Source organism: Dendropsophus ebraccatus, chromosome 7, assembly GCF_027789765.1.
Source record: "Dendropsophus ebraccatus isolate aDenEbr1 chromosome 7, aDenEbr1.pat, whole genome shotgun sequence".
In the NCBI taxonomy this organism is placed as follows: Eukaryota; Metazoa; Chordata; class Amphibia; order Anura; family Hylidae; genus Dendropsophus; species Dendropsophus ebraccatus.
Window position 1 is genome coordinate 39,578,722 of NC_091460.1, and position 65,194 is coordinate 39,643,915.

The following is a 65,194-nucleotide window of genomic DNA, read 5'->3' on the forward strand; positions in this document are numbered from 1 at the left end:
CCCAGCCTCTCCGCCTCTCACCTGCCCCCCCAGCCTCTCACCTGCCCCCCCAGCCTCTCCCCTGCCCCCCCAGCCTCTCCGCCTCTCACCTGCCCCCCAGCCTCTCCCCTGCCCCCCTGCAGCCTCTCCCTGCCCCCCCAGCCTCTCCGCCTCTCACCTGCCCCCCCCAGCCTCTCCCCTGCCCCCCCAGCCTCTCCGCCTCTCCCCTGCCCCCCCAGCCTCTCACCTGCCCCTCAGCCTCTCACCTGCCCCCCCAGCCTATCACCTGCCCCTCAGCCTCTCCGCCTCTCACCTGCCCCCCCAGCCTCTCACCTGCCCCTCAGCCTCTCACCTGCCCCCCAGCCTCTCACCTGCCCCCCAGCCTCTCACCTGCCCCCCCAGCCTCTCACCTGCCCCCCAGCCTCTCACCTGCCCCCCAGCCTCTCCACCTAACCATCAGCCTCTCACCTGCCCCTCAGCCTCTCACCTGCCCCCCCAGCCTCTCACCTGCCCCCCAGCCTCTCACCTGCCCCCCCAGCCTCTCACCTGCCCCCCCAGCCTCTCACCTGCCCCTCAGCCTCTCACCTGCCCCTCAGCCTCTCACCTGCCCCCCCAGCCTCTCACCTGCCCCTCAGCCTCTCACCTGCCTCCCCAGCCTCTCCCCTGCCCTCCAGCCTCTCCCCTGCCCCCCCAGCCTCTCCGCCTCTCACCTGCCCCCCAGCCTCTCCCCTGCCCCCCCTGCAGCCTCTCCCCTGCCCCCCCAGCCTCTCCGCCTCTCACCTGCCCCCCCCCAGCCTCTCCCCTGCCCCCCCAGCCTCTCCGCCTCTCCCCTGCCCCCCCAGCCTCTCACCTGCCCCCCAGCCTCTCACCTGCCCCCCAGCCTCTCCACCTAACCATCAGCCTCTCACCTGCCCCCCCAGCCTCTCACCTGCCCCCCCAGCCTCTCACCTGCCCCTCAGCCTCTCACCTGCCCCCCCAGCCTCTCACCTGCCCCTCAGCCTCTCCCCTGCCCCCCCAGCCTCTCCGCCTCTCCCCTGCCCCCCCAGCCTCTCACCTGCCCCTCAGCCTCTCACCTGCCCCTCAGCCTCTCACCTGCCCCCCCAGCCTCTCACCTGCCCCTCAGCCTCTCACCTGCCCCTCAGCCTCTCACCTGCCCCCCCAGCCTCTCACCTGCCCCCCCCAGCCTCTCACCTGCCCCTCAGCCTCTCCCCTGCCCCCCTGCAGCCTCTCCCCTCCCCCCCCCCAGCCTCTCCCCTGCCCCCCCCCAGCCTCTCCCCTGCCCCCCCAGCCTCTCCGCCTCTCACCTGCCCCTCAGCCTCTCACCTGCCCCCCAGCCTCTCCCCTGCCCCCCTGCAGCCCCTCCCCTGCCCCCCAGCCTCTCCGCCTCTCACCTGCCCCCCAGCCTCTCCCCTGCCCCCCTGCAGCCTCTCCCCTGCCCCCCCAGCCTCTCCGCCTCTCACCTGCCCCCCAGCCTCTCCCCTGCCCCCCTGTAGCCTCTCCTCTGCCCCCCCAGCCTCTCCGCCTCTCACCTGCCCCCCCAGCCTCTCACCTGCCCCCTCAGCCTCTCACCTGCCCCCCAGCCTCTCCCCTGCCCCCCCCAGCCTCTCCCCTGCCCCCCCCCAGCCTTTCCCCTGCCCCCCCAGACTCTCCCCCTAACCCTCAGCCTCTCCCCTGGTCCCCAGCCTCTCCCCTGGTCCCCAGCCTCTCCCCCCTGCATTCTCAGCCTCTCCCCTGCCCCCAGCCTCTCTCCCCTGCATTCTCAGCTGCTCCCCAGCCTCCCAGCCCCTTCCCCTGACCCACAGCTTCTCCCTCTGACCCCAGCCTCTCCCCCTGAATCCCAGCTTCTTCCCTGCCCCCTACCGCTCCCCCTGACCCCCAGCCTCTCCCCCTGAGCCCCAGCCCCCCCTGAACCCCAGCTTCTCCCCTGCCACCCTAGCTGCCCCTCCCTGCTGGTCCCCTGCCCCCCAGCTGCTCTCCCTTTCCCCCAGCTGCTCTCTCTTTCCCCCAGCTGCCTCCCTTCCCCAGTCACCCCCAGTTGCCTCCCTTCCTCAGTCACCCCTAGCTGCCCCCCTTCCCCTGTCACCCCCAGCTGCCCCCCTTCCCCAGTCCCCCTGTCGCCCCAGCTGCCTCCCTTTCCCAGTCACCCCCAGCTGCCTCCCTTTCCCAGCCCCCCCCCAGCTGCCCTCCTGCCCCAGTCACCCCCAGCTGCCCCTGCAGACAAGTTGTGGTCGGAGAAGTCTTCATGATGCTGCGCCAGATGGAGAAGAAAGCAAAAAGTTAGCGACGGCAATCGGAGAAGACGTCACCTGTGAGTCATTAGTAACTGCACTGTAATCACTTCTATAGTGTGCAGAGCCTGTGTACCATTGGGGTCTATAAGGGTCAGTTTATTGTTTGCGGTAGTGTACTGACACAGCCCTGCGGTCACTACAGTACACTAGTGCAAACTTTTAAACTAGGACCCAACTACAAGAGCTGCAGGCACTACAACTCCCAGCATATCCTGAGGGCTGCAGACTGTCAGTACTTGCTGGGAGTTGTAGTGCCTGGAGCTGTTGTAGTTGGGTCCTAGGTGCATCATACACTGGATGCTTTGTGGCATATAAGAATACATAGATCTGTGGGGGCTCAGTGTGTGGAAGTGACCCCAGAACATCACTAATAGGGGATAGAACAACAACATCTCCCCCTACCATATTAGTGATGTTCTGGGGTCACGTCCCTGCACTGAGCCCCCACAGATCTATGTATTCTGATCTCCCGCAACGCCTCCAGGACCCAACTACAACAGCTGTAGGCACTACAACTCCCAGAACAGTCTGCAGCCCTCAGGATATGCTGGGAGTTGTAGTGCCTGCAGCTGTTGTAGTTGGGTCCTAGGTGCATCATACACTGGATGCTTTGTGGCATATAAGTATACATAGATCTGTGGGGGCTCAGTGTAGGGAAGTGACCCCAGAACATCACTAATAAGATATTGGGGGAGATGTTTTTGTTCTATCCCCTATTAGTAATGTTCTGGGGTCACTTCCCTGCACTGAGCCCCCACAGATCTATGTATTCTTATATGCCACAAAGCATTCAGTGTATAGGACCCAACTACAACAGCTGCAGGCACTACAACTCCCAGCATGTACTGACAGTCTGCAGCCCTCAGGATATGCTGGGAGTTGTAGTAAAGTACAATCCTATGATAACTGCGGCTGTAGACAGATGTATTGCTGGACCCTCAGGGCTGATGGTTGTCACCCACAGATTGCAGCCACCAGGAGACTCTGCACACAGTGATTTATTACAGGGTTGTCCTCTCAGAGACTACAACTCCCAGCATACCCTGAGAGCTGTATAAATGTAGGGATTTGTCACAGATACAGATGAATTCAGGAAAGGAGCGGGGTCAGCATGTCGTGTCTCACTAGTTGTATATTGGTGGCTCCAGGTCCCCCAGTCCAACACTGGACAGAACCAGTCCCCCGGCCTCCTTCCTTCCTCCATCACGTCTGTTTGATGAGAACAGCAGGCATCAAGCAGAGCGGCACCCAAGTGCCAGGGTATATACCATGCATGTACAGTAACGGCGCGGCGGGGGGGGGGGGGGGGTGGGGGGGGGCGCCTCTGCGTGCAAAGTGCCTAGGGCAGCATGAACTCTAAATACAGGCCTGGGTAGAGAGGAAAACTTTGGAAACTTTGAAAAACTTTATTGAAATGCTGTTACCTGGGCTTGAGGCTGCCTATGTGTTTTCTGCAGAACAGCCCTATTCACATACATGGAATTGAGTTTTAAGTCGAGAACATTTCTGCAACCCATGGCTGCCTGTAAGTATACCCTTATGCATCATTATGTATAATCATGGAGGATTAACGTGTCCTTCACGACTAGTGCTGAAAAACACTGTTATAGGCGATCCTTTTCCATGGGCAGTATTAGATCATTTCAAGGTTAGAGAGGGGCGCCTCTCTATTATAGTACCCATACACAGAAGAAGAAGGTTGGCTGGTCAGCTGGCCATCTATGTGTATGGGGCTGGCCTGAATCTCTCCACTGATGATAGTGGGGAAGAGAATAAGGCATGTCAAATTTCAGTGCAATCCAGTGATGGCTGGCAGCGGCTTATTCCCCTTTTCCCATCGAGAACTCATGCACACTTGGATGAACCAGGTATGGGGAAGGTGGGATGGGAGTAATAGTTGTTAGCTTATTTGGCCAACAGCTATTGAAAGTCATGGCCACCTCTAGCCACAACAACAGTACTAATTCTCTGAGAGAAGAGCTGTGGAAAGATTACTTTCGAAGAGCTTTCAGCTAGTGGTTCTAGGTTATTTCAAGACTGGAGGTAGCAGTACTAAGGTTGTCAAGAATCAAGTCAGTTGGCATAGACTGCTCCGGTGTCAAAGTGTGTGCAGTCTATAGGTTATCCTACTTAAAGGGGTAAAAAAACAAATTTGTAAATTATTTCATATTAAAAAATGTAAGCTTCCCAGTACTTATCAAGGGCTGTATGTCCTGCAGGAAGTGGTGTATTCTTTCCAGTCTGACACAGTGCTCTCTGCTGCCACCTCTGTCTGTGTCAGGAACTGTCCAGAGCAGGTGAGGTTTTCTATGTAGATTTGTTATTGCTCTGGACAGTTCCTGTCACGGACAGAGGTGACAGCAGAGAGCACTGTGTCAGACTGAACAGAATACACCACTTCCTGACGGGCCCACAGCAGAAGATAAGTACTGGAAGACTTGAGATTTTTCAAGAGAAGTAAATTACAAATCTATATAACTTTCTGTAACCAGTAGACTTGATTTTTTTTCCCTCTGGAGTACCCCTTTAATTATATATCAATAGCAAATTCAGCTCTGTTACATCTGTAAATTTCATAACCTGCACTAAATTAAAGCTAGTGAATCTGCAAGCCATCTGCTAGGGCACGTGCTTCCAAAACTCATCGTCCTGATCCTGAATCACACTTGTATGTTTTTTTATATGATACAAATTAGTTGCAGTGCATTGCCTCTTTATAGTGCTAATGGACTGGGACTGGATATAGTGAAGTAGATGGTGGAGTAGCAGTAATGACTATCCAAATGTGTCCTGTGAGGTGGTATAAGGTGAAAGCCCTGTGTAAGAGGTCACTTATACTAACTAAGGAGCAGACCTTGTATCCATTCTTATTGTCTTACAAGTGGTTGATTGAAGTTCTTATTAATTCTGTACACAGAGCGGTACTGGCTGGCTCATCGATACAGTCTATTCCGGCCAAGTACTTCTAATTCTCTAAAGTATGGCTACCTACTTGGATCGCATACACTGCGTCCATACTGTAATACTTTATGGTTTTAGAGAAGGTCTCACCACTAAACAGGAACATGCTGAGATTATAGAGGAATGTCAGTCCATGGCCAAACAAAACAAGCCAAAGTGAAGGAGCGCCGCCGCAATGATGGGATCTGGGCTGCAAACCTTACTCCGCGTTTTAACCATTTCTGTCCCTTTTGTTTCGTGACTGACGATAATGCAGATAAACTCCATAGGAGCCCTGTTGTAAAGAAGGTAAATAATGCAAGTTTTGCTACATTATTAGCCTACTTTTCCTGCAGATCCTGTGAATGGACCCTTAAGTATGCAAATAAAACAAGTGCATTTATTTGTCTGGTTAAAGGGGAATTCGGGGTAGAGGTTAAAAAAAAAATGAAACTTTTGCAGAAGCATAACTTACCTATCTATCCCAGTGTTGATAATACAGTGTTGCTCTGTATTGTGTTTCTGGTTATGCAGTTCCTGGTTGAGCAGTTCCCAGAATGCAGTACTGGTTGTTCATCAAAGTCCACAGTCCTTGCTGCACCTGCTTCTGGCTGGTCAGAGATGGTGAATCACTCAGGGGATTGGGGGATCCAGCCAAGCCTCCTGTGACATCACGCCCTGCCCTCTGTCTGCATCATCAGCCTATGCTCAGCAAACACACACAATGTGAGACAGAGGCATGGAAGATTTGTCTCCTAAGGTGGGAGAGCAGTGAGAGCAGGAGACAATGTAAATTGGCACAGGGGCCATTTTTCTTCACTTCCTGGATTTCTATCAGCCAACAGATATGGTAATACATTATATAGACACATCTATATAACTTTTAATGTACTTTTAATAGAATTTTTTTTTCCTTATGTGGAGTTCCCCTTTAAGCTTTACATGGTACATTTTATAGGCTTGATCTTCCACTAGTTGGTGGTCTATGCAGTATGCAGATCTAATAATTTTAGTAGTGTCTTTGCAGTCTTTATGTGCCTCTGTTGTATGAACTTACTACCCCCCCCCCCCCACACACATTTTATTCCTTCGTCCTCCCTTCTCTCTGCAGACTTGTATTAGCAAAATATAATCTGATCTCTCAGTGAACTATCTGTTTTCTCCACAGACTTGTATTGGCAACATGTAACCTGATCTCTAACATGGAACGATCAGAGGGAGCAAGCGAGCGGCGATCTGTCAGGTCAGTGGTCGCTTGCTCCTTGTTCCCTGCTCGCTGCTGGTGCTATTACACGCACTGACAGCAAGTGGCGGCGGAGCATGTCGGCTGATCATTGCCTTTTATTACATAAAGTGATTATTGGCCAATAATTGCTTCATGTAAAAGGGCCTTATGTAATCTCCCGTTTCTTCCGAGTGAATGAAAGTTTAATGGGGAGAGGGGATACCTGATAAGAGGGGAAAAGAGAACTTTTCTCTGATAAGATATATTACACATTTTCTTATATTCAGCTTTTACTATGGATTTACTCAACATTCATTGAAACATCAATGAGCCAAAACTTGCTGCTAAGGACGTGTTCATAGCTTTATATACAAATAATGTCTAGACAGGCAACAAGCCATTGAAATTGTAAACATTTATGGAAGAACCCTCCCTAGATTATTGGCTTCAGATTTCTTTTCACCCTGTGTTATTCTGCTGCTATGTGTGTTCTCTGTTCATGGAAATGATATATGTTACAATGTTGTAGACTATATGCAGTGATTCCAATACAGGACTGTGGCTTATAGAACAGATGTAAGCTTCAGTGGCCAATGCACAGCAGCAGTCCGTGCAGAATACGTCTTGTTCACATTAAATTACACACATCTGTAATAAAGGATTGAGTTCAACTTCTTTAAGAAATACCAGCAATAAAAACTGAGAACATTTGGACCCCATTGTGATTCCTCCATGTAATTGAAGATAACCATTTATTCCTGTTTAGAGAGACAACAGCTCAATGTGATTGTAAGTGAATCCGCCCAGGGATCTTGTCTCCTGCCAGGGGCCCGATTAATGTCAGGGTGAGATGGAACTGTTTATAAAGTATTTTATGGACTCACAGTATTTTCCATTCCAAGCACTTTGTGATATCTCACAGGTTCAGGCTACAGAGATCCCTGCAGCGAGATGTTGTACTGATCTAAATCAGATGATTGTTAGGAGTGTTCTGCGCCTTCTTAGGTCCTTGCCATTCCCGGTGACCTCGTGTGCTGTGCATTCTGGGGCCAAAGTGTCTACAATATTCTATATAAAGTGTACGCACAATTTATTCATTTTCCTCCTTTGCAGGTATAACAGCTTTCACTCTTCTGTAAAGACTTTTAGGTGTCTGTGTTTTTACTCTTCCAAATTAAACATATGTGAGGTCACCAATGTTGGATGATGGCCCAGAGTTACAATTTTTATTCTAGTTCATCCTAAAGATATTGGATTGGGTTCAGGTCAGGGCTTAGTGCAACCAGTCCTTTTAGACCAGACTCCCCCTCCATGCCTTTATGTACCTTGCTTTGTGCACTGGGGGACAGTCATTCTGGAATAGTAAAGGGCTAAACCCAAACTGTTCAAAATTCACAAAAATTTGCTTTCATCAGAACTTAAAAGGGTTATCCACCTAAGAGCTAAAAATGAAATATTAGCTGCTCTTAATCACCAAGTCCCCTCAGTATTTTGAGCTGTCTCCTGTCTTTTTAGCTGCTGCCATTCCTGAGTTACAAGTTTTTCTAAAAGCCAATCCGAATCCAAGATGGCGTCAGCCAGGAAACTACATTTCCCATCATGCATCTTCCTGATTGGTCTGTTTGCATAGTCGCCCCCTTAGCTTTCTTTCCTGCCCACTGGAAACACAGGACTGTTTTTTTCACTAATTTTACATCAAATCACCCCAGTATGTATTCCATACTAGCTGATCATGTAGCAGAGCTGACGTACGCATGGTGTAGTAGAGCCAATGCGCACAATGTGTAGCTATCTGCTGAATAAAGGGCATCTGGGGGTTGGGGGTGTAGTGTAGATTTAGATCTCTGCTTGCTAACTATGAATGAAAATATATAGATATTACTGCATTCACTGACAGCAAGCAGAGATAGAACTATACCTTTTCATATTACCGAGACCTAGGCTCAGGGACACATGTAAGTCAATGGAAGCAGCATATTCACTGGAAGCGAAGAGGTGCAGATGATGTCTCCAGATGATGTTACCGGGTTTGTGTTTACAATGGGAGAGGGGAAGAGGGAACTCATTGTTGTCAGAGTGGACACAGAGAACATGAATTTAGACATCCAGAGCTGATAAGAATGAGAAAAAACAGGGAAAGGGTCCAAGATAGGTTATACATGTATATTAGCCATAAGGTGGCATTGGGAAGAGGGATCATTTAAAATATTGTTTTTATTACCTGGATAACCCCTTTAAGCCAAATGCTCGGCCAAGCCTATTTTCCTAATACAATGCAATGGAGTGAAAGTCTGCTTGTCAGATGTTGGCTACTGTGTGGGTCAAGTGGAAGCCATGGCCCAGGGAGGAGATGGGCTCCTCCACCAGTAGAGGTTTGGACATGTTTTTTTCTTTTATTGGAGTTTCCCTTAGGTCAGTGATTAACCTTCCACTATTTAATCGCTCAGCAGTGAACTGTGAGAGTATTCAGTGTGTGAGCTCTGGGCTATGAAATCCCTTGCAGATGTCACCATGACATAATAAATACTGGGAGTGGACTCCATCTGTAACACCAAGTATCCCATTCATACATGTGTTTTCTACATCATGGCACCAGCTAGGAGGCTCCTGTGCCTCATCCATGAAGCCGGGTCCAGCGCTAGTAAGAGCCATTACTGAGAAGGGAAACAGTGAGTCACACTCGGGTGATCCATGGATGAAGAATGAGAAGGCTCAGCTCATCTGGTCGGAGGCTGTAAGAATTTATTAGGTTTTATTGTGTAAAACCACATTTTGTTCTGTATTTATTACAGCAAATGTAAACTCAGGTGAGGAATAACAGATCCAGTGTAACGTGATGTATTAAGATGTAGTCTAGATTCAGACTGACCATGGATGCTCTGGTTACTATATAATTAATATAGTGTGAGCCAGATGGGCAATACTGGCCTCTATCCACAGCATTGTTTACAATGGTAGCACATAGAAAATGATATACAGGTGATAATGGTATAATTCTCCAGTCTAATGCATTATAAGGGCATGACCAGACCATCAGAGGATACCCCGAAGGATCAGCCCCTGACACAGTCATGTACTCCCAATACAACTAGGTCCAGCAAAAAACGAGCACATCATGTCATATCTAATCACTTGTTACTAGGGTCTGTTTCTCATGGGATGATCAGTAATAACCTATTAGATGTTATTGATAATTTGTCTTCTGTGTGAAAGGATAACAACAATGATTAAGATGGAACTATAAATAGACATATATGTGTTCTGTATAGATGATAGGTGGGTCTTTTACACCCTAGTCCTTGAATACACAAAGCACAAGAAACCATTATGTTCTGGTAAGACTGAAACCCTTTCATATGCATAGTAGGGAATATAGAAACAAAATAGATAAGGGGCTTGTTCAGTTGCCCCTCTATGAGTCAAGATGGAGTCAAATGCTATATATATATATATATATATATATATATATATATATATATATATATATATATAGTGGTACCTTGGTTTAAGAGTAAATTGGATTAAGAGCATTTTGGTTTAATAGCTCACAGTTTTTCAAAATTGTGACTTGGTTTACTAGCTTTGCTTTGGTTTAAGAGGTCCCTGTACTGGGTGGGAGGGGTAGTGGAGGGGGGGGGGCATGGTCTGCATAGCGGGGTCTACAGCACTGTACTCTGATCCAGGAAGTCTCCCTCACCTTCCAAATCATAGCAGATCCACTTCAGGCTGGGGCTTGCATCAGGGGACAGGACTGTGACAGAGTGCTGCTAAACTGTGCTCACTGTACACCCTGATCATTCCTTCTTGCTCCCTGCAGTCTCTGTCCGCCCTTGTGTTTCCCATCCTCTCCATTATGGGGATCGGCATCTCCATCCTGTGTCCACAAACTGCTGCTGTACTTTCAGGTATATGCCCTTAATATACATTATACACCACATGCTGATCACTATACTGAACAGTAACTTATAATATCACATATTCAGCTGTTTCTGAATGTTTGTTTCATTTGTATTACATGTTATTCAGAATAAAAAATCATTATTTTTGGGCTGTGGAACCAATTTTCTGCATTTCTATGATTTCTTATGGGAAGTTTTGCTTTGGTTTCAGAGCGGATTTGGATTACAAGCGCGGTCCTGGAACAAATTATGCTCGTAATCCAAGGCACCGCTGTATACCCTCTATTCTTGTGCAATGTAGTTAAAGGGAATTCCGTTTTAGTTTTTTTTCCCCTTCTTTTTAAAAGTTGAGTTAAAAATTACGTAACTATACTCAAATGGTGGAATGGTGAGGAATTGTTGTCTGTTACCAAGAGCAACCAGAATTCTGAAGGGTCTTTTGTATATAAATGGAGATTATCTAAAATAATAATAATGATCTAGAATATAATACCTTATTTTATTCCTATACTGCTATATTAAAGGGGTGTAGGAGGAAAGTAATGGGAAACAGGACACTAACAATTTCTGTTACAGTATCCTGTATCCAGGCTGCAGCCGCATCTTATTATGCCATGTTTACTATATCCTTATCCCTATTTCCTGTATGAAATTAGATGACATAAGACACGATGACTGAAAATAGTGCACTAAAAAACTTGTATTTTTGTCCTCTTATTTGTCTCGGCCGATAGAATTCAGACTCTACTAGTGTGTATCTGAGGGTGTGGACCAAAGCTGGAAAAAAAACAACAATCGTGTTTACACTATGGGCTCATTTATCAAAACCGGGTTTGTTTCCCTTCTTCTAAGTCACAGTGCAAAACTTACAAAACCTTTGAAAAGTTTTATTTCAAATATATTCCTTCTCCGTAAACCAGGCCCTGCTGGTACTATACTACTTGGTTAAAGCTCAGTAACATAACATATCACTCAGAATTCAAAGAGCGGTGATAAAGAGTGTCTTTCACTCTGGAGGACCTGCCCTGTCCTGCATATATCTGATAGCTAATTGATTTAATTGGGCACAGTGTAATACTGCGATTCTCCTGTGGAGGCGCTGCAGGGAAAGTGAGCACAGGTTTTCACACAAATTGTTGGGAGTTCTAAATAGAACAGCAGATACGCAGCAGATCTGCAGCAGATTTGGTGGTGCAGATTTGATGCTGTGTTCAGTTATTTAGATCTAATCAGCTGCGTATTTGTTGCGTACTTGCTGCGTATCGCAGCAGTAAATACGCTGCTTATACGGCGTGTGTGTTTATACCCTTAATCAGTTTTTCTTACCTCACATGGTAACTGTTACATGATTCTTCTAATCCTCGGTCCATTCTTTGAATTGAACTTAAATTTGTCTTTTCTGCGTCGCTGCATCCTGACTGATTTTTGTTGTGACGGCTCCCAACTCCATTCCAGACTTTCCTTCAGCTTCATCAACATGTAAAGGGGAACTCCAGGGCATAAGAAATGTTTCTGTTGCCAGAAAGTTCTACAGATTTGCTATTTACTTGTATTAAAAGTTAAAAGGAGAAGCCCGGTGAATTTTTTTTATTAAAGTATTGTATTGCCCTCCAAAAGTTATACAAATCCCCAATATCTACTTATTACAGGAAATGCTTTTAAAGGGCTTTTATCCCTGCACTTCCTACTGCATCAAGGCTTCACTTCCTGGATAACATGGTGATGTCACTTCCTGGATAACATGGTGATGTCACGACCCGACTCCCAGAGCTGTGCGGGCTGTGGCTGCTGGAGAGGATGATGGCAGGGGGACACTGAGGGACACAGGGCACTGGAGGGACACTGAGCATCCCCCTGCCATCATCCTCTCCAGCAGCCACAGCCCGCACAGCTCTGGGAGTCGGGTCGTGACATCACCATGTTATCCAGGAAGTGAAGCCTTGATGCAGTAGTAAGTGCAGGGAAAAATCACTTTATAAGCATTTCCCATAATAAGTGTAAATTGGTGATTTGTATAACTTTGGGGGGCAATACAATACTTTAATAAAAAAAAAAATTCTGGACTTCTCCTTTAAGTCTTCCAGTATTTGGTCCATGACAGGAACTGTCCAGAACAGGAAAGGTTTTTCTATGGGGATTTACTGCTGCTCTGGACAGTTCCTGACATGGACAGAGGTGGCAGCAGAGAGCGCTGTGTCAGACTGGAAACAGAATTTATAAATCTCTATAACTTTCTGCCACCACTTAAAGGGAACCAATCATAAGGATTTAGGGTTATGAGTTCCAATAATGATGTCCTGAAGAATACTGCCGCATTTCCATGCGTCATATAGACTGCTAGTTTGCTGTTGCCTCCATCTCTCCGGATATGTCGTTTTATTCCTCCCTTGCTGTATGCAGATCAACGCTAGCTAGTCATGTGGGCGGCGTCTCTCCTACCTAGTCACGGCCCCCCGGGCTGTAATCACTCCCCTCCGTGCAGTAACCCCGCCTCTGAATGATGTAGGAGGCTCCTGGCCTGTGAATCATGTCCAGAGAGACGGGTTTACAGCACAGAGGGGAGTGATTACGGCTGTGACTAGTTAAGGGGATAAGACGCCGCTCACATGATTAGTTAGTGCCGATCTGCATAAATGTACACATTGCAAATTAAATTGACTGATGAGAAGGGTGGTCCCAGAGAGAGAGACTCTGTCATTAATCAATTTAAGGACACTGATTGGTATTGCACGGCCGCCCAAAAGGGAACTCTGGGAGCACTCCCAATATCTTAAGCTTTTCCCTTTCTCTGTTAAAGACAATTCTCTCCATTCTATTGGTAGCATATTTGAATATCTGACATCTATACCATGTTTTAAGGTGATATTATAGGTTACTGTTTTTCTACCTATGTTTTTGGTAAGACTACATTGTATTGTATATGATAATATATCTTTTAAGGTTATTACAAAGGCTCATTGTATCTGTATGATATTGTAAACATACAATCCTTTGTTGCCTGTGAGCGACTTTCTTTTTGAATATGTAATGAATTTTCAATATGTATGTTCAAATATTACATAAGCCACTAATAAAATATCGTTAAAAAAAAAAAAAAAAAAAGAAGGGTGGTCCCCCTCTAACAAGCAGGGATTGCTTAATGAACGCCTCTAGACACCTGCACACTTGTGTACCATACACTTCTTTATTATGATGTAAACCTTTTCATTCTTCAGTTTTTCATAAGTTACATAGATAATATACAGAGGTCCCTCTGAAACAAACACACAATGTTTAAAATTAGATGGTTCTTCTCTGTGTCTTTGACTCCTTCTTATAGTTAAGATATCATTTCTATTCCACAAGTTCAAATGTTTCCGAATGGAAATTTCATCTGTGTCAATGTGTTTTAATTCCAGCTTAAATTTGATTAAAAAGTCAAAACCAACACCGCTACTGCCCCCTAGAGGCAAAACAGTGTAATGGTTATGTAATAATACAGGTGTGTGTGTACACATCTTCAGTTATACTTCCCAGATCACCTATGTATGTGATTTCCTGATTCTGCCAGTATCTGCCCCTGCTGGTTCAGTGTCTTTACTGCACATAATATGGTTTAAAGGGGTTATCCATCCTTATAAAATTGATGGCCTATTCTTAGCTATTGAGTGAACTGTTTGGCTTTGGCAATGTTATCCGAATCCGAACAATCAGCATTTGTTTCTCGGTTGCTGAAGAACTTGAATGCCACCCTAGGGCTGCTAGGAAAACACGGATACAGCCATAAGCTATAGGCTGTATCCAGGAATCCCTAGGGCAGCATTCAACTTCTTCATCAGCTGGGAAACAAATGCTGAGCGTTCGGATTCGGGTAACATTGCCAAGCCCAAACATTTTGACAAGCTTGCTCAAGACTATCAGCTATCAATATTAGATCGGGGTGGGGGATATATGACTTTGTGTGCGCCCACTGATCGGATGGGAATCCTCTCCGCAGCAAATATTGGAGTCTCCCTCTCTACGAAAAATCAGCAGTAAGTTCAGAACAGGAAAAGGTTATAAGCATAGGGGAAATGCACAAAGTAATGTCACAGTACATGGAATAATGCACATAGTGATGTCACAATAGTGGGATAGTGCACAAAGTGATGTCACAGTACATAGGATAAGTCACGCAGTGATGTCACAATAGCGGGATAGTGCACAAAGTGATGTCACAGTACATAGGATAAGGCACGTAGTGATGTCACAATAGCGATATAGTGCACAAAGTGAGATAATTAAGTATACAGTATACAGACAGTGATGTCACAGTCCAGGGATAATGTACACTGTGATGTCATAGTAATATGATAATGTGACAGTACAGGTATAATACATACCATGTCATCATAGCACCAAAAAAACGCCCAAATACAGTGCTGTGACATCATAGTATAGGAATAAAACATATAATGATACAGATATAGTGGATGCATGATGTCACAGCAATAGTCCTGAATAAGGATAGGGTACACAGCAGGGGTTTCGAAGAAGCCTCATAAATAAACCTAGAGTGGGGTCACATTCAATTTTCCAGCATCTATAGTCGTCACTAACTACACACTGTGGCTGCCATGTCTGCCACCCTGGTAGGTGTTACCCATGACATACTGTATATTACATGTACACAATCTACAATAGTCTACTCCGCTAGCTGTCAAAATGTGTGTTATATGGACTTTTGGTTTGTTTGCTGGGTAATTTGCACAGTTGTGTTGTGTATTGTTTGGAGGAAATGATACTGGATTGTCAGTTTGGCTACTTTAAGGTTTTGTCTACTTTCTGTAATCTGTTTTTAGGCCAAAAAAAGCTCCTTTGATTGTAAGCTGATCCCCAGCCATCACCCGTCTAATCTAAAGTGTTTAGTTTATTTATTTATATATATATATATATATATATATATATATATATATATATATATATATATATATATATATATCTGCTCTTGCATAGAAATTGAGAAACATCTTACTGTTACATCTCCATGCTCCCCTGGGGTCCTCCTGTTTCTTATTAAAGAGTATATATATATATATATATATATATATATAATGCATAATATAATATATATAATACATTTGTTCTCAGTACTTAGCTGCTGTATGCCCTGCAGGAAGTGGTGTGTTCTTTCCAGTCTGACATAGTGCTCTCTGCTGCCACCTCGCTATATGTGAGGAACTGTCCAGAGCAGGAGAGGATTTATATGGAGGTTTGCCGCTACTCCTGACATGGACAGAGGTGGCAGCAGAGAGCACTGTGTCAGACAGAAAAGAATACACCACTTCCTGCAGGACATACAGCAGCTGTTAAGTACTGGAAGACTTTGAAAAGTTCTTAAAAAAGAAGTAATTTACAAACCTGTAAACAGCTGTTTTCCCTTTTTTTTTCCTCTGGAGTACCCCTTTAACATTGTATATAAATGTATTTTACAAGGTCAGGGTGTCACCTACAACAGAATTTTTTTACCCAGAATCAAAAGTAAACGTTCTATTCCTGTGCCTCGGCTGGATGACCCCTAATATACCCATGATTGCCCCTCTTGGAGGAGTTACTACACAGCTTTCCCAGACTCCTGATTGGTAAATTATCCTCATTTTGCAGTACTATAAGAATGGGGGAAAACACTTTGATCCCTTAGGCCTCATGCAGACAACCATGGAAATGCTCCAAAATTCTGAATAGTTTATGGTCAAATGCACAGGGCCGGGGTTACTGATCCCTGCTGGGAAGCAATTCTCTGCCAACCTTCCAACTTTGGCATTCAGATCTGCAAATATATATATATATTTTTTTTGTGGGGATCAACGAATGCAAATGCGAACAACAGATCAGTGGTTTTAGGATCAGCAGAACCACTACAGTTGTGTGAATGTGGCCTTGGTTTTTTCAGGTTGTTGTAGAGAGTCCAATGGTTTTGGCACATTAAAGACAGTAATCCCACTTATTTTGCAGAATTTACAATAAAAATATTTTCAATCTAAACTTCCTTAGTGCTGCTTTTTCAGTAGAGTCCGCGCTTGGTTTTGGTGATGCTGCTGCTCAGGAGACAGGTTTATCCTTCGTACATTGAGTTCTGCGGCAAAGCTCCGGGCTTTCTGATAGAAGTAAAGTGACTTCTCTCTGTCAACTAGAAAATTATGGTAAATGACGGCTAGTCGGGTGTAAATCTTCAGCTGGGACTTCTTGTTGCCTAAATCCATAGCAGCGGCCAGGGCGAGGTGATAGTATCCAGCCGCATCATAGGGATCCTACAATACATAATACAACACTGTTATATTGAACATGTAATAACAATGGACTAATGGGACTTTCATGATCATGAGAAAGAAAAGGCCACAGCTGAACTTTTCTCTTCCCCTTCCTCTCCTCCCCCCTCCCTACCGAGATGGCTGATGTAAATAAGTCCTTGGCAGGCTTTATCTGCATCTTTGTAGCTTCTTTGCTGGGAGGGTTAATCTGAGGTCAAGTTGCTGATGAACTCATTGTGATGCATCCGCCCAGCATCACAAAGAAGCTACAAAGTTGCAGATAGGGACTTGTTTACATCAGCCATCTCGGAAGGGAGGGGGGAGGAGGAGGAGACAAAGAGAAAAGCTCACACTCTGTTTTTTTGTGTCTTCAGCAGAAAGCAGCAGCATAGAACTAGGAAAAGGAGACTGAATAGATAATAACAAGTATGGAAGGAATTTTTAGTCTCACCATGGGCAGCAACATATCAAAAGATTGTTTGAGCAGAATACCCCTTTAGGACTTTAAGTCTTGAAGTGTTATCCAGGATTAGGAAAGCATAGCTGCTTAGTTTAAAAAAAAACAGTGCCACACTTGTCCTTAGGTTGTGTGTGGTATTACAACTCATCTCTATTCACTTTAATGGAACCGAGCTGCAATACCCCACATAAACTGAGCACAGGAGTGGCGCTGTTTGGAAGAAAGCATCTATGTTTTTTCTTATCCTGTACAATTCCTCTAATGCCATGACTAGTTTGGGTCCTCACCTTAAGGTCATAGAATATGATGTCCCCTAGGACCAGGTACACTTTCATGTAGTAAACAGACTCCTCTTCTAGTTCCAGGGGAGATGAGCAGAGGGAAAGCGCCTTTAGGTAGAAATGCTCTGCGAGTTCAGACTGATTCAGGTGGCTGTAAATCCCGGCTAATCTGTGATAGGAGACCCGTTCATTCAGCGGATTCTCTGTAATGACACACACTGGACGGTATTACATCTTACCCTGGGCAGAGAAGCTAACAATTATCATCCCTCGTGTAATCACTAAATGGAACCGTGCTAATAGCATTAGTCAGGAGATGACTACCATGCGAAATATATAACACCTGCCTTACTGATCCATATAGACTGGTGCTATAGGGCCATACTTTATAGATGATTGATAGCTCACTCCTGTTTGTGTATATGGTGAGACTACATTTCTGAGTCTAGTGGGCGGTCCTACTTACTGATTGACAGCTATTTGTTTGTAAATTACTGATAGAACCTTCCACTAGACTCCTAAGGAATAAAATGTTCTATCTATTCCAGAAAACTATACATCGGTCTGTTCAAGTCCTACTGCTCTATAACATGTTACCTGCAGATCAGACTGTATATTTAATATGAGAGGATCCCTTTAAACTTAAAGGAGTATTACAAAGACTAATTTTTTTTTTTTTTTTTTTTTTTTTTTTTACTGTCAAGGACAGTAGAATGGAGGAAGACAGCAGGGACCACCCAGATGACTCAGACAACATGAAAGTGATGACAGGTTCCCTTTACATTTATATACTGACAAAGTTGCAGTGCGTTTTTTACCTAAATTGACACTCAGGGCCAGCGCCATCTTGGCATGCTCCAGGGCTTCCTCGTAGTTTTTCGTGCTCATCAGCAGCTCTGAGAGTTTATTGCATAGTCGCAGCTCAGCCACCATGTTCTCTGTCTTTACAGCAAGTGGCATGGCACAGTCCTAAGGGGTTAAGTTATATATAATCTGTCAGATAATGCTGGTAACTCCTACAGGTTCATCACTATATTTGTCATATACAAGAATTGTAGAGTTGTACATACCCAAACATTTCCCTCACAGTGGCCTCTACAGGGGAAATATTACATGGGGGACATTGGCTATTGGTCCTACCTGCCCTTAGAATCTACTGTACATAATAGTTTCCATAGGGGGTTAACATTTCTAGCACTTGGTCACCAACAAAGTTTACAAGTCTGCAAGATTGTCTTGCAAAACGCTCTCAAACCAAGTTACTTGTAATCCAAGGTTTCACTATACTACTATTTGTATTGCCTTTAGATTCCATACTAAAGGTTTTAGCACCCCCTGCTGGCCAGACGGTATAATTACCAGAAAATGCAACGTCAAGATGAAAGAAATCGTGAAAGAAATGCATGTGCTTTTGTTAACATATTACAATGTTACTTGTGGAAGAATTATATTTATTATAGTAAACAGTATATATTATAGTAATAACTCATATATATCTTTAGTCCATCATACAATATAAAGAACATTGGATTATACTCACCCTGTAGAGTCCATCATACAATATAAAGAACATTGGATTATACTCACCCTGTAGAAGGTTGTTGCCTTATTCCTGTCACTGGTTCCATTGAAGAAGATGTCTCCACTGGCTTCATACAGCTGCATGCCTAACTGGGGGTCCCCTGTGCACAGAGCCACATTCTGAGCCACCTGCAAGGAGATTACACTTCATCCACATGTACACATATTACACATAATATATATTAGAAAGAAATGAATACACAGGTGGGTAGCGATTATCCACAGCCCCCACTGCACAAGTCCAAATGTAACTTCTATAGTGAGCTGACATTCTATTATCAGTCATTTTGGGGGGTCTCAGAGCTTTGTTTTGGGGTTCTTGAAATAAGGATTTTAGAATAAGTAACTACAAGAATAGAAAGTATTAATATTATTGTGAATAAGGAGAAATTCCCCAAGTATTACTCCATCTCATACCCATCATTGTCATATATAGATACCTGGATATACAGATCCACCAGTTCATTCTGGCCCAAAATATAATAAATCTTCCCAGCCATTAACCAAGCATAGGCTTCTCTCTCTTTAGACTGAAGATCAATAAAAATGCCCAGGCTTCTCTTTGTATATTCCAGTGCTGATCTACAGGCTCTAGAGCGATGACAAGAGGCAACGTTCAGATACATCGAAAAAGTAAAAGATTGTCAAAGATTGCACAATGATCATCGGGGACATTAGGGCAGCACCATTCTTCAACAGGGGGGAAACAAGGCTCCAAGATTTACTTATCACTAGTGTTGAACGAATTGGCCGAACTGTTCGGGTTCTGCAACGTTCTCCGACCCCAAATGCTGAGCGTTTGAATGCCATAGGTGGCCATAGACTGTATCCATGTTTTCCTGACTCCGGCACAGAGTCAAATGCTGAGAATTTGGGTTCTGAGAGTGTTGCTGGACCTGAACAGTTTGGCAAGTTCACTCACCACTGCTCATCACCCATATTTAGAGAGTGGTAATAAAGAGTATCTTCTACCCTGGATGGCCTGCCCACAAACAAACTATTGATTTGAATATACCCTGTGTAATACTTAATCTTTCCAGTGGTGGTGCTACAGGAAACCTGAACCTCTAACAACTGATCACTGGGGTCACCAAATTGACAAGGAAACTTCCAAAGTAAAGACCTCCTTTAAGCCTTAAAGCATGCAATCCATTCCTTTTTGAAGCAATTCAAAGGACTGGACACTCACAACTGGAAATTGGAGATTAGAAAGATAATTCGCCAAGCACAGATGTCCATAACCATCTTAAGATTTACAATGGCATTACCTTTACTCTACATAGAAGCTGACCATCACAATCACATGGATAACAAATTACAGGAAACTACTTTTATTTGTTCCTTTACTGTCTCACTTACCTGTCGGTACCTAAAGATAAATACAGCTGGCTAATAGTTTCAAGCACTTGACCCTCCAATACTTTGTCGGACATTTTCTTGGCTAGGGACAGCTGGTATTCATTATAGATGATGCACTGGGCCTCATTGACTACAAGGGTGTTGTAAAAATGACATAGGAGCTGTACTGCACGGAGCTGACCTGTCCGAAAAGAGATAGGAACATCAAGTCCTCACCAAACGTAGGGATATGACTTTTTATCTACTGTTTATTCCTGTTTAGGGAAGGCGGTTGCTATGGGGCCCGTGGAGGGAGGGGGCCCAGGGAAGATAAGAGCCTCCTGTGTCCTTTTGCTTAAACCCTTATTTACTGCAGTCTGTAAGTGACCCAGTGTTCTCTAAAATGCTGCAAAACAAAGAAAGGGTTAATACAGAAGACAATTAGCTCTCTGCCTGACTACTCTGTCCTCTGTTCTCTAAGTTCCTTCAGAGGTCAGGGGTTATCAGTGCAGGAGTAGAAGGAGAGAGCTAATTGTCTTCTGTATTAACCCTTTTTTGTGTTGCAGCATGTAAGAGAACACTGGGTCACTTACACACTGCAGTAAATAAAGGGGTAAGCAAAAGGTAGTCTGCTCCTGCACCTATGTATATAACCATAGGATTCTGCCACTGGCCACAAGAGAATTTTTTTTTTGGCCACATCACCGAGTGTATATATATATATATATATATATATATATAGAGAGAGAAGGGGGTCCCTATACAGTTTTTGCTATGCGGCTATGCTACGCCCCTGCCCCAAGCGTTAAATGTGAAGGACTGTTTAACTATTAAGCCATCCCATGATGACGCCATTGTTAAAAGCACATTTATTATAACTTACCTTCCAGATGATTTGATTCCATTGCAACAAGGAGTGCCCATTCATAATAAGTTCTTCCCTCCTCCTTATGGTCTCCTGTGATGTAATGGCTTCCAAGCATTAATAAAACATATATAAAATTGGGACCAATTTCCACAATGGGAAGTCCAGAATAAAGTGTCACAGATTTAACCAGGAACACCTCGGCCAAAATCCGAGCATTTAAGTGCAAAAATAACATGCCAAAGTTACCCAGCACCGCTGCCTGGTTCTGCAGGTTGCCCAACTCTCTAGAGATCTGCAGAGCCATGCAGTAATGTCTACCAGCTTCTTCAATTTTACTTTCCCCTTTAAGAGCAATACCAACAAGGTTGTGTGTAATCCCAAGCTGGTGCAGTGTACAGTCGGAAAATGACACCACTCTGTTTAATATATCAAGAGCAGCGTTGTTGTGTCCATCAAGCATGTGGAGCCAAGCAAGAGAAACCAACATGTCCACTCTGTCCTTCAGATCCATGGGGAACAAGTCCATTGCCTTTATGATATAAGATTGAGCCTCTTTATACAGTCTATGACTTAAGCACATGTCCGATAAGCTCAGATATATGAAGCAACAGAGCTCCCGGTCTTGGTCGGTGACCACAGATTTTAGGGCGCATCTTAGATGATATGAAACTTGTGATGGAAATATCTGCCTTGGCTTTTTCACTCCACGAGGCTTAGAAGAATTTTTGATGATGAAACTAATTCTTCTTAAAGAGTCCATGATACTACAGGAAGTCTGAGAAGCTACTTTAACGCAGCTTAAGGTCAGGTTTGGCAAACACTTTTTAGTATAAATGTCAGCCAACTGGAAGTAGTATCCAGAAGAAAAACTCTTACTGGAGCCCATTGAGTTGTCCAAGGCTTGTAGCCTCTCTATGAATGGCAAAGCTTCATTGTGCTTCCTCAAGTCAATGAATGTCTTAGCCAAAAGCTGACACACTTTTACCTCACTCTTCTGGTCTTGGCTTAGTATTGCCTTTTTCATGGCATGTTTCAGAATCGTAGATTCCATGTCAGTGCTGCTTATATAGTCTTGTAGTCCGAGAAGTAAGGCAGAAGACTTGTCAATCATTTGACAACTTTTGTCTTTCGATTTTTGTTTTAAGTAAATAGCATTCAGGTTCATGTGGACGGCGGCAAAAAGGAAAATATCAGAGAAATCCCCATGAATGACTCCCATGGCTTCTTCAAAGTAAACTCGAGCTTGGGAGAGCTTGTTCCTCTTGGTGCACAGCCTACCGAGAAGAAAGCAGATCCTTGCCTGAGCCCATTTCATACAGGATTTCTTGGCTGCTCCTCTTGCTATACTAAGATAGCGAACCAACTCTTCTTCCTCGCTGTATCCATGAAATAAGGTTTGTAAGAATGTGTATGAGACATCGTAAAGCTTTTTGAAGCTTGGTTGAAACTGTTCACTGTTTAGAAATAAGAGTAAAGGTTGTAAGGAGCCGTGATTCTCCTCTTCTAGCCCAAAACAGAAGATGGGGTCCTCGTATTCATCGGGAGTGGTCTGGACTTGGGAAGGGACAGGGCTCTGATTTTGTAAGTCAATGGAGGTATCCAAACTAGGTTCACAGGTGTCAGACATCGTCATAAATGTCTCCAACTTTTCCTTTAGGCTCATGGTATCACAACTTGATGTTTCTTTTAAAGTTTCTAAAACTAAAATAAAATCTTAATTAGTATTGCAGATTGGCCACTGACATTTACTTTCCAATACTTTACAATCGTCAGTGAACAAAAGTTTTTTGTGGACTGTCCATAAATTTTGTAGGCAACCTGGTTGACAGCTTTATTATATTGTGTATAGCCAGCTCTAGTCTACCATAGCCATATTAGACCAACAATGTCTAATATAGACGCTGAAAGAGGATGGTGGGGACCCCATTTCCAGCAGTCGTGCCAACCAGTTGTTTGAATGGGCTGCATTGCTGGTGCAACTCATCAATATCAACCAGTTGTTAACATTCTATAATTGTACTTTTAGTAGTGGTGGTGCAAGGTACTGTGGTGTTTACCTTTTCACTGTATTGGGATAACGCTTCTGTACCTTGCACCGCCATTACTATAAGTAAGACAAGCACTGGTTTAGATTTAAAGAAGAGCAGCATATTAATGCCATGCACCCTTTGAACAGCTTATTGGCAAGGGTGCTAGGAGTGGCACTACCTCCAATCTAATGAATATATTTTGAATAGGCCATACATTTTAAAGGCCCAGATAAGCCCCTTAAATGGGTTATCCAGCATTAGAAAAACATGGCCTCTTTCTTCCAGAGACAGCCCCACTCTGTTGGGGTGCAGGTTTTGCAACTTAGTTCCATTGAAGAGAATGGAGCTTAATTGTAAACCACACCTGAACTGGAGACAAGAGTCGTGTTATCTCTGAAAGAAAGTGGCCATGTTTTTGTAGCACTGGATAACCCCTTTAACTATTAAATATCATTTATAGTAATAACCTCCTTACATGGGGCAGAAGGGTGTCTACCTGGATAGCTAAGTCTGCACCCCCTTACATGGGGCACCACTGCCCAGACTGGATATCTAGGTCTGCACCCCCATAGCTAGGCCTCTGCATAAGATACTAACAGGGTTTCATCATATACAATAGTGTAAACTTACCTTTATTTTGGCAAATTTCTCTTTCTTCAAATTCATCTGTTATAAAAAAAAAGACTAAATTAGATAGGGTGGAGTTATTATTATCCTATAATTTCCAGGCCCCCCAGATTTTTTTTACTATTTTCTTTATTTTATTTGTGTGTTTTTTGTTATACGCTTTCTTTAAGGCTGGGTCCATATTGTAGTATTTTGGTAAGTATTGTAGCCAATACAAAAAGTAAGTCGAAGCCACAAAAAAGCTTTAAGGGAGAAGTCTGGTGGGGAAATAAAAAATTATTAAGGGCAATAGGGGGGTGGGGAGTTATAGTCACCTGTCCCGGCACCTGCCCACAGCCGCATCCGACTCCTAGTGTGGGCTCAGGGAGCGGTAAGCATAGTGTGTCTTTAATTCCTCCCCCCCTGCCCTGTCAAAGTTTTCCTATAACTCTTCCATTATAGTTTTTCTGTGTTGGTACAATGGAAAGAGCTATACATATACATGGTACTATTTCTGTCCAGAGTGATTTATGTGCAGCAGGAGGCCATACTCTCCCAATAAATATAGTCCCAAAAGTAGATGCTCCATCCATCAGAAATTGTACTAAACAAACTCTAAAGAGAAAACTACAATTGGAGAGACTGACCCTATGACCATGGCCCACTGTGCTACCTGGACTTACCGAGCTTGTACAAGTGGCAGACATCAGACTGTGATATGTTTTGCAGTAAGGCCTTTGCTGCCTCAAAGTCAAGGTCTTCTTCAGGGCTTTTTCTGCTCAGTTCACTTTCATCTATGGGAAAGTATGAACTCTTCTGTCTGTATACAAGTAAAAATACTGTAAGAATACATTTATTATACTGACAAATCAGTTATACCTAAAGGGTAGCTCATATTAACGCTTTCTTATATAACGCTTTTATTCATGAAGAAGGGCAACAATAAAGGGGAATACAACAGAAAACATTTTTGCCATATTTCTTACCCTTTGTCCTCCGCATAAGGTTTCATATTGCAGGTTTGTACAAATCCAAGGCCCCCAGTGGTTACATTTCTTCCCACAAACCACTCCATGCATTCAATGTAAGTGGTGATTATTTCTATCATGTCTCCGCTCTGATAGCTGATCTCATCCGGCGCTTCACCTTCATGATTTACTATGGCTTCCACCCAACCTGTAAATACTATCAGAAAAGAGAAGGCAATATATGCAGCCATCCTGCAGTCAGCACAGTACAATAAAGAACATCATATAAAGTCATTTTTGGGAAAAATATATATTTAGGTACATAGACAAATAAGCCTTTATATCTCACAGCTATTCTAGCCCTTTATTTAAATTGAACACAATTTGTCAACTATTCCATAAAATACAGAGCCTAGTAAGAAGCACCTAGTGCCCGAGTCACCTCTAAATATATTCACCTCTATTATAGTGTCTGTGTCTGGGCCCAGGTCAATAGAACAATAAAATATTTACAAAGTTTCAATTTCAATTGTTTTCTCATTTTCATCAGGACAAATAAACAAAAAAAGGGTCACAAAGATGCTCATAGATTTGGCTAATAAGCATAAGTTGATATTTTAAACTTACCGATCTGATTTCCTCTTCCTGAATCAGCTGTGCCCATGATATCAGATCCAAAATTTGTTTTCAGGAACCACCTACAAAATAATAAAAAAGATTTACCAACATGTAAACTAGACTTAGGGTGGTATTACACGGGCCCGATAATACCTGTAAACGAGCAGCGATCTGCTAGATCGTTGCTCGTTTACTGGACCTATTACACGGCCCGATAATCGTTTGACAAGAGCTGCAAGGACATCGTTACCGATGTCCTTGCAGCCCTTGCTAAACTGGCATACATTACCCATCCACGTTCCAGGGCTGCTCCTGCGTCCGCTTCTCCTGGGGGTCCCGCGCGCTCTCTAGCGTCACAGCAGCCTGTCAGCTGGTAGGCCGCTCAGCCAATCACAGGCCGGGACCGCCGCGGCCTGTGATTGGCTGAGCGGCCTATCAGCTGACAGGCCTCTGTGACGCTAGAGCGCGCGCGGGACGCAGGGAGAAGCGGACGGCAGGAGCAGCCCTGGAACGTGGATGGGTAATGTATATCGTTAGTCGCCGGCCACGCACCGCTATTACACGCAGCAGTGCGCGGTCGGCGCCCGACGAAAATAGGTTCTAAACTTTATCAACGATCAGCCGATGATCGTTGTCATCGGCTGATCGTTGCATTTATTACACGGAGCGATAATCGGCCGAATCGGGCCAATTCGGCCGATTATCGTTCCGTGTAATACCACCCTTAGGCCGGGCAAAAAAAAAACAACAAAAAACAGATGTATTTGTGTACTGTTATTTGTGTACTCTATGCATTTTGATCCCTCTTTTGATCTTTTTTTATTATGGAAGTCAATGGAAAAATGGATCAAAATGAATGCACCCAAATGCAAATGTTATTTCATCCGGGGTTTTTTGCATAATGAAAAAAAAAAACAGGCTGCACAATGCAGTGTGAACCCATCCTTAGGCAAGGATTTCCACTGAAAAAAGCTTTACTCCGCAGACCTAGTCCTGTATTGAAATACCCTGACCCCAAGGTGAAGTAGCATTTTGGAACCCAACATCCTGGCACGCCATGCTTAGGGGTCCCTGGCCTCTTCCCCCACCCCTTCATGCAGAAAGTTTATTATAATATTAGAACTGAACCAAACAGTATAAATCAATGGAATTTCACCACTTAGAAATAATTGGGAATTATGGTAAATAAATAAAAAAAAGCAGCTACCTACTGATGGAATGGACATAGCGGCTCAGTGATAGTCCGAGGACTCTGTGCTCTATCATCACTTGTGTTTGGATCCGGCTCTGTCCATTCAGTACTGGGACCATCAGCAGCACTAGACTGAATTATTTGTACACTACCATCGACAACCACAGCTTGCTGCACAGAGTTGTCAGAACACAGAACAAAATACATTCCTGCAGATAGAAAAGCGTTATATGCAATGTCCCATACTCTATTCTACACATTCATATTCATAATATATTCTATGGGGCATGTAGTAAAAATGATGCTAGTTCAGAACATCTGAACTACATAATGTGGACTATCACCTTCTTAGATACTCGGTATCCCTATAAAAGGGGCAATGCGTTAACATAGGAGTCAGATAGGAGTGACTTATAACGTTTCTTAAGGCTCATTGTGGACAGTCTTACCAACCTTCCTCCATTAGAAGACTCTTGTAAATGAGACTCAGTGACCCTTCGTTCAACAAGACTTGAATCCCAGCATCTTCTTCCTCTGGAGAAGTCAGCCAAAAAGACTGATCCAAAAATATATTCTCCATGCAGTGATTCAGGAATCCTGTGTGTAATGACATAGAACAATGAGCTGTGGGCTAGTGGTTTGCACTGATAAATTGCAGATAATAATACTGGAGTACATGGACATCAGTCAGATATATGTATATAATATGAATAGGAGGTTAGACCTTGACGGATAAATCTGTATACATTTAAAAGGCTCCTTTCTCATGATAATGAATTGAGCGGGCTAGATGGGGCGGGCCACATCTGCCCTATGGGGGATGGCCAGTGCTTCTAAGGTCTCACCAGACCGTGGAGTATATAACTAACTGCACCATAAGATCACCGAGGAGGAAGGTAAGAAACATATCTTCCTCCTTAATGTCTCCTGTGCAATAGGGACATATCAGCAGGTTAGATTTGTCTAACCTGCTGATAGTTCCCCTTTAAGGTTCTACAGAGAGACAGTATAGCCAAATTTGAAGCCAAAGGATCACATAGCACAAATAAAATAACATTTTATTTCACTTTATATGAAAACAAAATTATTTACCAAGTGTATAGTAGGTAGAAAATTTCCATATCTCCTCAAACGTTCTGAATGTCACAGTTATTAAATCCTTATCACTCTCAATAGACAGCAGCCGAGCCGACAGCTCCTAAACAACAGCATCAGAAAATGTTTATGAACTTTTTATAAAGTGTGTGCAAGCTGCATTGAAGAGGTTTCCGTTCTAACAAAAATCGGGAATACTAACTAAATGCAGGCAAGTGTTCATCGGATGATGGCACGTTAGCTCAGAGGAAGGTTTTGTTATCTTGCTCAGCTCTATGCAACACAGTAGTTTTCATGCCACCAGGGCTTTCTGTAAAATTACTAAAGTACACACGTTCCCTTGAACCTCTCCTCTTATAGACATTGCTTTTATTATTTGGTTTGTAAAGTACAACACTCCTTTAATTGTGTGCTTCAACCCAAGTATTCCTTTATACTCATACTGTTTGTTATGATAGGCACCAGGGGCGTAGCTAGGGGTTCAGCCTAGGGGGGGCGAGTGAGCCTCAGTGGGCCCCCAACCAATTACAGTATGTTACCCATAAGGAACCTCAGCAGATGACAATGCTTTCCGAACAATATAGGGTATTTTCTACAACATTATTCATAGTGAACAGAAACTGAGAACAGTGGAAAAGACTTTCTACATCTCACATATGTAACCATGTAAAAAATAAAGGGGTTATCCAGCATTGCTAAAACATAGCTGCCTTTTATTCCAGAAACAGCGCCACTCTCCTCCAAAGCTTCGATGTGGTAGTGCAGCTCAGTTCCACTAAAAGAGATTACAACAAGTTGTATTACCACAAACAACATAGAGGAAGCTGTGGTGCTGTTTCTGTTTTCTATCTAGCCATCCATCCATTCTTCTATCTCTTTTTTTCATATCTATCTGTCTAATATCTATTGGGCAGCATGAGGACTACACCATAGCTGATGGTCAATAACCAAATTAGCAACATCCGCAGGGTATACCCGCAGTATTAATAGAGTAAATGTATAGTACAAATGCTGGGTAATAATAAATAGTCCCATGCAGTTCAAGGCAACTATTTTAAATAACCTGTATACAAAAAAGCCAGACTACTGCAACATAACTAAAAGAAATAATTACTATAAATCCATAGAAACAATACATGAAAAATGTAGGAGAAATCAGCCCAGATAACCATGGTGTACAGGGTATATGAGAGCAGCCAATTTATGCCTCCATGTAGTATTTAGACCCAATTTTAGCCCTCATATAGTTTGCAGGGTCCCTCTATGCTCTCATATTGTAAAAAGCCCACCATCTATATCCTAACATAGTAGATTATCCCCCCTTGTTCATCCATATAAAAGATAGACCCTCCCTGTGCTTCCCCATATAGTATTGAGGTCCCTCTGTAGTTAGGCCTTCTGTGCCCCAATATAGTTATTATTTTCCTCTGTTTCCATGTAGTACTAGTTAGGGCCCTCTGTGCCCTCATATAGAAGTTAGCTACCCCTTTGCGCATCTATCTAGTATTTAGACCTCCATGTAGTATCCCCCATGTAGGAATCCCCTCCAGCACTATCTCATCTAAGTAATCCCCCTGGTATGTATTCCCCATGTGGCCACCCCCTTTCCCAGCAGTAATCTACCTGGTAATGCTGGTGGTTAGACACCACCACCACCACCACTGTAAGTAGACTGTACTGTACCTCCAAATTAGGTATCTCCTTTTAAGTTAGCCAGGACATCCCATACCCCAACCCCCATATATGAAATCCTTCCTAGGAGTTAGCCCCACCCACCCACATAGGTCTCCTCCTCTATAACTAAGGGGGAAAAAGCTATTCTTACCTGCTGTGCGGTTGCAGTACTGTAGTCTTCTGATGTCAACTCTCTCCCTGCTCTGTGAGCACACAAGTGACATCATCTATGTCACACAGCTGTAAGGGAGGGAATGGCCTCTTGTGGCCACAACAGTGATTGGCAGGGTGGAGAGCCAATGCTCTCCTCTCCTTGTCAATCACCCTGCTGCATTCAACTGTATCTTCTCCTCGCATACAAGCGCATACAGCTAAATAGTCAGACAAAATATTCGGTAGCCGTGTGGGCCTCCCTGGAGCACTAAATGATGGCCAGGGGCCACCTACAGCCAATAAACATTTGTTAAGTCTGTCTGCAAAAGCAATAGCTTTTGCGGTCAGCATTAACTGGCGAAATCTTCAGTGGGCCCCCTGCCTGTGTGGGCCCGGGAGCATCCGCCCCCTCTGCCCCCACCAAATTACGCTACTGATAGGCACCTAATATAGGAAGCTAGTGACATATCTAGAGCCCCTTTCCCCAGTGTGTCCACTACTACATCTACTACTCTGCAAAAGATCTTCATGATGCTCAGTTACTTGGTGCTTCAGATGTGGGCAAATATCAATATAAATCTATAAATCTATTAATATACTAAACTGCAGCTAGGCTGTTAAGAAGATATAGACATCTCCAATACAGATCAGTCAGAACTCACACAGAAGACTGCAGCCACTTCCTTGTTGTCATTCTCCAGTAGACGGAGTCTGTTCCTAAGCTCTGCTTGGAGTTGGGGGTCAGGGACACCTCCTCGGACCATAACAAGAAGAATGTTGAGATCTATGGGACAAGAGAATAAATTAGGGTCTCTACAGGTTACTTTTAATACAGTGTGACAAAGAACATGGGGTTAAGGAGAATGTTGGAAATAAATGAATTCTGTGGGGGTGGGTCCTGGTCACCATACAAGACTACATTGGAGGGGGGAGTATTAGTTATAAAATTAGTGTGTTGCCCCATCTCTCCATACTGTATATATATTTGTCTCAGTATTTATTGTTATTGCTTGAGTCCCTAATCTTTAAAGGGGCTGTTCACCAAAAAAAAAGTTCTTTCAAAGTGGCAGAGATTTGGAATTTACTTCTATTAAAAAATTTCAAGTCTTCCAGTACCTATTAGCTGATGTATGTCCTACAGAAAGTGGTATTCTTTCCAGTCTGGAGAGCAGGAGAGGTTTTCTATGGGGGTTTGCTACTGCTCTGGACAATTCCTGACATGGACAGAGGTGGCAGCAGAGAGCACTGTGTCAGACTGGAAAGAATACACCACTTCCTGCAGGACATAAAACAGCTGAAAAGTACTAAAAAGCTAAAGATTTTTTAATAGAAGTAAATTACAAATCTCTGTCAATTTCTGGCACTAGCTGATTTGAAAGAAAATAAATTTGAGTAAACAACCCCTTTAAAAATGCCTAATCCTGGCTGGTGGGGTTGAGTATATGATTTTTTTTTCATTTATTTAATGCTTTTCTGGGTTGTATGCTAATATACTACTAAAGACTATATTTGTCAGTAAGTTACATTGTTTACCAGACTGACTGACTGCCGTGTCATATCAGAACCTGTGGAATACGTTCATTTCCTGCCCAGTTTCCTTCCCTGGTTGGTAAATCACAAGACACTTCCTTTTCTGCACAGATTAGTTCCCCTAACCCCATGGGATATAGCTGAGCCAATTTGTTATCACAGGCGAGCTGAGAGCGAATTTTTATTAGCTCCCAATAGGGCAGTAGGGGGTTCAGAGGTGGCAGTCGCACTGATAACTTAAAGTGCCTAGAAGTGCCCTGTGCCATGCAAGACACCTGTATTATTAAAAGGGTCAAACACCTTAGATAGGTGTTAGGGGTACTTCGGAGAAAATCTTTTTCTTTCAAGTCAACTGGTTTCAGAAAGTTATTTACATTTGTAATTTACTTATATTTAAAAATTCTAAGTCTTCCCATTCTTATCAGCTGCTGTATGTCCTGCAGGAAATGGTGTTTTCTTTCCAGTCTGACACAGTGCTCTCTGCTGCCACCTCTGTCCATGTCAGGAACTGTGCAGAGCAGGAGAGGTTTTCTATGGGAATTTGCTACTTCTCTGGACAGTTCATGACATGGACAGAGGTGGCAGCAGAGAGCACTGTCATACTGGAAAGAATACACCACTTCCTGCAGGACATACAGCAGCTGATAAGTATGGGGAAACTTGAGATTTTTAAATAGAAGTAAATTACAAATCTATATAACTTTCTGAAACCAGTTGATTTGAAAGATTTTTGCTGCATAACCCCTTTAGGAGAGTCAAACCTTAAATAGCTGTCAGTCAAACACTTAACTGTTCCTCACCAGTACTTCCATACACATTCATGCTTGGTTTGACCAAACATGTATGTTTACTTCTTGATCTCCCTTTAGAACAAAAGTATCGGGTATATAGAAAAGTCCCTCCAAGATCCGCAGATTCTATTTATGTAATGTGTATGGCCCCCTCAAGTAGCACATGATAGGTGGGGGGCAAGGGCATATGTACATGCACTCAAGTCTTACTTAAGGGTGCGTTCACACACACAGGATCTGCAGCAGATCTGCAGCAGATTTTATGGTGCAGATTTGAATCTGCAGCAGATCCCCAGCAGATCTGCAGCAGATCAGTAGCAGATTTGATGGCCAGGAGGTACTTTGCATTGAATCTGCAACTTTAAATCTGCGCCATCAAATCTGCTGCAGATCTGCTGCAGATCCTGTACGTGTGAACGCACCCTATTAGGGTGCGTTCACACGTACAGGATGTGCAGCAGATTTGATGACGCAGATTTGAAGCTGCAGATTCAAAGCAAATCAATTCTAGACTATCAAATCTGCTGCGGATCTGGTGCATATCTGCTGCAGTTTCAAATCTGCACCATCAAATCTGCTGCAGATCTGCTGCAGATCCTGCACGTGTGATAAGGTATTCCTATCTCAGCTTGTTATCCCCTATGCATAGGATAGGGCATAACAAGCTGATCGCTGAGGCTCTGACTGCTGAAACGCTCACTGATCCGGGAACAGGGAATAAATCAAGCACTCAGAAATCTTTGGCGCACCATAGCCTAGGTGGGGGTCCCAGCAGTCAGACCCGCAGTGATCAGCTTATGCATAGGGGAAAAAAAAGCTGAGATGGCAATACCCCTTTAAAGGACACAGAATAAGATATACCACCCGTCCACATAATAGGGGATAAGTATCTGATTGGTGGAGATACAACCACTGGGATCCCCAATCATCATGAGGGTCCCTAGTAAAGCAAGTGAATGGACTCACAGCACATGTGCTTGGCCACTACTCTATTTACAAACTTTGGGACTGTCCAAAGCTTAGTAAGTCCCTTAGCTAGTGAATGGAGCACTGTCCCTATTTGTGACCAGTTGTAGGCAATAACGATAACCCCTTTGCTGCTGAAGTGAGGCACTTCATGAGCAGACTATATCCACTACATTATGGGAAGTCTAGAATTCGAAATCTATAGATAAAATAAAAAATTACTCGCCTGACACAAACGTTTCTGTTTGATCAGGATTTTTTTCAGACTTTTCTTTTAAGCAGTCATTAATGTGAATGAAGTCTTGTCCTGCAGAGGCGGCTGTAAGGAGACACATGAGACTTATAAGACATCGCCAAAGACAGAGGAACTCCCATATCTGCGGGGACGTATGGCATAAATACCCGCTGTAGAAGTAGTGGAAGGATATATCCTGTTCACTTATCACACATCACTCATCACACTGCAATACTTTGTTCTCAACAATTTCATTGTGGGAAACATGACATAAGAGTGAGGCACATTACTACTCAACAGCTTCCCCTCATCAACCAGGTTATTCCCTTTCACCATGGGCAGTAACCCAACAATCATTTCCACCCCATACTGCTTGGGCACCTTCAAAAGTGGGGGCTGGACCCTCATATAATGGGCTTATAGCAGGCCCAAGCCCATAACTGGTAGTCTTTGGGAGTCTTTGTAATAATAATAATAATAATAATAATAATAATAATAATATAGAAGTTGTATTTAACATAGGAAATGGCAAGTTCATCAAATCTTAAAAGTAGTATAGACCCTTTAAATATATATTTAAATGGAGCATGTCGTCAGTAAATTACATGTTCTCTAAAGGAATTCACTAGGTTTATTCCGCTTTAAATAAGGGCGGCATAAACTAGTGATAGAAATGCTAAACAGTGTATCACTTACATCATTCTGTTCAGCTGTTCTAATATGCAGAAGAATAGGCTTGTTGCCAGCCCCCACCCCCCACCATCCAGCTGCTGACTGACAGTTGACTGACTACGTGGTGTCCCATCACGGGTGTTTCTGTTTTAAACACTCCTCGCAAAAGCCTGGTATTTCAAAAGTAAAGTGGTGATGAAGTCATGTATAGGTTTTGCAACTAGATGTCACTATGTGTATTTGTGTATATATGTTGCACAGCTGTAGTCATGTAAGGGTTATCAGTGGAGCAAGACACACAGATCAGGCCTGCTAAGTTTGGCCAGGAGCCTGGCTCTGCCAGGTTCCTAGTCCAGGAAAGACCAGCTGTAGTGTACACTTATGGAGAACAGAGACTTTCTTTGCTAAAGCAACACTTCTACCTAAAATGCAGTGCTAAACACCTACAGAGAGGACAAGTCAGAGATCACCCCAACTCACACCGTGAACATCTCTAAAAGTGCAGGACAGTATCCCAGAGCAGAGGAACTGATCTGGATACAGCAAAGTAGCCAAGAGCCTATGTACTCTATCTTACAGCGCAGGTAACACCGGAAAATTTCAGATACTTAGCTAAACTCAGGTAACTAGGACTGGGGCTTGTGTCACCCTGATTGGACGGGTACCCTGACACTGCAGGGCAGAAGGTGGTATAGCGACAAAGGTTGAAACATGGGCACAAGTATTCTTCTTATTTCAAGTGTTCTTTTCAAGTATTCTTTTTCTTCTTCTTCTAAAGTTCCAGCATAGCACAGTACTACATTGGGTTGGAACCCTCAAGACAAACTCCTCCCCACTACTCTGAACTCTCTACTCTTCTCAGCACGCAACCAAGTCAGCACTGCTATTTTACTCTCTACCTCAGTATCTCTCAGTACAGATCTGGTGAACGCAAGTCTGTATTTCAACTGTCACTATTTATCCTGTATCACAGAAGACTTGCTTGTAAAGAAAGTTTATTTATTCTACTGGAACTCAGTGATCATTGCACCAGCACCTACACACAAGCTACACCGTCCTTGGGTCATCTCCCCTTTCTGTGGGTGGCAGTAATGACAGTCCGGGTGGATCATATCTCTACTCCGGACTACTGTGATAAGCACCCAAGGGACCCATAACAACCCGGCAGGTCACCGACCATTGGGCAAGGATATAGCCAGCCATATACTAAAAGCAGGTATGCCATCACACCTGTGGGCCTCCATACCTGTGTGCTGAGTTAGCACTAGCGTGACAACAACCTCATAACCGGCTGAGCTATATTCCACTTGTGGAGTCACGCAGTACCATCTAACAAGTGACCGGTTGCAGCAGGACCACACCAACTATACACAGCATGAAAAGATAACTGCCAATCAGCAGCTGGTGGGTGGAGTTTTCTGCTTCTGATGAATATCCAGGACTCCTGGGCTCATGCACATAATGGAGAGGAGTACTAATTGTCCATGTTATTCAGAAAGATATATCCGGATCAGGTGCACAGAACACTGTAAGTGATATATAATTCTGTTCAGCTTCTCTGTCAATAGTTCATGCTACCCTTACATAGGACAGTCCCTTTAAATAGTACCTGTGGTCAGTATAAGAAAAAATTGAGTTAACCCCAAGTACCCTCATTCTGATGCTGTTTTAATATTGTTGCTACACCCCACATATTTTACTATTTGGTTGACTATCCGTACTTTTTACCGAACTGTCAAATGGGCAGAGAGTGAAGCTGACTTGTAGGCTCAGGGGGTTGAATATGAGGCAATGGGGATGAAAAATCGGGCTCAGGGGGTTGAGTAAATTCCCATAGAAAACCTCTCCTGCTCTGGGCAGTTCCTAACATGGACAAAGGTGGCAGCAGAGCACGGTGCCAGACTGCTAAGAATACACCACTTCCTGCAGGACATACAGCAGCTGATAAGCACTGGAAGACTATAGATTTTTTTGAAAATAGAGGTAAATTACAAATCTGTATAACCTTCTGGCACCAGTTGATTTACAAATGTTTTTTTTTTCTTCTTCTTTAAAGCTGAACATATACTGTAAATGCATTATGAGGTTCTGTGAATGCAGCAATGTATGATAGCTTACACACAGTTTGTTTGTTTTTAAGTCCCACTGTTATGTTTTCTTATCTGGAGTGAAAAAAGTTCTGAACCTAAGCAGATGTCCTGCCCGCAGAGTAGGCTGTTACTATAGGACGGGAGCCAATATACTCTGTGCTATCTGCTGAGCCCATACAGACATCTACATACAATCTCCCAGCAACCTAATCATGGATAGGTCGGCTCTATTGTTCATTCAAAAAAGATAGTTGCCAAAAAATACATTCTCACAATTTACCCCAAACCACGGATGGATTTGTGTGACCAAAAGTTTCTCGTCTATGGACTATGATAGAAAACCTACATTTTACACAGCACTGTAGGGGGTGAGTTTATCAATACTATCACTGGGGGTCTTTTGGGATGACCCCAAGAAAAGTTTATGCTCCATATACATTATGCAATTGATTTTTTTTTTACATTATATGGTAAAATTAGAGTTATCATGAAAAATACAGGGTTTCCTGCAAATAAGTTCTCATATAGCTACAGGGCTGCCATCAGGGCAGTACTGGCGGTACAGGTGTCAGGGACCCGGGCCCAAACTAGAATCAGGGGGCCTGTCAATGGAAAAAAAAATGTCATGGGTCTTAGAAACAGTCAAACATCAAAATTTAGGAGGGTCAGGAAGAGTTTAAATTATTAAGAGAACTAAGCACAGTACAGCACAGAACATTGAAGTAATACTTGTGTATCTAAACCCATCACTGTTACCGTGTATCTCGCCCCATTGATTCTGCACACAGCTTTAGGTAAATGCCCAGGTCTCTGTACTTTATAGTGCTCCACTGTCTCACCTCCAATCTCTTATAGTGTACCCCCATCATCCCCCATCCCTTATAGTAAACTCCCACCACAGCCCTCCCATCCGTTATAGTGCTCCACCATCCCATCCCCAATCCTTTATAGTAAGCCCCCATTGCAGCCTCCCATCCTTTGTAGTGCTCCACCATCTCACCTCCATCCTTCATAGTGTACCCCAATCTCACCTCCTATCCCCACCCTTTATAGTGCTCTGCCACCTCACTCCAGGACGGGGTGCAACATAAAGGATGGAATATTGAGGAGGTGGCACACTATAAAGGATGACAGCATCCATAGTACAACAGCAACACCCATATGTCTACCCAACCAGGCCTGGATTCCACATCTAGTCTTTCAGATCATTAAGAATAATGTCCTATTAGGTGTGACACTCAGGCTCTTACCATTGGGTCCTAGGGATGATATAACCTTTTTCATCGAGGCCACAATGGATCTCGAGCTGTGGACGGCCGCTGTAAGTCCAGATACCTGCCCTTCTCCATTGGTGCGTTCTTCTAAATTTTCCTTACTCTTATCTTCTGATGGGGATTGGTCTGTAGGTTCTGCCGTTAGTTCTATGGCCTCTAAGTCATCTTCTTCAATAGGGTGCAGTCTGTGAACATTGGTGCAGGTAGGGATGGCTTCTACATCATTGGCTTCCATCCTGTAGCCTGGCCTTATGATAGTTGCATCTTAATAACTGACCTGGCTGGCCTGTAAAATACAAATGGTTCTATCTAATAACTAAGGTAACATGAAATATAGGATCCTTATGGGAATGTGTGTAGATACCTACCAATCAATAGCCGGCCATGTACCAGGTTACAGCTAGCCTCTGATCACTACTGTATAATAAGTCAATGACCTGGAGTAATATGCATCATCTGATCGGCGGGCTGGCTTGTGAGTGAGCTGTTCTTCAGGGATTCTCTTCCTCCTGTCTACTATATGAGCCTGTGTGAATCCCTTCCGTGCTGCTATCTCTAAGTCTTTGTTTAGATTTTAACTCCTTAAGGCTGGGTTCACACTACATATATTTCAGTCAGTATATGTATATTTCAGTCAATATTGCAACCAAAACCAGGAGTAGATTAAAAACACAGAAAGGATCTGTTCACACAATGGTGAAATTGAGTGGATGGCGGCATAATAACAGTAAATAACGGCCATTATTTCAATATAACAGCCGTTGTTCTAAAATAACAGGAAATATTTGCCATTAAATGGCAGCCATTCACTCAATTTCAACATTGTGTGAACAGATCCTTTCTGTGTTTTTAATACACTCCTGGTTTTGGTTGCAATACTGACTGAAATATACATATGCAGCCTTAAAGGGGTATTCTGTAGATCATTTTTTTCCAACTAACTGGTGTCAGAGAGTTATACAGATTTGTAATCTACTTCGATTTAAAAAATATCCAGTCTTCCAGTACTTATGAGCTGCTGTATGTCCTACAGGAAGTTGTGTGTTCTTTCCAGTGGGACACAGTGCTCTCTGCTGCCACCTCTGAACTGTCCAGAGCAGGAGACGTTTTCTATAGGGATCTGCTACTGCTTTGGACAGTTCCTGACATTGACAGAGGTGGCAGCAGAGAGCATGGTGTAAGACTGGAAAGAGCTCACCATTTTCTGCAGAACGTGCAGCAGCTGATAAGTACTGGAAGACTTGAGCTTTCTTTTTACATAGAAGTAATTTACAAATCTATTTAACTGTCTGCGACCAGTCGATTTACATGTCATTTTTTTACCCCTTTAATTGTTAAGGGCCAAGGTCTTGTACCTATAGCTGTATCCATGTATCCAAGTTTTACAAGACTCCCTAAGGCTGCATCCAACTTCTTTAGCTACCGGTATTTAAATGCCAAATGATTGGACTTGCACGTGCTTGAGTTAATTACACTAAGCTTGAGAAAGCCGTAGGTGAAACACGTCGAAATCGGTAAGATACTGTGCTGACTGTCCCTATAGGCACTAGATTGCCCCTGGTAGTTATCCTATTCCATGTTCTCCATGTTATATATTTTTATTACCATCTAGATTTTACCAATTGAATTCAATAGAAAAACAAGTCTCTCACATTAGAACTATAGGGTGAGATTTATCAAACATGGTGTAAAGTGAAACTGGCTCAGTTGCCCCTAGCAACCAATCAGATTCCACCTTTCATTTTCCAAAGAGTCTGTGAGGAATGAAAGGTGGAATCTGATTGGTTGCTAGGGGCAACTGAGCCAGTTTCACTTTACACCATGTTTGATAAATCTCCCCCTATGTCTTTAAAGGGGTACACCGGCCCCTTAAAATGTATATGTCTAGGTATTTGATCATTTAGCTTTTCCTTAGCATTTATATACATCCTTGATAATACATTGTTGCCATGATAATACATAGACTAGTTTTCATCTGAGGTTTCGTCAGCGGCCACAGCAAACACACAGTATGAGACTATGTTCCCACTACGTATTTATTCGTAAAACCTCGGGCGTTTTTGCCAACTGCAACAACGGCCATGGTTAATACGAAAGAATACGATACCTTGCTGCCTATGGGATCCCGGACGGAGCGTATACACATAGTATACGCTCCGGCCGGGATCCCTCGTCAGTTTTCTGCATCTGCTATTCATTGAATAGCGGCTGCAGAAACCCATGTCAGTGCTCACTGTGGAGAGAGCGGCTCCGGCCGTACGGTCCATAGTATGCTGTGGGGAGTTCTGATGCGGGTGCGTACGGATGCGCCCGCATCAGAATTCTGCGGCCTGAAAGATCATCCGGCCGGTACTGCAGTACCAGCAAGGATGATCTTTTCAGAGACAGGCCATTCTGTGACCCGGCCGGGTCACGGAACGGCCGGTCTCTTACGCTGTATGAACATGGCCTGAGTCTGTTCTCAGAACTGAGTTTGTTAGATGTAGCAGAGCCAAGTTTGTCATTGTACTCTTTTTGTTGTTTAGGTTATTACCTCCATGCACCCCCCGACACATATCATCACGCCTATAAAAGTTTTCGTACTCTCTTCCTTTTCTCATTAGCAGCACGTCATTGGCCCGACCTCCCTTGGCGTGTGTCTCGGATCATGTCCGCAGTTTATTTTCTGAGCACATTCTGGCACTTAGTACAAAGTAAAACAAATAGAGAGTGAGAGAGAGCGAGCGCTCACATTGCCACATATTAATCTCTCACACCGGTGACTCGCTAATGTTTTCTTCCTGCGGTTACTCTTTAACTTTGTCTATTTGCTTTTCTGTAACAACTCGCACAATAGCTAATAATTCAGATTTATTTATGGCTAAACAAGTCGGGACTATTTATTGGTGCAATTAAAAATTTTTAAGGATTTTTTTCCTAAAAAAAATAAAATTTGGAAATAGACTGTCCCTGGGGCCCAGATGATTTTTAGTCAAGGTAAATTATAGTAGCATGGATGTCATTATGATAATGGACCCACAGTTTATACTTCCACACCCACCGTCTGATCTCCTACTAGTATAGTCATCACGGCTATAAGAGCATAAAGGGCAGGGCGGATACTTTAGATCCTTGTTACCCAACCGGCAGGACTCCAGCTGTTGCAAAACTACAACTCCCATCATGCCCTGACAGCCGCAGGCTGTCAGGGCATGATGGGAGTTGTAGTTTTACAACCGTTGGGGAACTACCATGCTGCTTTCGATGGCCTTTTGCACTGAACTCATCCCTCAATGTACAGTACATATAAATCAAACATATCACATACAGATGAAGCAGAGGTGAGTACGTCATCTAACATTCATTGCGATTTGTAATTATTCATTTTCCCTAGAACAACCTATTCTGTTATTCTGACTCGAGAGCAAACCATGACAAACTCAACTCTGCTACATCCATATAAATAATATTTAAAATAACTTTTATTAGAAGTATGGCATACAGATATATAATAGTCACTATGCATGACACTCAGCCTGGCCCTTTGATATATAAGGGTCTCAGCACCTAGACCCCCACCCATCAAAACATCTGCCATAGCAATATACTATTTTTTACGTGGCGCTACCTTTGTTGCAACATTGTGATAACTTCCTGACTATAGAGGTTGGCTTATCTACGGTCCTGTGTAAAAACCACATCCTATAAAGTTATGACAAACTTATCTGTTACATCTGGCAAACTCAGCTCTGCTACTTCTGTATTCTACGGCCCAGTTCGGAATGATTTGGAATGGATGTCTTACCTCTGCTGTTCTGTGCCGGCTCTCAGTACCAGAGTGATAAGTAATAGAGCGTCTCACCAGCACAGTGTACAGGACTGCAGGAACTGCCTCTGATACATCCCTTCCTGTGTGACCTCTTTACCTTTCCTGTTGACTGAGCTACCCAGAGCTTAGCTCGGACTCTCTGAACTAACAAAGAGTTGACCATTAACAATTTACCCCCATGACCATGGCGTTTGCACAATAACGCTTTATAAAAGCTGCATTGGCTTTTACTGTACATTGTCAAATGGTCGGATTACCCAACAGTTATCCAGAATTAGACAAAACATTGCTGCTTTTGTCCAAATACAGCGCCACTTCTGTCCTCAGGTTATGTGTGATATTACAATGCAGCTCCATTCACTTCAGTTAAACTGAGCTGCAGTACCACATTCAACCTGAGGACAGAAGTGGCGCTGTTTCTGGAAAAAATAGTAGCTATGTTTTTTTCTAATCATGGATAACTTCTTTTAACCACAGAATGCCTGATCCTACTCTATCCGGACATCCGCTTTGGGGGAGAATCATACACATTAGATGTCTGAAATTGTCAGATTTCAAGCATTGGGATATCTTATTATTATTATGTCCAAGATTATAAAAGGTGTCCAGGGGTTATTTGTGACATAGCAACTCCTTATGAGACTGCAATACCAGTAACATCCTCTAGAGTGGTGCTCATTTGGGGGAAAAGAGCAGAATCAGATCCCGACTTCTAATTCTCGATTGTCATTACTCATAGACTTAAAGAATTCTTTTTGACTGCTATGACATTGTCTATGCTTTTTGGTTGTGCCTGATATCGCCCATGGATGTGACAGTAAAGCTTTCTCTTTTCCGGTAAGTGACTGAATGGACGGTCACTGCAGTGAACAGCTTGTCTTGGAAGTAGGAAGTAGATGGAGTTGCAGGGGACCGGATGACATCATAGTGGGAGCCCCGGGGAACCAAGGTAGGTGAGTATGTGTGTCTGTTTCTTTTTATTCCACATGACTTCAACCGTGTATAAAGTTTTTTGAGAGGTTGGATTTGGTAACGAGATTCTGTGCGGAACCTCCCCCCCCCCCCTTCCAACAACGACAAGATAAGAGAACATTTATGAACCCTTTAGAATTTTGTAAAAAATTAATGAACATAGCGCTGCACTTGCCGCCTCGCTTTTTTTCTTCTTTCCCGCAGACTTTAAAGTGTCACTGTCGTTAATGTCACTGTTGTAGATGTGATATAAAGCAAGTCTGCAATTTACATTAATAATTTTTTGTTGTTGTTGTTATGCTGTACAACAAAGCTATACTTACTTGTATGCAGGTCCAGGCTCCTGTAGCTTTTTAGTCTTGTGCTGGTTAAAAAAAAAAGGGACTAAACACATCAAGTTACGGCCAGAACAGAGAGTCACGGCTCAATGTGTCCATCAATCAGATGACTGCCTTCTCTCTGTGAGCCCTCAGATGTCCTGGAATACAAAGGACTTCCTGTTTTTAGACTCTTTGGGGGAAAAAAGTGTCTAAAAACAGGAAATGCCGTGTTTTCCATGTTAACTTTAGAAAAAATAACGAATGTAAATTGCAAACTTGCTTTATATCACATCTAATGTTGATTTTGATTTTTAAAGTTATAACCACAGGTACACTTCAAATAAAAAAAAAGCAGCATACATGGTGTACCAGTCCCCGTCCCCCTTTATATACACAATATACTTTTTTTTTTTATAATGAAATACCCTTTTAACCCTTTCAGGGCCAGTCCAGATAGTGCCTTGAGGACTAGAGACCATTTTTTGAAATCTGACCAGTCTTACTTTATGTAACTTATCCTAGCAATTCAGAGCTATGTGTACTTTTCATATCTATTCTGAGATAGACATGTACTTTATTTTTTTATTTGTGTGTGTGTTTTATATTTACTGTTGTACTTTATTTTACTGTCCCACCACGGGGACATCACTAATTGATTTTCTGATTACAGGCACATTACACAGCAATGCAGATCTGCATTGCATTGTAATGTGCCAGTAATAGGCAAAGCTTACCAGGCTGAACCTGGTCAGCCACCGTAGCTATGACACAGGAGGCTTCAGGGAAGACTCCTGGTGTCATAACAAACATTGGGACTGTGCAATTGCTTCTGCACAGCCCCGATGGGAATAGAGGGAAGATTCTCCCTCTATTCCACACTATAGGTGCTGCGAACAGCCTGATCGCAGCACCTATAGGGCTTACTGCAGCAGATGCGGCGGGTGCCCGGCTATCACTGACAGCCAGGACCCGCTGTGGGATGGCAGCTCCTGCGTCCCGTTTCATTCCAGGACGTAACTGTACGTCCTTGAGCCGTAACTCATCGCAAAAAAGGACGTACAGTTATGTCCTTAGTCCAGAAGGGGTTAAAGGGGTACTCTAGTGAATTATTTTTTCTTTCAAATCAACTGGAGTCGTACAGAGTTGTGATTTACTTCTATTTAAAAATGTTAAATCTTACCATACTTATCAGCTGCTGTATGTCCTGCAGGATGTGATGTAGTCTTTCCAGTCTGACGCAGTGCTTTTTGCTGCCACCTTTGTCTCTGTCAGGAACTGCCTAAAGCAGGAACAGTTTTTTAAGGGCATTTGTTGCTGCTCTGAACTGTTCCTGTAACTGTCAGAGGTAGCAGCAGAGAGCACTGTGTCAGACTGGAAAGAATATACCACTTCCTGCAGGACCTACAGCAGCTGATAAGTACTGCTCATTTTTAAATAGAAGTTAATTACAAATTTCTGAAACTAGTTGCTTTGAAAGAAAATCGCCAGAGTACCCCTTTAAGTAATAATACTTATTGAAGAGAGCCTAATAAACCTCTTCACCAAAATACCTTGTTTTTTTGTTGTTTTTTTGTTTCTTTATTTCTCTTCTCCCTTCCTCATTATATAAATCTAGTGCCGCTCATACAGTGATTGACATCAATAAGGCCTGTCAGAATATATTATCATTGAGGGCTATGAAAGGTGACGCCAATTTATCAGTTGAAAGAAGGTGCTTGGTGCTGGCAACTAAAGGAGTAATAACAGAGACTTAATAAAGCGCCTAGGCTCCTCAGGGTGATGGCTTATGGCAGGCAGAGATTTATCATTTAATGGGTATATTCTATAATGGGTAATATATAATAATGGGTATTTTTTTCTGGGGTTAGACAACCCCTTTAACAGTATGGCTGAGTAGCAAACAGCAGGGGATTTGAAGCTCCGCAGCAGAACAACACCCCTTATAATAATAGACTTTTTAGGCAAGTGTGTGACATATACGGGTCCCAGGTTTCCACCACTGGGCAGAGTTAGCCCATCAACTTATGCAGAGGAAGCGAAGCAGAAAGACAGCGAGGCACATTGGCGAATAGCAACTTCTCCAACCACTTTAGATAAATCCTGGTATAGACTGGTAGAACTTGTGACAGACTTGATAGGCATAATCCAGTCAGCATGGACATGTCTGGTTCCTTCTCCTGTGGTGTTTAACACTTTCAAGCTTTAGCAGGCCACAGCCTGGCTTTCAGGAATGTGCAGAAAAGAGTAACAGGCTTACTTTAGGCACTGGCCACAGGGCCAGGCCCTGGAAAAAAGTCATCTAGACTCTTGATATGGATCAGGCTGGTCCAGCAGCTGACTGTAACTGCACCTTAAAGGAGAAGTCCGGCCCAAATTCATTTTTTATATGTTATTACTTATGGAAAGTTATACAATTTTCTAATGTACATTAAATATGGGAAATGCTCATATACTGCTATTTCCCTTAATTTAGTGTATCAGTAAGTGTTAGAATTCTCCCAAAAGCAGTGACGTCACGACGAATGGTGTAATTCCTATGGACCTATGAAGCTATGGACGAGTACCATTGACTTCTATATATAGTGCGCCCCTGCTGGACACTCCATTGGAATTACAATAGATGTGTGTATGTAATGTAATGTTATGTACTGTACTTTGCGATTGAATACATTTATGGAATACTTTGGGGAGCAAGTGTCCTTGCTCCCCAAAGTATCCCATAAATGTATTCAATAAATATATTTGCAGGGCACCGAGCAGGGAGGGAGAGAAGTGCCATCTACCTCCCCCTCCCTGCTCGGTGCTGGGCGCATATACAAAGTACTACTCCCCATTATCTGCAGATAATGGGGGAGTAGTACCTGTGCTATCTATCGCCGCCCGCGCCGCCGCTCACAGAAGTGCCGCTCTTCATGCCCCCTCCTCCTCCCGGCTTCAAACACTATGGCGCCGTTGACTCCCCGCCGCCCGCCCGCGCCGCTGACTCCCCGCCACCCGTGCCACTCCTCACACTCTCTGCTCCTGCATGCAGGCCGCGTCAGCCCTCACCCACCTCTGCCTGTCCCAGGAAGCACCGGGAGCACCGTGCTCCCGGCCAGGGTGGAGGGTGGAGGAGGGGGCATGAAGAGCTGCACTTCTGTGAGCGGCGGCACGGGCGGCGATAGATAGCACAGGTACTACTCCCCCATTATCTGCAGATAATGGGGGAGTAGTACTTTGTATATGTGCCCAGCACCGAGCAGGGAGGGGGGAGGTAGATGGCACTTCTCTCCCTCCCTGCTCGGTGCCCTGCAAATGTATTTATTGAATACATTTATGGGATACTTTGGGGAGCAAGGACACTTGCTACCCAAAGTAGTCCATAAATGTATTCAATCGCAAAGTACAGTACATAACATAACATTACATTACATACACACATCCATTGTAATTCCAATGGAGTGTCCAGCAGGGGCGCACTATATATAGAAGTCAATGAGTACCATTGACTTCTATATAGTGCGCCCCCTGCTGGACACTCCATAGGAATTACACCATTCGTCGTGACGTCACTGCTTTTAAGAGAATTCTAACACTTCCTGATACACTAAATTAAGGGAAATAGCAGTATATGAGCATTTCCCATAATTAATGTACATTAGAAAATTGTATAACTTTCCATAAGTAATAACATATAAAAAATAAATTTTGGCCAGACTTCTCCTTTAAGCTAGACTAAATCCTATCTCACATGGCTCTATCCACCTCTACTTATAGACTAGAAAGGACTCCCTGCCTGGGTTGATACCCTGTGATTGCCATCTCGGTTCATACAGGTAACACCTAGGGAGGCCTTTCTTTTGTTGGTGAATCGGAATAATGCTGCAAATGGGAGAGGTGGAGATTAATAAAAAGAATAAAAAAGAGGGGGGGGGGGCCGCTCTGTATTGGAAAGAAGCCTGTGGTAACTCAATACAGGATTTGCCAGAACTGTAGGCAGACTTTTAGAGGGCTGTGATAGGCCCAGAAGCAGGGAGGTGGCTGGCAAACTTCCTCTCGAGCATGTAAAGACTGTCACATACACAATTAACCCTCGCAGCTTAAAGAGGATGTACCATCAGGTACATCCTCTTTAATTTGACCCACAGATAAAACGGCGTCATCACGGGGAAGCCGGTGCTGCAGTCCATTTTTTGAACCACGGCCTGGTTCCCGTGTGTGGCACCGTTCTATCCACGGGTGCCGGGCTGAGGCTCAAGCACAGGAGGTGGGCCGCGTCATAGAGGGGTGGGGTTTCCTCCCACTGGGGGAGGCCTGACCCTCCTCCTGTGCTTCAGCCCCGGCCCGGTACCTGTGGATAGATTGGCGCCATACACGGAACCGGCTCATGTTTCAAATAATGGACCGTGGCACCGGCTTTCCAGTGACAGCGCCGTTCTATCCGTGGGTCACATTAAAGAGGATGTACCTGATGGTGCATCCTCTTTATTGTGCTTGCTGTACCTGAATAGACCCACTACAGCATACAAAAACAAATGCAGTTATACACGCCCATAGCCGGTCATTTCCTGAAAAGGTTCCCTATTTAGAGGAATAGCAAAAGTGTATCTTTGCGCTTCTAAGGTTCTGAACCAAGTTTTTCCTAACAAGTCATTGCTGCCTTTCCTGACCTCCAGCTTGCAACCTGTGACAATGAATCTCTGCCTGCCCTAACTTTTGGCTTGTTCACCTTGACGATCAAACTCTGCCTGTCCTGACCTCTGCCACTTATGCTTGATGACTGAACTCTTCCTCTGTCCACTGCTTATTACACTTGATGACCATAATCTGCCTGCCCATACCTCTGCCTTTATTATTTCATCATCTGCCTTCTCTTACCGTACTACACATGGTAATGCCAGGCCTTGCTTTCAGACACAGTGCTGGGGATTGCAGGTTAAAGTTGAAATTGCATTAAACTCTGCTACCTTGTATGGATCTACTTTACTCATGAAAGTAACAAAGCACTAGGTTATTCAGCCGTCTTTATAATTTTGCTTCATAATGTGGTATGGGACATGGGATAACTAAAGTTAGACATTAGACATGCAGATGCAACTTGCTTTATAGAGCCCCAGAAAGAGGGTGATGTTTTCTAAAGAGCCTCCCTCCACACCCTTTCCACGACTCTTGGGCCAATCCTTCACCCCCTTGCAAGACCCTCATGGGAGGGGCTTAGGTTCCAGCCACGGAGAAGCAAAGAGAAATAGGCCAATCTGAATAGGACCCTTTGCACCCAGGTCCACTTAGTGGCAATATGGTCTTCATCTATAGTACTAATACCTTTGTTATACTAAGCAATGGTTCCTGATTACCAGATGGCGTATAGCAGGACTTTTATTGAAGATGCATAATCTATAATTTATTAAAATGCTTAAAATATCTCATCTATCCCTTACAATGCACAGGGAAATTGTGCAGGATCATGACTTTTTATCAATCGCTATTCTGCAAATCCTGAACATCCAGACATTGTTCTCAAAGCAACAAACTCAGCAGATAAAGCACGTGGTTCCTGGAAATATCTTGGCCCTTCCATAAACAGGAAAGGAAGTCATCCCTGTCACATTCCTCTAGTGATACCTTGATCAGCAACATACAGAGCATAACCCCCAGAAATATCTGCCGGCAGCAGATAAAACCGAAGAGCGTTAACCGAGAAATGTGGACGTTAGAAATGGCAAAGCGATTCACTGTATTATTACTGCAAACTCTCTAGTGGACATTGATGGGGATGGTGATATTATAATATATATATATATATATATATATATATCTATATATATATATATATTATAATATCCCCATATATATATATATATACAATAACTGTAGGATAACAGTAAACCACTTTATTTAAGGGCTAAAAGTGTTGTCATCAGATTAAGGTCAGTGGAGGTCAATATCTAGGAACACACCGAAATTTCAGCTTTTATTTTTTATTTTTTTTACCTTAAATAATATCTATCTATTCACTATCTATCTATCTATCTATCTATCTATCTATCTATCTATCTATCTATCTATCTATTCACTATCTATCTATCTATCTATCTATCTACATACACACTCTAATTTAAGGGGGGGGGGGGGTCTAAATAAACAATAAAAACTGAAATCTGAAAATTTGGTGGGTTCACAGAGCATGCCCACAACACTCTCCCCTAAAAGGAAGATATTTACTGGTTCCTACAAACCAATGTCTAGCTGCTGTAAAACATATCTTTAAATAATGTCAAAAGCAGATCAGGAAAGATGGCTGTTCTTATAATAATGTACAGAAAACAGAAGACAAAGTTAACATTCAGAAAATAAATACTGTTATGTACTAATATATTTGTATTCTGTTCTCTGGACACTATTATAAGAACACTGAGCTCCTTTTAACATTATTTAAAGGGGAACTATAAGAAAGTTTGTGTAAACGAACCTGCTGACATCCCCCAGCGGCTCTTTACCTCATGTTGGCAGTGTTGTTATTCATTTTTCTGTGTGTCCCGGTGTTCTTAAGAATATTGCTTAAAGAAGATATATCATTCACCGCCTTAAGAGCACTGTGAGCAATGCCCAGGCCCCCACCTAACCCTCCCCACTCACTCTGCCCATTATGCATATTTGTATATGCATAGTAATGGCGCTCGTAAGTGTCATTACTATGCATATATGTGAATGGTAGATTCTGTACAGGTGTAACCTTTCATTATAATCCTATTTCTCATTATAAGGAGGAGACTGCTGAAAGTGGTATTTACAGAATAGGAAATGTCAGCTTAATATTAAACATAGTAGCTAGAATTAGAACTGCAAGATCTCAGGATAAAAAAAAACAGGTAGTGAAATGACAAATAATAATAAGAATAAAAGAAAATCTTTAAATGGGTATTTGTGCTTCAAACAACTTTTTTCCATTTTACCAATGTGATTTCCAAAAGTTACCTCATATGAAATGACTCCTTACCCCATAAAAGTCTCTCGATAGTTTTGGCCGCTACATGTCTCACTTCTCTGCAATCTGCTCTTCACTGCCCGTTGTCTGGAACAATCTGTCTTTAGTAACAGCTTGATCTAGACAGATAGGAGGCGAGGGCAGGGCTATGCATATGCTATGTGCAAGAAAGAGGGAGAAAGACAGAGGAAGCCTGAGCTGAGTACCTGCAAGTTAAGTATTTCTGCTTTTTTTTCCACTAGTGGACACGATAGAGAACAGAGACAAACTATGATCCATCCCCTGCTTATACTTGATACACACACCACACCTACCACTTTTTAACTTACATTCACTATACAAGTTTAATACACTACCACACACATAGTACACATTATAAAACACAGGATTCACAGTACACAACAAATATGTGTTCATCTACTGGACAATGACTGAGAATAAAGGTTCTGCTTTCACATGTCTTTGAGTTTCAGAATGGTTCTAGTAATTACAATATATTAGGAAGTTGTTGTTAATTTTATTTTAGGTGGTTTATGGTGGTTTTCTGGGACTTTTTCATATAGATGTCCTGTCCTTAGATCAGACTAGTGTGGCTCTGCTCTGTATACAGCTAAAGGTGGTTCCTACTGACCTAGGTGACAGCCAATCACAGCAATGATGGAACCTGGTACCCCTATGGAGGGGTTGTGTCACTGCCCCATTCATTTAAATAGCATCTACAGAAATCTATACATGTGCTACAGAACTGACCTTTCTCAGCTTGTAGAAATGTGTGTCAGGACTGGTAGACACGAACAGGACAAGACAGTGGGCCCTGAGTCTGCACCCACCCCACTGTCCCTACCTACTTGCCTCGATCGGCCCTAGGCGGCCGTGGACAAACACGAAGACGTTCCCTGTACTGTATACATGGAACACAAAACCGAGACAGACAGACAAACACAATATGGGATAACAACCAGGCCAAATCAAAACCAACGGGCAGCGCAGCACAAAATCAGGAGGCAATAGGATAGTCAAAGGTCAGGTGAGAGGTCAGCGGGAAGTAGGAAGGGGCTAACAGGAATAGATACTGGGGAGCTGGGACCAGGGAGTTAACCTAATAGCCAGTGATCAGTAAATGACCGCTGGCTCTTTAAATACCAGACCAGGAGCCCAGACCAGGATGTGATTGGTCCAGACTCCTGAGTGCTGACAACAGACAGCTGCAGTGCTGCAGAATGAGTGGCAGAGACGTCACGTGCACTTTACACCATGTTAGTAAGGTAAACTTTTGGTCTAGACTCACCGTTAGTAATATATTAGTAAATTGCTTATGTGCATGATCCATTTTTTCAGGTGTGGTATTCCATTATACATTATATGCAGGGGTGTAGCTAGGACTCATGGGGCTCCATAGCAAAAAAATCTGTACGGGGCTCCATGAATCCTCCACACACACACACACCCCCAATAAAGAAAAAGAAAAAACATACCCACGTGGCCCAGCGTGTTACTTCATTTTCTGGCTCTGTGGTCAGGGGGAGCAGGAACGCAGAGGTGCCACTGTATGCTGTATTGTTCTGTGGTCCACTGTCTAGGGGTTTCAGATAGCGGGGGCGCCCTGCGGCTCTGTGGTATGGGGGGGGAGTGGTGCTGGTGGCACTGTATTCCAGTGGGCGGAGGAAGCAGAGCTGTGCAGCTCTGTGATCCAGGAGAATCACTGCGTTCGTGGGGGGGGGATCTGTCCGGTGAAGGGGTGGTGGAGGCTGATGTTGGGCCATGGTCTGGGAGGGGTGCTGGTGGCAGTGCTGTGCTATGTGGCCAGCTCTGTGAGGGAGGGGGGGGGGAGTTTGGGAGCTTGCGATGCACTGTGATCAGTAGCTAGTGCCATGGGGGCCCCCTTTGCCGCACGGGTCCTAAAGCAGCTGCGTGGTCTCTATGACGCCACCAGAGAGAGCCGAGTACAGCCCTCGGCTCTTTCCGGCAGCTGCATAGACAATGAATAGAGCCACAGGTCACGTGCTGTATTCAAAACAAAGGATCCGTGGGCCATAATGGAGATCGCCGGGGGGTACAGAGGTCGCAATCTCTTACTTGTCCCATATACAAGTTATTTTTATGTTGGAACACGCCTTTAAGGATGTGCAAGGTTTAACTTTGCTCTTTACTGCCACCACCGGTGTGCCACATGTGTACAGGATGTATAGAGCTATGGTCACAAGGCAGTGTCCCAGAACAGAGGTTTTCTCTAATTTCTCCTAAGGGTGCCTTCACACCTACCGTATCGCAGCAGAAAATCCGCTGCGGATCCGCAGCAGATCCGCAGCAGATTTAACTAAATGAATGAACACAGCATCAAATCCGCACTTACAAATCTGCTGCGGATCCGCAGCGGATTTGACAGTGCGTATTTAATGCTATGTTCATTCATTTAGTTAAATCTGCTGCGGATCCGCAGCGGATTTTCTACTGCGATACGGTAGGTGTGAAGGCACCCTAAGGCTGGGTTCACACGCTGTAACTGTGCGGCTGTATTTTTTATGCGGCTGTAAATGTGCGGGTGAAACTACTGCCGTGGGAAAAAATAGACATGCGGCTCAAAACATACGGTCATTTACTTGGAAATCTGGTTCAACTAAAAATAACAAATAAAATGTTAAGAAAGGTATGCAAACACCTCTGGATGCATCTGGGAAAGCAGGGAACACAGTTTACATGAATTGCTATTACCGGGGTTTGCGATCCTCTGCACTATAGCCGATGTCTCTTATGGTTAATATATTGAATTAATAAAACACATTTTCTGTCTAATAAAGTCCCTTTTATTGTTCAATAATTAAATGTAAACGATTCCATCATTTTGCAATTAAATATACTGTTAAAATAAATATATATATACATAAATGTATATTTATATATATATTTATTTTTTGACAGTATATTGAATTGCACAATGATGGATTCGTTAGAATTAAATTATTGAACAAAGAAACTGTATTTATTTAAACGAAAATGTGTTTTCTTAATTAAATATTAATTAGTACAGGAAGCTCTATAAGCCGGTAATTCATATTCCCGGCAATAGAGCATTCTGTACTAATCATCACTTTACTTTACTCAAAACATCAAATGTTTCTTCTAATTATGTTGTGACAATAACATTATTAGAAGAAACATTTAGAATTATATGTGCGCTCAGCTGATTGGCTGTTCGGCTGAGCGCACATATAATTAGCCGGTCCGCAGTACAGTGACTTCATTGTGCTGCGGACCAGCGAAGAGGACACATCGGGGTGAGTATAGAGCTCTCCCCACCCCCTCCCCGGCACTGCACCCCTCCCAGCAAGGAAGGGGGGGTCAGTTAACCCCTTCCTTGCTGGGATGGGTGCAGTCTGACATCAGTCTGGCCCCCCGGGGGTTAAGGGGGATGCAATACATCCTCCCTTAACCCCTTGGGGGTCAGACTGTAAGCAGCGATCTGTAAAGATGCTGCATACTGTAAGGAGCACAACACCGCTCACAATGATGGGTGTTGTGCTCCTGTTTGTGTTTTTTTTGTGTGTTTCTCCCTTTTTGTTTTTCAGATATCGGTATCCTGGGGATTACGTCGGATTCCATGGACTACGTCGATGACCAGCGGTTGTTCTTTGAATTTTTTAAATAAAATGGTCAATGAGGGGTGTGGGGGTGTTTTTATTTGAATAAAACATTTTTTAAACTTGTGTCTTGTCTTTATTTCTTTACTTTTTAGACTTAGTAGTGGAAGCCGTCTAATAGACGGAATCCATTACTAAGTTGGGGCCTAGTGTTAGCCGGTATAAAATGGCTAACACTAACCCCCTATTATTACCCCAGTACCCAATGCCACCAGGGGTACTGGGAAGAGCCGGGTGCCAGTGGTCCCGGAGCGTCAAAATTGGCGCTCCTGGACCGGGCGGCAGCAGGCTGGTAATATTTAGGCTGGGGAGGGCCTAAACCAATGGCTCTTCCCACCCTGGTGTTACCAGGCTGCTGTCGTTTGGTTTTTAACCCGGCTGGTTATAAAAATAGGGGGGACCCTATGCGTTTTTTTTTTTTAAATAAATAAATAATTTAAAAAAAACGCATAGGGTCCCCCCTATTTTTATAACCAGCCGGGTTAAAAACCAAACGACAGCAGCCTGGTAACACCAGGGTGGGAAGAGCCATTGGTTTAGGCCCTCCCCAGCCTAAATCTTACCAGCCTGCTGCCGCCCGGTCCAGGAGTGCCAATTTTGACGCTCCGGGACCACTGGCACCCGGCTCTTCCCAGTACCCCTGGTGGCATTGGGTACTGGGGTAATAATAGGGGGTTAGTGTTAGCCATTTTATACCGGCTAACACTAGGCCCCAACTTAGTAATGGATTCCATCTATTAGACGGCTTCCACTACTAAGTCTAAAAAGTAAAGAAATAAAGACAAGACACAAGTTTAAAAAATGTTTTATTCAAATAAAAACACCCCCACACCCCTCATTGACCATTTTATTTAAAAAATTCAAAGAACAACCGCTGGTCATCGACGTAGTCCATGGAATCCGACGTAATCCCCAGGATACCGATATCTGAAAAACAAAAAGGGAGAAACACACAAAAAAAACACAAACAGGAGCACAACACCCATCATTGTGAGCGGTGTTGTGCTCCTTACAGTATGCAGCATCTTTACAGATCGCTGCTTACAGTCTGACCCCCAAGGGGTTAAGGGAGGATGTATTGCATCCCCCTTAACCCCCGGGGGGCCAGACTGATGTCAGACTGCACCCATCCCAGCAAGGAAGGGGTTAACTGACCCCCCCTTCCTTGCTGGGAGGGGTGCAGTGCCGGGGAGGGGGTGGGGAGAGCTCTATACTCACCCCGATGTGTCCTCTTCGCTGGTCCGCAGCACAATGAAGTCACTGTACTGCGGACCGGCTCATTATATGTGCGCTCAGCCGATCAGCCAATCAGCTGAGCGCACATATAATTCTAAATGTTTCTTCTAATAATGCTATTGTCATAACATAATTAGAAGAAACATTTGATGTTTTCATTAAAGTAAAGTGATGATTAGTACAGAATGCTCTATTGCCGGCATATGAATTACCGGCTTATAGAGTTTCCTGTACTAATTAATATTTAATGAATAAAACACATTTTCTTGGAAATAAATTCAGTTTCGTTGGTCAATAATTTAATTCTAACGAATCCATCATTGTGCAATTCAATATACTGTCAAAAAATAAATATATATATAAATATACATTTATTTATATATCTATTTTTTTAACAGTATATTTAATTGCAAAATGATGGATTCGTTAGAAATAAATTATTGATCAACGAAAGTGTCTTGATTACAAATAAAATGTCTTTGATTAATTTAATATATTAACTATTAGAGGCATCGGCATTCGGCATCATTGCCGGCTATTTTTGAAGTACTCCGTACGGACCGCCTGTCAATCCACGGCCGCATGTCCAGCCGCAAACAATGGTCTTGTTCATTTTTTACGGGTCCGTTTACGATAGGGCCGTAGATTCAGAGATAGTGTGCACTGTGCAGCCGCATATCCTATACTTCCCAGCATACACACGAACCATCAAAAATACCGCCGCACAATTACAGCCGCACATACAGCCGCACTCTTACAACGTGTGAACCGAGCCTAAAAGTGTATATTGGTGTCAGGATTTGTATGTATTCTATTGTTCCTGTTCTGGAAACTATAATGGCCACTGCAAACTGCTGGTATTATGTCGCCCCCCAGTGTTCAAGTCTAGTTTTTCTCATGCATATGTATCTGCCTATGGTTTAATGGAGTGATAATGCAATAGGCTTGGTGACACGTGACTTTCATCTGTTGCCATGGTAACCCCAATAGCCGGCGAGCTTTGACTGGGGATGCTACGTCACTTCCTGTCTACCTCAGGCCTTTCCTCTACCTTCAAGAGGGAAGAGTGTGCGCGCCTTCTCTCCACCTTCAGGGGAGAAGAAGTTATTCTCTGCTGCTGCAGCGTTACCTCAAAAGTATTCCGGTTCAGTCGGGACCTTTCCCTGATCCTCAGGCTTCTCCTGTTCAGCAAGATCTGGGGGCCGTTCTCAGTCATTACTCTCCTCATCATTCTTCCTCATCAACAGCAAGTATTTCAGTCAGCTTATTCCGCCCAGTATCATACCTCCGACACTACTACTCCCATCATTCAGTTTCTCCCTGCTCAAAGAAACGCTACCATCACAGCTTATTGCAGCATCACCCATTTCACAGTTATATTCAAGTCTGCCTCAATCCTGGTTGTATCCAGAGAGACTGTTGCTATTGGTTACCACCGTTATAATAAATGCACAACTACCGTTGTTTCTGAACCCTGGCATTGGTCTAGTTATTGGTGCCTTGACTAGGGACAATGAGGAATTGCTCTGGCCGCACATGATCAGGATCCAGTGGGTTAGTCAGCTCCCCTCGTGCCAATACCGTGACCCAACATCTGGCAACTGGCTACCCGGGTCCTACCCAGTACTACCACCTACTACTACCCTCAGCGAGAGACCCTAGCGCAAATTGACCTTTCTTTAGACAACTTCTATCAGAAGTGTGGTCTAAGGGGAAAAAGGGGGGAGGGGGGTTCTCCCAGGTTCAACCCTTATTTCTTGGTTAGAACCAGTGTCGGACTGGGGTACCTTGGGCCCACCAGGGAATTTAATTCTAGGGGCCCACCCTACATATACCAGATTGAACCAAACCTTTGCACAGCGCTGTGTATGTGACCGGCAATGCTGGCTCACTGCTGGTAACTTGTCAGTCACTCAATGCGAACAGTATAGGGTGCCACATAAGTATCTTGAAAGGAGAAGTCCCATTAACCTCTTAAGGACATATGTCGTACCCGTACGTCATATGTCCTCATTAGCACTTCAAAGCGGGGCCGCGCGGCGACCGGGCTTTGAAGCGCCGCAGTCCCGGGTGCCGTGTGTAGCCCGGGACCGCCGCTATTAGCAGTTGACAGCTGCCTCCGATTACCGGAGGCAACCTTTCCCTGGGGTCTAGTGGGGGAGATCGCTCCTCCGGGACGTTGTCCCGGAGGAGCGATCTCCGTTACTGATGCCGGCCGGGGACTCGTCCAAGATGGCGCCGTCCCCGGCTCGACACTCGTTTACTTCCGGCTGCAGCAGCCGGAAGTAAACGAGTGCCTATCTCATTGATCTTTGCTGTATATCTATACAGCAAAGATTTCAATAAGAGATCAAAGTGTATATACTAGAAGTCCCCTAGGGGGGCTTCTAGTATATGTGTAAAAAAAAAGAAAGTGTTATTTATAGTAAAAAGCCCCCTCCCCTAATAAAAGTCTGAATCACATCCTTTTTCCCAGCTTTTAAATAAAAGTAAACAAATAAATAAATAAATAAACATGTTTGCTATCGCCGCGTGCGTAATCGCCCAAACTATTAATTAATCACATTCCTGATCTCGCACGGTAAACGGCTTCAGCGCAAAAAAATCCCAAAGTGCAAAATTGCGCATTTTTGGTCGCATCAAATCCAGAAAAAATGTAATGAAAAGCGATCAAAAAGTCGTATATGCGCAATCAAGGTACCAATAGAAAGAACACATCATGGCGCAAAAAATGACACCTGACACAGCCCCATAGACCAAAGGATAAAAGCGCTATAAGCCTGGGAATGGAGCGATTTTAAGGAACGTATATTTGTTAACAATGGTTTGAATTTTTTTACAGGGCATCAGATACAATGAAAGTTATACATGTTACATATCGTTTTAATAGTAACAAATTGAGGAACATATATAACAAGTCAGTTTTAGCCCAGGGCGAATGGCGTAAAAACACAGTTCCCCCAAATAAAAGAAATGAGTTTTGTTTTTTTTCAAATTCACCACACTTTGAATTTTTTTCTGGTTTCGTAGTGTACCAAATGCAAAAATTCTGCCTGCCATTGCAAAGTACAATTAGTGACGCAAAAAATAAGGGCTCATATGGGTTTCTAGGTGGAAAAATGCAAGTGCTATGGCCTTTTAAGCACAAGGAGGAAAAAACGAAAACGCAAAAACGAAAATGGGCCCCGTCCTTAAGGGGTTAAAGGGGAACTCCAGGTAGAGGTTAAAAAAAAATGAAACTTCTGCAGAAGCATAAAGCATTACTTACCTATCTATTCCATTTTTGAAACTACCAAAAATCCATTTGTTGTGGGGGGTTTTGTTCTGTTTTGTTTTTCTGCACTTCCTGGTTTATCAGTTGTACACACTACTACAGGTTCCAGAATGCAATGCTTTCCCTCAGCTGTTCATCACAGTCCTCCACACTGCACATCTGTTACAGAACATCTAAGCTATGTTCACACATTGCAGTTTCATTGTTACTGAATTATTTGCAGTAATTTATGATTTCATTGTGGTCCCACACAGCACACTGTTACTACCTGTAACACCGCACAGCAGGCTGTATTCTCTACCTGTAACACCACACAGCACGCTGTATTCTCTACCTGTAACACCACACAGCACGCTGTATTCTCTACCTGTAACACCACACAGCACACTGTATTCTCTACCTGTAACACCACACAGCAGGCTGTATTCTCTACCTGTAACACCACACAGCACTGTATTCTCTACCTGTAACACCACACAGCACACTGTATTCTCTACCTGTAACACCACACAACACACTGTATTCTTTACCTGTAACACCACACAGCACATTGTATTCTCTACCTGTAACACCAAACAGCACGCTGTATTCTCTACCTATAGCACAACACATCACGCTGTATTCTCTACCTGTAACACCACACAGTACACAGTATTCTCTACCTGTAACACCACACCGCGCGCTGTATTCTCTACCTGTAACACCACACAGTGCGCTGTATTCTCTACCTATAACACCACACAGCAGGCTGTATTCTCTACCTGTAACACCACACAGCACACTGTATTCTCTACCTGTAACACCACACAGCACACTGTATTCTCTACCTGTAACACCACACCGCGCGCTGTATTCTCTACCTGTAACACCACACAGCACTGTATTCTCTACCTGTAACACCACACAGCAGGCTGTATTCTCTACCTGTAACACCACACAGCACACTGTATTCTCTACCTGTAACACCACACAGCACGCTGTATTCTCTACCTGTAACACCACACAGTGCTGTATTCTCTACCTGTAACACCACACAGCACACTGTATTCTCTACCTGTAACACCACACAGCACAATGTATTCTCTACCTGTAACACCACACAGCACGCTGTATTCTCTACCTGTAACACCACACAGCACGCTGTATTCTCTACCTGTAACACCACACAGCACGCTGTATTCTCTACCTGTAACACCACACCGCGCGCTGTATTCTCTACTTGTAACACCACACAGCACGCTGTATTCTCTACCTGTAACACCACACATCATGCTGTATTCTCTACCTGTAACACCACACAGCACGCTGTATTCTCTACCTGTAACACCACACAGTACACTGTATTCTTTACCTTTAATGCTGATATTGGAATAAAGTAAAGAACTTTTTGATTTTTTTTTTCTTTTAACTTTCACGCACATATTATGATTAAGCATCTGTTATCTTTGAAGTTGAGCCCCACAATATGGCTCTGATCCTCTCTGCCGTTTAGAATAATTTACATGTGTTACTACATAATTTTTGTGAATACGCTGCAGTACTGCAATGACACTCCAACATGTGTGAACACAGCCCTAATTTCACCACACACTTCTGCACAATTAGAGAAATCAGTGCAACACCTGCTTCTGGCTGGTCAGAGATGGTGAATCACTCAGGGGATTGGGGGATGCAGCCAAGCCCCCTGTGACATCACGCCCTGCCCCCTGTCTGCATCATCAGCCTGATCTCAGCAAACACGCACAATGTGAGACAGAGGCATGGAAGATTTGTCTCCTAAGGAAGGAGAGCAGTGGGGGCAGGAGACAATGTGGATTTGCATAGGAGCGATTTTTTTCACTTCCTGGATTTCTATCAGCTACCAGTGTGGCAAAACCATACAGATACAGAAATACATTGTATAGACACATATATTTAACTTTTAATGTATTTTTAATAGAAAACAAGTTTTTCTTATCCGGAGTCCCCCTTTAAACTGACAAATCTCAGGCAGGCAAGAACATAATAATGAAAGTATACTTACCTGTACCCGTGCCCTTGTATTTTTTTGCACTTACGCTGTTTACTGTGCATGATCAGGAATGTGATTGTTTAATAGTTCGGGAGAATATGCAAGCGGCGATACCAAATATGTTTATTTATTTGTATTCATAAAATAGTAAAAGGGGGGTGATTAAAAAAAAAAAGCAAGAATGGGAGGTATTTCAGTATGAATTTTGGGAGTCTATGTAGAACAGATGGTATAAAGTGGCCTCCATCATAACTATATGGGAAGGTATGGAGGTTATGGAGCGAAAAGAATAAAAACGTAGTGTGAACAAGACCTTAATAGGGTGCATTTTTACACTGTCCAGTCTAAGTTTCCACTGTCAAGCTAATTGACTTTTTTTATTTCATTTAAAGAGGTACTCTGGCAAAAACGTTTTTCTTCTTAAACCAACTGGTGTCTGAAAGTTATATAGATTTGTAAATTACTTCTATTTAAAAGTCTTCCAGTACTTATCAGCTGCTGTATGTCCTGCAGGAAGTGCTGTGTTCTTTCCAGGCTGACACAGTGCACAGTCTCTGCTGCCACCTCTGTCCATGACAGGAACTCTCCAGAGCAGTAGCAAATCCCCATAGAAAACTTCTTCTACTCTGGACAGTTTGTGTCATGAACAGAGGTGGCAGCAGAGAACACTGAGTCAGACTGGAGAGAATTCACCACTTCCTGCCGGACATACAGCAGCTGATAAGTACTTTTTTTAAAAAATAAAAGTTAAATACAAATCTTTATGCACCAGTTGATTTGAAAGAAAAAAAAGTACCAATTTAATTCTACTGAATTCACTACAAATGTGAACCAAGATTAAGAGTGTTGCACATCTTCCTGCTTTTTGGTGTTTTTTCTGGCACTTTTTCTGCCATGTTCTCATTTTAGTGTAAAGTTTAGTTCTAATTTTATCCCCTGTGGGGCTTTTTCGGTACAAATCATGTGATTCTTTATCATGTGATTCCAGGTTTTATGTTGAAGAACTGGGGAAAAACCACTAATTTCCATATAGACATGACAATATTCCCCCCTATAGAAGCTTGTGGCAAAACACAAAAAAAATCGCCATAGCAGAAAAATGCCCTATGGGTGCTGTGTTTCAATTTTCCCCACTGACTAACATCTGGTCTCTGCGTTTTTGAACCCCAAAAATACCATATGACATATTTCTGAAAAACGCCTCGTCTGAGTCCAGCCATATAGTACGTGAGAACATACCCCTCTCCTAGTTATTCACAGGATAAGGGATAACAAGACCTATAGAGAATTAATGGACCACCGTCCACAATGTTTATTTGAGGGGGATATGTTTCCCACATTCTCATAACCACTGGGACCCCAAACAATCAGCTTGATATCCCCTATCCTGTGGATTTTGCAGGGGGGGTGTGGGGGCACAATACTCTGCCTCGCCCCTGATCCTGCTCACACACACAAGAGCCACTGGGTTATGTGTATATATATGATGTATATTTATGGTGGTGTCCGTGTTGCTATGATTGGTGTGACCCTGTCATTTGATAAAACCTTTTGCCAAGCCTTATAGCTGTAGGTATAAGCCTTGTTATACATGTTTTTTCTTCAAGACTTGAATGTTCCTTTAATCCAGGGATATGCACATACAAGCAGGAGTTCCACCAGCCACCGCTCTATACTACTTTTGCGCATTGTGCAGGTGATCTGTGTAGCAGGCAGATGTCCAGCTTTATGACTCAGCAATATGTGATGGACCCCCAACTCCCCCAAGTTAAACCAAAGAATGCAAAATAAAGACACAACACATTATAATCAGGTGTCAAAAGGTCCCAATTTTATTTAAAATTACATGACACTGAAAATGGCAGACCCCCAACTCACGAAGAGTCACCCACCAGCACTCAGGCGAGGAAAAACCCCCTGTGGGGGAAACCTCGGGGAAGCCATGGCTGGAGAGCTGCCCCTCCCCTGGGCTTAGAGGGTAATACCATACTATAAGTATAATAAACTGGATGTGAGAAAGATGAGGCTGCAATATCTGTCACCTTATTGATGGCTAGGCGGATGCATCGTTTCTCCTTCACAGATCCAGGTCCACTGCTAGAACCTCCAAATTTCATCAAGGGTAGGGGGCAGTAAATTCGTCAAGCTCAAGGTCCTCTGGCGCATCCAAGATGGCACTGATCAGGAAGAACCTGTGGCGGGATGAGGAAGAGGAGGAGCTAGGTGTGTTCCTCTGCTCACCTGCCACGCTTGCATGAGAGCTCCCAGGGCTGAATGACTGCTGGGCCAGGTGCCATGAATTGCTGAAGCCGGAATAGGCCGAGCGCTGCTGATGAGGAGTGTGGGGGAGACGGAGTGCCGTGGTGGACTAAGCCAGGAGAGTCGGCCAGACGCTGAAGACTGCGGCCCCCGCAGTGAGAGGGCGGGAGGGCCGCGAGGTGCCGGAGAGCGCCTCTGTCACCCGAGGCAGTGGTGAGAGAGCTGCAGAGGGTGACTGGCGATTTCCCCAAACTGATTTGAGAGTGGGGTTGTTCCTGCAGTGAGAGAGCGGGAGCGACTCACGCCGTGAGGGGGTGGTCTCCGGCCGGTCGAAGGGCTGCGGAGCAGCGGTGAGAGAGCTGCAGGCAGCCACGAGGCTGAAAGTCTGGCCTCAGCAGCGAGCGTGGAGGATCTTTGGCGGCTGGGAGACTCGGCTATCGGCCTCCCCCTCTCGGGCATATGAGGACATATGGCAGCGGCCTCGGCAGGAGGTGAAGACAGGTGATACCCTCTCAAGAGGGAATAACGGCTTCTTTTATCTGACCGTGTCTATCTAGTGAACTGTGTCGTTTTGCTGATTTTTTTTTTTTTTTTTTTTTTTTTATTATTATCTGGGTCAGAGCCATTTAAAATCTGTTTATGTGTTAAGTCCTGGGAGCAGCGGAGTTACAAGTTTATGCTATGTTTCCCATGCTACGTGGACTATGGCACTATGGTGCCTCACTTTGCTAAGTGAATTTCTCTCCCTCCCTCACCTGAGAGTTGATCCAACAGAACTTGTAGAACAGGAGCAATGACATAACCTCGCAGCCTATGTATTTGGTTTATGTACTGTGCTCTTTGTCATACTCTCTATGGTTGGCAAAAGAGAAGTTTCTTATCCTTACTGGATCCTGTGTTGCCTTCGTATACCTTGCTGGAAATATAAAGCCCATAACTTTCTTGTATAAGTGGGAACCAGAAGCTCGTGTTTCCTGAACCCTGGGTTGTAACTCAATATCCTGTTGAGGATATAAAGTGTAAGATTGACTTGCAGTTGAAGATCTGGACTGCATTGAACTAAGAAGGGGCTCCTCCCCCATAAAATGGTGGACTTCCCTATGTGCTTGGCCCGGGAGGGCGAAGAGATTTGAACGGTCATCTCTTTTCTGCTTAGTCGAGGGTGGATAGGCGGACTGATTTTTCTATATGATTGCATGACATATCTCTGTGTTCTTTACAGTTCTGGGGGAGGGAAAGTGGGGAATGCTGGTTGACGAAGATCTGGTCTGGGACTCTGGGCTCGTATCTATGTGTGTTACTGGAGACGAGAACAAGAGACCTAGGTGATCTGTGGGTACTGATTTAGTGGGGACTCTGGGGTCGGATCTTAGTGATTCACGGGACCCGACAACAAGAGACTCCAGATAGGGATTTATCAGAGGAATTTTTTTTGGGGACTCTGTGGTCGGATCTTAGTGCTTTACTGGACCCGAGAACAAGAGACTTCAAGACAAAGAGTTGTTTCCTTTTGCCTGGTGGTTTTGAGTACTGCATTCGGATGGATAAAAGGGGAGGGAAAAAGGGAGGGGGTACCCCGGGGAAACCCAGTAACAAAATGGATAAGTTTCTCTCTCCTGGTCAGGGGGCAAGTAAAAGTAAAACTGTTATTACAAGGACAGCTGATGAGTCCGCTTCGGAAGAGATACCAGGAGGGGAGATGGAGGAGGTAGATCCTTCCTCGGTATTGGGAAGAATCTTGGGAGTAGTGACAAAGAGCAGCAGCACTTTGGAGGCACTGTCGGGACAAGTGGGAGCCCTACAGCAAGATATTGCCCTTATCAGAGAAGATGTTAAGAAAATTAGGGATAGGTGTACGGAAGCTGAGTCTAGGATTAGTACAGCAGAGGATGACATAAATAAAATCAAACAGGAGGTGGCCTCATTACTGGTCAGTAATAAAGCACTGAAGGAGAAGGTGGTGGATTTGGAGAATAGATCCCGCAGGGCCAATTTGAGGATAATAGGCATCCCAGAGGGGGAAGAGAGAGAAGGTGCATGTGAACTTATGGAAAATTGGTTGAAGAAACAATTTGCGGGTGGTCTCTCTTCCCTCTTTGCGGTGGAGAGGGCGCACAGGATTCCAGGTAGGGTTATTGTGGGTAACAACCCGAGAGCCATGATTGTTAAAGTGTCACTATCTAAGGATAGAGATGTGATTTTGAGGAAGGCAAGGCAAATGGAGGATTTGCGTTATAACAATGCTAAGGTTGTTATTTTTCCAGACTTCGCGGTAGAGACACAGAGAGCTAGGGCCCAGTATTTTGAGGTTAAAAAATCGTTGAGATCCAGAGGTATTAAATACTCCCTGTTTTTTCCATCTAGACTCAGAGTGGAATGGGAGGGGAAGGTTTTGTTTTTTCAGTCGGCGGAGGAAGCAAGAAAATGGATGGATACGCAGGGGATAAATTAATGAGGGAGTATGAAGCTCCCATAATATGAACTGTTTTTTATTCTAGTGTTTTTCTTTCCCCATATTTATATAAGTGGGATAGGTAGCAAGTGTGGCGGGTGGGGAAAACTCGGGTGTAGGACACACTGTGTTTTGCAGTGGGTTATGGGGGGTTAGAGGTGGGTGGGATGGGGGGGGAGAGGGGGGGGGGAGAGGGGGGGGGGAGGGGAGGGTGGGTCCAGCCCGGGACGGGAGAGAGATAGGAGGTTTTTTGTTTGTTTTTTTTGGCTGTGGAGACGCAATTTTGGCTGAGTAGGTGTTATGGTCAATATAGTTAGTTGGAATGTGAGAGGTTTGGGTGAAAGGCTTAAAAGGTTTTCTGTGTTTGATCAAGTTAATAAACATCTGCCGGCAATAGTTGGGCTGTTGGAAACCCATTTAACTTCAGAATCGGTGGTGGGTATCTCTAGGGGCTGGGTAGCCTCGTCATTTCACTCTTTTGGTTCCTCCTTTTCTGCAGGAGTGTCAGTTCTGATTCACCGTAGAATAGACCATAAAATCTTTGTGTCACAGACGGACAATAGGGGAAGATATGTATTTTTGTATGGTTGCATAGAGGGTGCTAATATAATTTTGGCTTTTGTGTACATCCCTCCCCCGTTCTCCAGGGACATATTGGAGGATTTGCTGCGTTTCGCGGCAAATAAGGAATATAGGGGGCTTTATGTCTCGGGGGATTTTAACTGTACTATGTCCTTGGAGGACAGGAGATCGGATGTCAGAAAGCTAGTCAATAGAAGCTCTCCATTGGAGAGGTTTGTGGATGAAGTGGGATGGCTAGATGTATGGAGGTGTCATAATCCAACAAGGAAAGCATTCTCTTGTTTTAGTTCCTCATACAGTTCGGCTTCTAGAATAGATATGGTATTCAGTGATCAGGGGGGGGTTAGATTAGTTACTAAGGTTATATATGCTTCAAAAAACATATCTGATCACACTCCGGTGATATGGGGTCTGAAATTATGTGGGGCAAATGAGCATTTGGATAGACCCTTTAAACTTAACCCTCATTGGCTTAATATTCTGGGAAAGGAGGATGAGGAAATTGACAGAGAAATAGAGGGCTTTATGCTGTCTAATAGGGGAACAGCAAGTATCCAGGTTGTTTGGGATGCCTTAAAGGCATTTATTAGAGGGTGTTATTTTAAAAAGATCCTGATTAAAAAGAGAGAATTTAAAGATAGGGAAAGGAAGCA

General features: G+C 43.7%; 1 protein-coding gene across 4 annotated transcripts; it reads right to left on the minus strand.

The window, feature by feature from the left end:
* Window positions 1-13,494: 13,494 nt before the first annotated feature.
* Window positions 13,495-40,897, minus strand: SH3TC1 (SH3 domain and tetratricopeptide repeats 1). Of its 4 annotated transcripts, XM_069977368.1 has the most exons (19): window positions 40,810-40,852; window positions 39,559-39,707; window positions 37,002-37,311; window positions 32,981-33,073; window positions 30,130-30,251; window positions 27,638-27,743; window positions 26,999-27,142; window positions 26,565-26,754; window positions 25,363-25,433; window positions 24,754-24,952; window positions 24,451-24,587; window positions 23,792-23,827; window positions 21,147-22,832; window positions 20,285-20,465; window positions 19,366-19,516; window positions 18,932-19,054; window positions 18,163-18,313; window positions 17,351-17,547; window positions 13,495-16,603 (listed from the first exon to the last, which is right to left on the minus strand). In XM_069977368.1, the coding sequence occupies exons 3-19, from the start codon at window positions 37,258-37,260 to the stop codon at window positions 16,343-16,345; spliced, it is 4,107 nt and encodes a 1,368-aa protein (XP_069833469.1). In that variant the 5' UTR covers window positions 37,261-37,311; window positions 39,559-39,707; window positions 40,810-40,852; the 3' UTR covers window positions 13,495-16,342. The 4 variants fall into 4 exon arrangements, with proteins under 4 accessions (XP_069833469.1, XP_069833468.1, XP_069833470.1 ...); XM_069977367.1 differs by lacking the exon at window positions 39,559-39,707 and having other exon boundaries at window positions 40,810-40,897; XM_069977369.1 differs by lacking the exons at window positions 32,981-33,073; window positions 39,559-39,707 and having other exon boundaries at window positions 40,810-40,897.
* Window positions 40,898-65,194: the final 24,297 nt, after the last annotated feature.

Coding starts and splice junctions, on each gene's coding strand:
- SH3TC1 (XM_069977367.1), bottom strand. CDS start 37,260: ATGGAAGCCAATGATGTAGAAGCCATCCCTACCTGCACCAATGTTCAC. Junction 24,588..24,753: donor CCTTATGCGGAGGACAAAGG/GTAAGAAATATG, acceptor ACTTGTATACAG/ACAGAAGAGTTCATACTTTC. Junction 16,604..17,350: donor TCATATTCTATGACCTTAAG/GTGAGGACCCAA, acceptor TATGTATTGTAG/GATCCCTATGATGCGGCTGG.